The sequence below is a fragment of the Numida meleagris genome, chromosome 2 (genome assembly GCF_002078875.1).
Source record: "Numida meleagris isolate 19003 breed g44 Domestic line chromosome 2, NumMel1.0, whole genome shotgun sequence".
NCBI lineage: Eukaryota > Metazoa > Chordata > Aves > Galliformes > Numididae > Numida > Numida meleagris.
This window is the reverse complement of record NC_034410.1, coordinates 120,080,602-120,152,690: the sequence shown is the minus strand read 5'-3', so window position 1 is coordinate 120,152,690 and position 72,089 is coordinate 120,080,602. Positions and strand designations below refer to the sequence as shown.

The window sequence follows — 72,089 nt, the reverse complement described above, 5'->3', positions numbered from 1 at the left end:
TGAAAATAATTTGAATAATTGCTGCAGAGAGCAGATGGTAGAAATATTCCATTAAAAGAGTTCCAGATAAAGCTTAATTCTGCAAGGGGAGGGAGAAAAGTAGAAAAAAAGTTCAAAAGAAATCTGGCACCACCCTCATCATTAAATACAGCATTATTAATAATTAGTGGTAGCAATAGCAATAAGAATAACAACAGTAATAATAGATTCTGTATGGAAACTGAATTAGAAAAAAGGTTATCATAATTGCTTTTCTGAGCTGTTGTGCTCTGAAGGACTCCTCCAGGTAAAAGTAGTCTGGTTTGGAGCAACACTATTTGTCAGAGTACCACTACAGCTGGACACCATCAGTCTGGTGCCACGTTTTATTCTTTCTGGCTTTGGTCAGAGCACTTAATCAAAGGGATCTCATGGGTTTCCCAACTCTGTTTTGTCTTTGCACACCGCTATTGTCCCTACTGGATGCTTGGGTGCCTCTCAAAGAAGAGAAATACTTCTCTCTTGCAATGTGGTAACCTTCTTATTCAACGCCTTGCCCGAGGGCAAGGACCCATGAAACTCAGGGTTGCTCATCTTTACACTCCTCTTTTTCCAATGGTGAAATGATGTGCCCTGAAATGTTTGAGAATCCTAGACAGATCACAAAGCAGAAATGGGTCACGGAGTCAGTGCTATAAAGTAATAAATCACCAAAGCTGTAATTCTCAGGTGGAACTTTGCTTTTCTAAAATCAGGGAACTGAAATTGAATGAACCTTGCTAAAAGCCTTTCCTCAATGCTGCTGTGGGTGCTCATCAGTTATATTTGTCAGATTAGCAAACTATGGTAAAAGAGCAGAAGAACTCAGGTCTGAGAAGGACAGCAGAAATAGGTGATACAAATATGCTCTATGAAGAACACTGGTTTGGTTAAATTATTTATAGACTACTAACAATTAATTTGAACTTCTTTCTGCTGCTCTAAAAAGTAAATACATATTTAAAAAAAAAAAAAAAGGAGAGAGAGAGAAAATAAGAGCACAAATCAGATCCAAAGGAAATTGACAGGAGCTAAAATAGGTGACATTTTACAAAAGTAAAAGTCAACAAACAAAGCTTTGTACAAAGAACTGAAGATGGAGACCAAAGGTTTTAAAAAGCTTGAAAGAGAGCACACAAAATATGCAATTCACAGGTTACCTCAGCTTCTGGCTTCACTATCCTAAGTATAATATAACATAAAACTCTATTTAAAAACAGTGCAATTTACAGGGCAACATGCTTTGGATGCTTTAAAGGCAATAATATGAATAAATGTACCTACATCTGGAGGAAAAAAATAACCGATAAATCAGAACTGATGCCAACTTTATTAGAAGTCATTTGAACCATCTACTTATATCTGCAAAATGTAAGCCCCATTCACAGCTTTCCACTTAGATATGCAAGTTACAGCATCCACAGAAGAAAACCTGCCTTATCTGCACCAATTTCTCTTTGGAAATAATCATTTTACACATTTACCTTTTTCATTTGTGTACACAACTGGTATTGCACAAGGCATCATTTTAGAAACTTTGCACTACAAAAGCCATGCACGTCCATTTCTGCAGTGCATATTCACTGCCATCTCTTGCCACAAGAAGGCTTCAAAGACCCACTGACTGATCACAGAGGCACACACACACACACACACAAAAGCAGAAAACGAAGAAAATGGGCTAAAAAATCCAAGATTTGTCTGTATTTTTTTAAACACTTAAGGCTTGAAGAAGATCAAACACTTCAACTATTGCAACGTGCTTCACTGGAAATATTTCTAATCAAATCAAACATGAGCAGAATAAAAATTACATGAAGAGTAATGAAGTCTGTGATCAAGACTGCTAGATTTCAGTGAGTGGTCTGCCACAGCTTCTCTGCATTCTCTTTTGTAAATCTCAACATTAAGTGCAGAAGTACCTCAGTTAGAAAAAAATGTGGGAGAAAAAAACGACAGTAACAATTTGAAGTACTCTCATTTCACAAAGACAGAGCACTGCATAATATTCTTACAGCACCAAACATATAAATATAAGACCAGAGGTGAAGGGAACATCTGAATATGAAATACTGGGGTAACAGAACGGGAAGATGTGGCCAGTGTTGGGGTTTGTAGTGGAGCAGCTGGGGTGGTTTGGCAGCAGCGCCCACCAGAACCAGCTGGAAAGGTATGACACACAAAGAAGCCCTCTGGTGCACCTACAGAACCAGAAGGTATAAACTGGCTTGCAGGTAGTTTATAGCCTTCCCTCTATAGCAATGACTTCCATATGTAGCACAAACAAAGGGAAAAAGATGACAAACAGAAAAAGGGAGGGAACAGGACCATAAATCTGTAAATCTGCAAATGCCCCTTACAGAGCGAGCCCGGAGAGCCAATTGCAAAAACACAGCGAGTTCCATAATGACTCCACCATTTGTTTTTACAAGTACTCAGATTTATTACTGGCACCGGAAAAAGCCAGGCGTCCCAGTCAGAGGCACAAAAGGGAGGCATTCTGATACGCATTTGTGAAGCTAATTTTAACATTCCACAGCCTGGGCTGTGCTCTTCTTGCCATGCATTGCCACCTGCAGGAGAACGGATCAGCAAGGCTCAGCAGCTGCCCTCCTCGCTGCTCTCAGCAACCACAAAGCAGGTAAAAATCAAGAGGTCAAAAGCACATATGTTTCTCTGCCTATGTATGTGCGCTGTGCTGCTGGGAGGAGCCTGGGCAGCAACCAGCACTGTTACCTTCCACCCTAAAAATCCACGCAGGGCAAACGGTCTTGGTCAGTACGGCTTCTGTCTGTGAAATTGCTGCAGTTGATGAAGTCCCAGGCAAAGTTAGGTAAATAAACCCTTTTGTCAAAATTGTCGCTTTTGTTTAATTCTGTGAGGGGGGAGAGGAAGACGAGATATTTGTGCTTAGAGGTTGAGGCATATTTAAGGGCAATACTGCATAAGCTGGCTTTCAAAAAGCCTAATTCTCCAGGATGACTTCATTAACTCCACCGATCAGCTTCATGTCACCTGGAAATAGCAGAAACCTTTTCCATGCTTGCTAAAGAAAGGGGAATGCAGAACTGGTGCATACAGAACTGTAGCTGCTGTCATGTCACGTGGAATCCTGGCCCTTTCAATTACCGAAGCAAAGACTGTAGTGATCCATATCCTGATACATCCCCAGTTTGGACACAATGACTATGTAATATTTTTTTCTAAATGAGGCTTTATAGATGTCAAGGGCAAAATCAAACGTTGCACAAAGCACTGACAACAGTTTCACACAGCGCACAGGCTGAAAGCATGACTTTCTGCATGCATGCTGAATGAAAACAGCAGCCGTCTCTTTCTTGTATTCTATGTATTCTATTCTTGTATTCTATGTATTCTCCAGAGAATTGCTGCTTTCCGCTAACTATGGTTAACTACTGGAAACAGAACAAGGTTTGATACAACCCGTTCAAACGAGGAAGTTGAGCTTCAGGTAGGAGACATGAGATGCGCTCATCTGAACCAAACGAGTCATGAATTCTGTTGTGCAAGGAACAGCCTCTGTTTTGGAGGTTGGAGGAGGCAGCAGGGTCTGTCTGGAGGCAGAGCTGCTTGGTGTGCTGTGCTTGTACATCGAGTGTCCCCAGCATCAACTGGCAAAAACAATCAAGCAAAAGAAGACCAGGCAGCCAGAAGTTGCACTGGAGCCACTTGTGCAATGCTGATGCAAATAAGGCAAATGCAAATCTGGAATGCACAGCTGTAAGTGCTGTTCATCAGACACAGGTGGCAATTTAGGAAATTAAGTTCAGGAGAAATCAACAAGACTGATAAACAACAATATATGAGGAGAGATTATCATGCAATGGGATTGGCTTAGGTTCAAACAGAGAAGAAGCATAATGAGGGTACATGAAATATTGTCACAAACACAGCAGTGATTGTTTTCTGTGCACCTACTTTATAGAAGAAATTGGCAACATCAGTAAGAAAGAAGACTTAGGCAAGGTTTAGGGAAAATCTGCCAGTTTATAGAGATAGTTAAGTCCTGAATGTTATAAAATCCTTGTCTTCAGAGGTTCTTAAGAACAAATGAAACATTATTTGGACTCTAGCCATTTGGAATGGCCAGCTAGAGATTCAATGATATAGATTTCTCTTGTTTATATTATCATATTTTATTAATTTATCATTATTTATTATTCATTATCATATTACTGTATTTATTTAGTCACTGGTAAACTAAAAAGCCTTATTGCAGAGTGCATTAAGTCTCTTTCACATTTCACAAAGGTAAAGCTCATTCCACAACTTTCAGTTTGTAGAAAGTTTATATATTTGTTCACAAGATGAAACATTGGGCCAGTGAAGGAACCAAACCAGGAACCACAACTCACCATGATGAATTCTGAATTGTGTCCAGTAGCTCATAGATGTCTTCTTTATTAGTCATCATAAATTCCACCTGACTACAGAAAACATGTGCCACATGTTTAAATCATTAAATCTAGCATGTTGTGCTATTTGGAAGGCTCAGACAGTGGGCTTCAGACTATTGGAAAGGTATGAGGGATTTATCTTAAGATGAACTACTATATTCCGTAAAAACTGTCATAATTAATGTCTAGAAATGGAGAAATAATGGTAAAGATGGTTATCCAAGAAAGATTAGCAAAAGATTAGCAATTGATTTATGTATGAATTCTGCATCAAAAATACAATCTGATTCAAACTAGCAGTTCTTTGAAAGTAGGAATCCATTTTTACTGACTTGAATAATAACAAGTCAGATGTGTAGTCTAAACAAGTTAGCTAAACTACCTGTGACAATGCAAACAGATAGGTATTTTGAGCCACCAGCACATCCTACCTTCAACTGTTACATTCTGAGTAATTTTAGTATTATACCAAGATAAAACATCCTGGAAAGGCCTACCTGCCTCCTCAGGTTATAGCAGTGCCAAAATGACAGGAGTTCCAGCTCATCTCTTTCCATGTCTTTGCTTCCTAGACATTAACAATGGTGTGGAGCGTTTAGACAGGCTGCTGGACAATCACTGTCCTTCAGGAGCACCACAGTCTATTCACTGCTATCCTACAGGACTCGGTATTCAGAAAATGGAAGATGCATTTCTGATTTACAAACTGATTATTTAGGGCCAGATGTAACAGCGCATACTTCAGCATCTTAGTGCCACTTAAGGTATACTGGAGGTGTATGACAAATATATACTAGTATCTGACAAATACCCACAGAACTGGCACATATTTCACAAGACCTCCATGAGACCCATTCCCTTCTGGAAGCTACTAGAGAGATCCCCAGGGAGAGCTCAGATGGCCCTAGATGTTCATTCATATGGAAACGAATCAAGCCCAAGGACACTAAACTTGGTCTTCAGCCCTCTCATCCACCAGTCTAAAACTGTGCAAGCCATAAGAGGAGATGCTGACATAAATAACATTGTATTTCCTTGTTAAATCTGATAAAGTGAGAAGAAGCATGAAGAGAGATGGCAATAGGGAAGGCAAGGTGACATCGCTTGGCTCCACGGTTCAGCAGCACAGATTCTCTTGCTTTGGGTAGAAATACACGGTCTGAATGACAAAATACAATACAACATGGACCTCCTTCTGTGAAGCCTCTTGAGAATAATAATGTGATTGCCTTTCAGTTATTATTATAAATAGGTTATTACAAAGCCCTGAATTCCCTAACCTCTAGCAGTATCACTCCACGAGGAAAATAATAACCCAGTGGCAAATTATATTATTTTTACAAATAGCGTGAGAAATTGCAGATAACCAGAAAGGTTAATCCCTGCTTCAGCTGCTGTGCTATAAATCTATGTGTCTAAATCTAAAGGTAAATGCAGGGCAAAACCAACAGAGTAGAGCCGTTGCCTCATATATGCAATACAAAGTCAACTGAAAGTTTGCCTCTTACTTTGCTATAGCACTAAAATTTCTCATAAAAGGGTTGGGAATTAACAATAATTGGAAAGTAACAACTAAAAAGAATGGCGTTTATCCCCTTTTCTGGCACTTTCACTTTGGGTGCAAAAGCCTAGGGAAAGAAATACTGCAGCTGAAATGGCAACCCTCAAAGGGTTACTAAAATATGCAATCTTATATACATCCAAACAGCCCTCTTGTCTGTGGAACTGCAGCACCAGGTAAGGAAGGAACAGAAAACAAATATTTATTTTCTGCATAGTATTTTTTGTTCCTCCCTGCTGCTAGTGTTATTCTTATGACACCAGACGCTGCATAATATGACATTTAAAATGTATGGCACTGTGACAATGATGTATGAGGAAACATTTACAGAGTCTGGCACAAGAAGTGAAGCTAATACTGAAAAGCAAATGATTCCCTTAGATTGGCTGCTGTTTCTCAGTTTGCAGGGTAAATATTCAGTGCAACAGTCAATCTTGGGAACAAAAATTGATAGCTTTCAAACAATTATTGTAGATATTTACAGCCTCCCTTCTAACTACCTGTTTTCTGCCAGCACCAATCTTGTCTTGCTGCAAGCATGTCTGGCTATATGTTCATATGTGCCTAAAAATATTCATATGATATGAATTCATTAGGTTAATTATGTAAAAAAATTATCTTCTTTAAAATTTCAAAGAGAAAAAGTTACAAAACCACATTGAAAAAAACAGCCCATGGAGTTCACTCGGGAAAAATTCCCAGAAATGGGAATTAATAGTGTAGTGCTCCTAGTACAAAGTATTTGATCTTCTTCTGGACATCTTTAAAAATCATTTGTGAAAGGAAAATTAAGAAACGTACAGACTTTTTTTTTTCTGCTAGACTCCTTTCTCCCTTTAGCCTCTCCTCTTCCTCAGACACCACCTTCTGCTCATTTAGGGGACATCCTCACACTCAGTTTGCCTTAAGCTCAATCATCTTAAGAGTTTTCCTGAAGGTCAACAAAAGACAAAAGGCATTTATCAACATGAAGGGAAGAGGAATAATCCGTGCGGGTGCCAAGAAGGAATCAGGAATAAACCTATCATGCCCTGGGTGGCAGAAACAGGACAGTGAAAAGAAAAGCATCGCTCTCTGAATCCAGCCTCCCCAGCTCATCATTTGGTCATTTTATATTGGCAGAATGGATTACAGAGAAATTATGAAACCACCAGTGGTACAATCAATGACATCATTGCTAATATAAGTACAAGGAATGATTTGCTCTATATTTTCAAGTGAATAGCTAAAATAGATAGCCCTATTGTAAGGTTTAGGTACCAAATGTGCCGTTCCCAGATCTGTTTTCTGGAGTGATGAGACAAAACCAAGACTCCTAGTACTGCTAAATTAACTTTTGGCAGGTGATAAAATACCTCTGATCTCTGCAGAGTGCAGCCGACTCAGCACCACTACAACACATAGCCGCTAGTACACAGCTAGAAGGTCTTTGTAAAGGCTATGTTATCAGCCAAGATATTCCTAAGTCTAAAAGTCCAATTGTTCAAAGGTGTTACGTGGTTTTGAGAAGCTGTTGTTCATGTATAACTCAATGCAGACTTCTCCAAGTAGAGAGGTTCAGAAAGGAAGGACTGTACACTCTATTCGTATTTCAGTTAATCTCAAACTGAAAAAATATTTAAGTCCAGTTTCTGATCTAATGTTAACTCATATTACACTTCACTATATTATTTCCTTAGTTAAAAAAAAAAAAATTAATAAAGCACTGCAGCAAACAACTATTCTGTTCTTTTGACACTCCGATCTACCATCAAATATCAAATCAGGTCTTGAAAATTTGATAATAAATAAAATAATCCTTTCTCCAAGTTATGTTTCTTATGCCTTTTAGTAAGCTTTTTAATATCTTAATTTATATTTTCACTAACTGTTAAAGAGTTAACTGATCCATTCATTCCATAATGACAATAACATAATTTATTTCTAAATTAGAAATCAGAAGGAAATTAAATCTCAACCACAAATTTCTACCACTAAAAGTGAAACTGTGTGGGCAAAACTTGTTTTTGAGATGAGGAGAAGAAAGGAATTGATTTAGATTCCAAAAAGGAATGCAGCCACTTCACTTGGTCCCTTGTTGAAAGGACTTTTGTGAAGTCGTTTTCCTTCTGTAAACTGAATGATCACTAAATATCAATATGCATTAGAAAAAATAGATATATCTGTCTATACGCAATTTCTCAGCCCTTTCTTTAAAATCCTCAATGATCTATTATTGAGCTGTATTTTGTTAAGAGCTGTGCCCTCCTGGAACACTTTCAAAGTCAGGGGCATTGAAGGTACCCAAGATGATTATAAAGACTAGCATCCTCAGTTCAATCCTGTAGCATGGGTGTCTCCAGTTAGTTCCTGCCTCATCCCATTACTAAGACAATGCTTCAAAATATCATCTGTTCTCTTTTTAACACAGAAAACTTCCACACAAGAGTACCAGCAGGTCAAATTCCAGCTCAGCAGCTTGGGACTGACAGGTCTTTTGAGATAATCAAGAGAAGCAGATGAATAAATGTATTTATATATGTTTATTTTTGGCAGGCTGACAGAGAATGTTTGTTATTGAAAAATAGGAGCATAATGAGAGTGAAGATCAAGATTTGCTTTCCTTTGCTTTTAATACTCTCTGCTGTCTTCTGGGATCTCATAACTCATCAGATTAAAAAGACTATTCCAGACAGACAAGAGTAACAATACGGTTAATTATGCAATTATCTGGACAATTTGGACCAAACAGTTAATGACACAATTACATTTTTTTACACTGTTATACAGGAAAATGCTTTATAAATGCTGCCACCTGATGTGTGACAGTCCACATAACAGTCCTTTCTATAGCCAAGCACTACAGTGTTCAATGTGCCAGTTGTGTTGCCCAATAGCTGAGTCAGCAACAGCCGAGGTATGACTGAATGACTTTGCAGTGTTCTGGAAGTACAGAGAGTGAGATGGAAAAAGGAATCTTCTCAAGATATGGAGAGGATAAGTATGGAGTGAGCACAAACATGGACCAAGACCCTCCCATGACATGAGAGGGAGCAGTTCTGCAAGCAGGCATTATTCAAAAACTTCTTCAAGAGAAATTTCTGCAGCATGCACTGTGAAAATTAGGTGAAGAAAAGAAAGGATAACTCAATACTACAGTAAGTGCAAGCCCCCACATCTGCAACAGAAGAAAGAATACTGGGGAAAAATAAATAAAATAAAACAGAAGAGAGAATACATCATATGCAATACGTACCTGAAGGACATCTACAGGAAAGCTGGGGAGGGACTTTTTATAAAGGGATGTAGAGACAGGACAAGTCAGTAACAGAAGTACGAAATTAGTACTGTTTACCCTGAAAGAACACAGAAGTTACCAGGCGAGAAGAAATATTCTCTCATGTGTGACTCTGAAAGGAGATGAAAGCCTAGTTTCCAAGGTAGTATTGAGGGTCTAATATTTTGTATGTCTTTTGCAATCATTCACTTCTTTGAAACAATGAAAGATGATTGTGCAAGTGAATATAGGCAAAACTGTGCATTCGGTAATAATAACAATTAATAATTGTTATGATTAATAATTAATAATTAATAATTTTCATCATATTCTGAAATAATAATAAACTATTTAACAGTGGACCTGAAGTAAAACTGATTTGTTCAGCGTAACTTGCTCAGTGCTGTTAAAGCTAAGCTGAAAGAAAAAAAAGATTTATGTATTCTGCAGTATGAAAAATGTCAAAAACTATTGGAAAAAAAAGCTGTGTTCAGTCTCGCAGGAAGAGGATTCACCATTTACCCTTACTAGCCATTGAAGTCAGTTACATTCATTACCCATTATGCTGAGGACTTTTATTTTTCCTCTTTTGGTGAATAAGCATTGAATTACCCATATCACTGAGCCATCTCACTAAGTGCTGCTGCTGACCAAAAAAATCATTAAAAGTCTATCTGTGAAGAATTCAAGATATTTAAATATATGGAAGCTGTCACTGCTAATAATGGAGATTTATATCCCATTTTTATAGGGATGTGTACAAATTCAACATAAAAAGTTAATACCAAATGCAAATATATATGCTTAATTAATGCTCATGGTTTAAGACTCTCCTGTCTTAACAGACAAGCATTTAGCAATTTCCATGGATGGGCAGAGCCCACGAAAATGTGAAAAGAAATTACCATATCAGGATTTTATTCTCTTCTGGATTTTGAAGGCCCCATGTTCCACATTAATTGGAGTTTGATTGAATAGATAGCAGAATGCTGTTCTAAACATTACGCCAATTACTTCAATTCATTTTTTCTCTAGGTTCACTTTTTCCTGATCATTTTTTGTTCATTTAGTCTATTTATCCAACAGTAGCAAAATGTAACCAAGCTGAAGATAGCTAGCTTGATGCTACCCATGTATTGAGTCGTCCCAATTACAAAATCTACTTGAAATAAATAGTAATGACTCAAGCAAACAGTAGTCCTGCCATGATTAGACTATATACTCTAACAATGTCTAGTGGGAGGTGTTCCTGCGTATAGCAGCGGGGTTGGAACTAGATGATCTGAAAGCTTCCTTCCAACCCAAACAATTCTATGATTCTAGGTTACACTGAGATCTTCTTGTTTACATACCTTGGAATGCAACTTGAGAATAAACCACTTAACGTGGCCCAGCTACTATAGAGCTGTACAGAAGAATTCTCCAAGCTAATCTATAAAAAGTGTTTCCTGTAGTTTATCTGCTGATTGTATATGGAGTTACGTCTTTTCAGAAGCAGGGACAATGAGGCTAGTTCAGTCATTAAGTTACACTGCCACCAAATTTAATCCATCTAGAACTTTCATAGCTACTGGATGTGCAATTGATTATTTCTTCATCTCTTTTTGATCAAAAATTATTTATTGATTATGTGTTTAAGTTTTGAAAAACATAACCAAGAAACACATCAATCAATTCAAACCATTTCAGTTGTCTTTCACATTTTTGCTCTAGCTGGTTTTAAGCAGAGTGGAAGAAAAGCCACAGGTATACACACCAGTCCAAAGGGCTGAGATACCTGCACAAGCAATCGTTAGAGCAGGTTTTCCAGAGTGTGGTAGTAGCTGGCCAACCAAATTTCAAGATCTGATGAAATCAGAGCTAATTCAGTTACCCTGATCTCAGCACCTAGATAATATCACAACAGCTTAGTTCTCAGTAGTTTCCTTTTTCCTCCTTAAGGCAGTTATTTGACAGATATCTCCCTTCAGTATCTAAAGGGGAGCTACAGGAAAGAAGGGGACAGACTCTTTATCAGGATCTGTTGTCATAGAACAAGGGGAAATGGCTTCTAGCTCAAAGAGGGGAGATTTAGGTTGGATATAAGGAAAAAATCTTTTTTTCCTTAAGGGAAAAAAAGGGTGAGGGGGTGAGGCACTGGAACGGGTTGCCCAGTGATGTGGTTGATGCCCTGTCCCTGGAGACTTTCAGGATGAGGCTGGATAAGGCCTTGGGCAACCTGATCTAGCTGTGGTGTCCCTGTTCATTGCAAGGGAGTTGGATTAGATGGCCCTCAGAGGTCCCTTCCAACTGCAAGGATTCTATGATTCTATGAAATTCCATACACCTATTCAAAGTGTATTAGAAATCCAGACCACATCCAGAAATATCAAAACATCTCCATCCATGTAAAACAGCATTAATAATAGATTAGGAAAAGGTAGTTTCTGTTTAGTCAGAAAACTAATATATGCTAATATTTTTTCATATTTTTTCATAATATGCTATTGAAAAACAAGAAGTTCCAGAATAAAACTAGAGCTTGATTATTTGCTTTGCCCAGCACTTGAAGAGAAGCTCTGCTGCCATTCACACCACAGTGCGGCAGCTGCATTCAGGGTTTGGTTACTGCACTAGAAACAGGTAGTTCACATTTAGTTAATATTTAAATTCAGTTTGATTAACGTCAGTAAATTGCAAAGCCATGTATTCAAGGTTGTCAAAAACAGTAGAAAAAGCAAGACCAAATGATCTACCCATTAGCTTGGCTACTGGTACAAGATCAGACCATAAAGGCAGATTGAATCTCCACACACTGAACCTTCAGTCTTGAGACTAGACTCAATCCTAAGCGTGCAACAAATTAAGCTGATTTTTACTTCGTTCTTCAGACAGCTTAAGGTCAGGCAGCAGAAATGTAGATTACAGTCAATTACCAGACTCCTGTACTGAACTTCAGCAATTGTCCATTTAGCACAATTCAAGCATAACTCAATTTCCACTTAGATTTTGTCACTCCTTATTTCAGGGTTTGTCAAGTAAAGGACTCCATCATACAAGGCAGCAGAATCTTTCTCAACACAACCCATGTACTTTGTCTGAAGACAAAAAGAACATAAACTGTCAAGCCATGAATACATCTCAGCTTTCAATTCACTTAACAGAGACTGCAACAATAGCTGAACATATCAAAATAACTGCAACGTTAAGGAATTGACTTTTATTTAATATCTTTTCATCTTGTATTATGTTACTGAATATCTTGAGCACTTTCAGATGAAGATCCACATAATTGTTCTACAGATATGAAAGAAAATCTACACAACTGCCTCTGGTTATTGTTAGCGAGCTGCTTGCACACAGCATGCCATCCCTGCCAAAGTGAGCTGTGGATGATCTTACAGAGAAAATATGCTCTGCAAGAATCACAGACACTTTTAAGTGAGTAGCAATTTTAATTTTGAGCATACTGACAGACTTACAGAAGATAAAATGACTTGTACAAAAGCCAAGGCTAAAGCAATTATTCATGTCAAAATCTGTTAAATATAATTAGAAGTTTAGATGAAATAAAAATACAGTGTGACATAAGGATGATAATACTCACTTTCCTGTTCTACTGTCTGTTTTCCTGCCCCATGGGATCTACCTCTCCTCCAGTAATGCTGTCATTTTTCCTAGGATTTACAGAACATCCACTCTCAATCTGCTCAAAAAATGTTTGAAAATATTCCATGTGGTAGGTGAAGTACACACCACAGCTCCAGCCTGGCCCATACACGCTCAGTTGCTTAAGGAGAAACCAGGCAGACACATGACCATGTGTCCCCTCAGTTCTGCAGTCTGAAAGTCTCACTCTGTCATAGACAGTGCATGTACCAAGCTTGGGAACAATGAAGAACTCCTCTGCTCAACAGCCCAGACACGGTCTGTAGGAGTATTTCAAATCTGTAATATGTCCAATTCCTAAAACAACCTTAAAGTTGACTTTAATCAAGCTTCTAAAGAAAAATGCACTTCTTTGCAATAATGAACTTCAATCTACAAAATAATGACCAAGAAAACTTCTGATTTCCTCTTTTCTTTTTATTCCTTGGTGATGGGAATAAAAATGTTTGTAATTGGCTCAGTCTCAAGATTAATTCAGCCCTTCAATAATATTCTTCACATATTAGCTATGGTGGCAGAATCAGCATGCATTACATGCATTATAATTATTGCAGACTTCCTGAGTGAAAAGTTTTTACGGCTCTGTTTGATTCATAAGCTCATTCACCAAAAATAAGATATGAATATATATATATATATGTATTCTTTGTGAACTGCTGCTATCTACTGTAAATTGAAACAAGAAAGCATTTGTTACATATGTAGATTAGTTTAGAAGTCATACCAAGGAAAGGAAAGCAGTGCAATCCCTAGAACACTCTATAAAACATGTCCTGCAGGCTTGATCAAGTCAAGGTCTAGTTTTAGCTACTCAGCATTTGCACCAGGTAAATTCACACAGTTATTTGGCTGAACTGTGTGGCTTTGTAGGATTTTTGAGACTGTCTTTCTTAAATGGTCAAAGAAGTAGTAACTATAATTCCCACATAAGATCTTCTTACATATAAAGCTTTATACTAGGTAGTTCAAATCCTCTGACTAGGATCATGTCTCTTACTATTCCCTAAACAGCAAATGCTCAAACACATGACTGGGATGCCAAAAGACATACTTCACCAAACTTCAGCTGTCTAAGAGATAAGCAACAAGTTCAAAGTAATCATCAATTCTTCTATGCAGTTAATATGAAAGATAGACACCTCCAGAACATGATTCATCTCACCTATTCCAGTATAAGATAAAGCATCCATAAGCACCTGTCTCTCTGCTTTTTGAGGCAACCTATTTCACCAGTTCAGAACTGACAGCTAACTTTCCAACACTTCCAGTTAAATGAGATGAATCCCACCTAAGGTGGCACCTAATTACCAAGAAAACACACAGCATGCCCCAGTATTTTGACTGCCAGCTGGGATGCTGCTGGAGCTTGCTTAGCTTTCCTTTCTGTGGAAATCAGAGCAACAGGATACAACGGGGAAGCAGCGCTGTGCACTCCAGGGTCACAGCCTGATTAAGAGCCAGGATGCAGCCTAAGACAGCACCTTGATAAGATTAGTAATGGCAGCTTACAGCTGTACAAATTTGAACTGCTGGAGATGTGCACACTCATCAAGGTGTGGTGCTGCAGGGAAATCCCAGGGGCTCCTTGGAACAAGCTTGTCTAGAAGCAAGGTAGCTTCCTTGACCTAGCCCTGTGTATCAGCCCCTCATCACAGCTAATTACCTACTTTAATTCAGCACATGGTCCTGGTTATATGCAAGCTACATGGTTCACAGTCAGCTTGGTTATATCCTCATTTTCAACATTGCCAGAATGCCTGGAAATTCACGCAGACTTTACTAGTTTGCAATTTGTAAGTTGCCTCTGCAACAGAAATATTGTAATGCTCAGAGGAGACAAAGGAGAAGACTTCTATAAGGACAAGCCTTGAGCTACAAGAAACAGACTATCAAATCACAGCAAACAAAAATACGTAGGTAGCCAGGAATACATACAGCTCCTGCACAACGCCAGCCTGAAATGAAATGTATGAAGGTGAAATGGGAAGCAAGTATTCCTTTCTACTACTGCAAAATTGTGAATACTAAAATGGCTGAAGAATAGGCCCAGAGTTACCAAAATTTGTCTGTCCCATAGTGCACTTATTGATTTCTTCCAAAAAGCAGTGTAAATAAAAAAATCAGCTAATGGTTCATCTGAAAATCAGTGGTGAGCAAAGCCTGATCCATCACACGTGAGAGCTTGACTGCTCATGGCTGGAGGATTATACTTTAACTTTGTAAAAACACCCTCTGCCTGCAGCTACCTCAGCACCTTTATTTTATCCTTTGCTCCTGAGATTAAAGAATCAGGTAAGCTGCTGAAAATAATGTTTCTTCTTTGCTGCATTTTGTGTGTTTTCCCTGAATCTGTGGCCTACTCATTCATGCACAGGAGAGTTCTGGCCTTGGCCTCCACCCAGGATCAAGGCCTGAGGGAGCTACAAATTCACACCAGGCCTTTCAGGTGTTTTTTCACATTACATAACTTGAAATATCAGTTTTAAAACAAGACACGAACACCAGGCTCACACCTCTGCCACAGCAGCACTTTGAAATGACAGCCGCTGGATCCAGAACTAGCTGCAAATAGCTGAAAGCCTCAGCAGGAGGTCTGGCAAAAAAGAATTTCCAGGCACAAAGCAGCAACGGAGAAATGCATTACAATGACACTGAAAAACTGATTGAAATTAGCTGCCATTTTGTTTCCCGAGCTCTGAAGACTGGGAAGTTTGAAGTAATTTATATTCAAGCAATAACAACAAAGAGTGCACGTCTATCATCAACACGTCTGCTGTATGCCTTTCCCACAAATCTTCATCTTTTTCTTTTGTACATTGTTTGGGAGTGAGACTCAGTCTTTCTGTAAATCTACTGTCTCCAAGTGACATTATTACCATAAAATCATTAGCAGCAAAGGCAGAGTCACTCAGGAGACTCATGACTCATGTTTTGTACTGAAAGTCAATCGTACAGTGACTTTTTGGGGGGTAATAATGGGCAGACATTAGCATGGTGTGAAACTTAGCTTTGATATATACGCGTTGGCAGTATCTGAGGGCAAGGAGCAGCTTAATACAGCTAGAGCACATAAGGCCAAATGCTCTACTTCCTAAGGGTTGTTCATGGTCTGCAGAAATGAGCTCTCCATTCTCCTGGTAACTCGCAAGGGACACTCTCATCAGAAACAGGCCCTCAGCACCACGTTTCCAAAAATCTCTGAAGCAGTGATGAGAACCAGCAGGAGCACAGCACTCTCTGGCAGTCTTTAGCTGGTACAGAAGTGACTGCAAAACGGTAAAACGCTCATCCAGCTTTCTAACCTCTATATTGTGCCAACACTAATAGGGGTATATGAGAAGTCCAGGTCTTTTCCCTTTCATCGTAGCAGAAGAGAATCTGTACCAGAAATATTTGGTCCTTCTACAGGGTACAATAACAAAACTTAATACAGGTAGATGTGGGCTTCTAATGGTTCACTGAAGTTATATCAATAAAATTAAGTTTGAATTTTGTATTCTTAAGATGATTTGGTATGATAGATAGAAAAAAGAACCAGAATGTGTCTGTGGGCTTCTGAACAAAGCAACTCTACAAACAAATACTAAAATTTTCCTTATCCACTGTCACAATAAATACATTAGTCCACACACTGACATTCATTACTGAATATGCATGACTTTAGCTAACTGTACCTTGCTGAAGCCTGACAGAGCCCAGTGAAATCCCAAGCATTTATTTAGGAGATATAAGAAAGGATTCTGCTGTAGATTAGCATCTTGTTTCTCAGCATGGACACAAAATTCCATCTCTGAACAGAATCACCCTGTTTCCCAAAACAGCCCTGGAAATAAGTGTCACGCATGCTTTCATCTGCACTCAAATCTGAATTGAGTAAAGGGACAACGTATCCTTTCACTCACCCTTCCACCTAGAACAAAACACTTTCTAAATGGTGAAAAAGTACATGAATCTGGGCAAAAAAAAAAAAAAAAAAAAAGCATGAAGAGATGAATTCAGGCTCTGAGAAGAACACTTGTTTTTAATTTATGATTATGCACACAGTAATTTCTCTGCCTTGTTTTAAATGTCTGGTGGAAGCAGGCATCACAGTCGGTGCCACATCTTGGTCTCATGGGGCATAAGGAGAGAACAGCTTGATGTTCAAATAGAAGTGCAGTTAGAGTTAGTTACATCGAGCTCTAATTTTTAGAAGCATGGAAGAATCAGTCAAACACAAATTAACTAGAAAAGAAACCAGCTAGCACAGGTGAAACGTGAGGCAACTAGAAAGAAACTACTGGAAGCTTCAGCACCTTTCTAACCAATTTGGGGTGGGACTGGGAGAAGATGGCTCTCAGTAAGATGGGTATAAAGCAGGATTGTGCATTGTCTTGCAGGAGGATGCCAGAGTAGATCCAATTCCTATTCAACACACACAGCCCTTGAAGCAGCCACTCAGCTGCACCAGCTATAACTCAGATTGTTTTAAATGCAAATACTAATAAAATTTTTCAGAAAAGACACATCATTTTACAGTCTCTTTCTTGTATAACTAATACATTTGCAGATTTTTTTTTAATTCTGTTCTATTTAGATAATTCTAATCCTTGCTATTCTCATATGGCTCCTACCAATCATATATTAAGGAAAAATATATCACCATCAATTTATTTAAAGCTTATCAATTTATTTATAATAAAATTATATGTATGCTAGCTCCTCAACATTCAGGAGGAATGCCTGGGAGCAAGCATTTTGTTTATACACAATTTGATTAAAACCAGATATACTGCAACTGCTCATAGGTGATGAGACAACTAAAACAATTCCAACTCCCTTCTGTGTACTAGAGGGAGAAAGGGGATTGAAAATGCCAAATGAGTTCCAGGCTTAAAAATGAAATGATGTGAGCCATTCAGAGCTAGCGTAAATGTCACTGAATGTTAAGCTAAGCAAATAGATAATCTTCCTCCCAGGAAATAGAAAAGTTTAAAATTAATGCCCAAGCACGGGATTAATTCAATAAAATTACAGTCTAGCATCTCTTCCACTGACATCCATCATAAACAGCCCAATTCTGCAGAAGACCAAGTGTCCTCCTTTCATATTGATTACCAATAATTCCAATAATGCATGCCAGGACTGCATCTAGAGATGATACTTATATCACATGTTGCAACAAGGAAGTGATCATACTCAATACAGATTCAAAATATTTTCCATTTCATTGGTGAATACAGCAAAAATCTCTTTTCAGCACTGCTTTTTCTAACACAGTGAGAATTTTAGCTAAATAGTAGTACTCACAATATCAGCACCAGCTGGCAAAGAGACCAGTCCAGACCTGACTTTTAACCAGGCTGTTCTGCTTTGCATTAGCTTAGCAAGGCTGAAACAGCAAAGGACTTGCTGTTCCTAATTCTCAGACTGCCTGGCAGTAGCTGTCAGTTCCTCTGTTGCTGGACAAGGAGACAAAGTAGTTCCAATTTAATAGTCATTGCAGAGTGGTTTCACAATGCAGCCCTGATGCAATAGTGCCGAAATCAAACAAATAGGGCGTAAGTGAATGCTCTGGTGTGAGAACTGCCAACCTCAGTCCACCCCCCACTGGGAGCAGAGCTGATGCAAGTCCAGGGTGCAAGGGAAGAGTATGCATATCGACACCCATGTGTGAAGGTGTCTGTAGACATGACAAGATGTCCTTTCTATGAATACAGTTCAGGCCGAAATAAAATACTCTCACTGATGGTGATTATGCAAGTGGTCTTGTCTATACATAATGTACAAACACAGGCACACTCTCAAGGGTGTGTCTTACCTTGAACAGCCTTCAGTCCATAATCCTGATGCAAGAAAGGATTTAAGACATTACTCTACACTTAGCTAAGCAAAGATTTAAGAGTGTACATAAGCTCCAGTGATACAGAGGCATTTAAGTAAATGTTTAAACACTTTCCACTTTCTTCTAGAAGAATGAGAGGATGAACCATCTCTGTCCTTTGCCAGACAGAAAAGGTCAGCTCAGAAAGAGAAAACAACCTGTCAAGGAAGGTCTAGGTGCTAACACTAAACCAGCTGTTAAACAGTTCAGAACTTTAAACCCAAACCATTTTTTGAGTAGAAGACTAATAAAAAAATAACATAGATTACTTAGTATGTAACTGGATAGAAAGGATGTCAGCCAAATTACAGCTATGTATTATTCTAAAAACAGGAAATTATGGCCCATCACTAAAAAAATATGAAAGCAGTGTAAATATTTTACTGTTGCTTCACATCGTCACGTGGAAAAAACTCACTATAGAGTAAGACATCATCATTAGGCTCTGTAAAATATTACTAAAAATACTGTTAAAATATTCTTAAGTATGATATTAACAATCTCTACCAATGTTATTTCAAGACTCTGAAACACATTTCTATGCAGTATCACAAATAAACAGAAATCCACATCATGGGAAATAATCGACAAAACCTTTCAAGTCAAAAATTAGTCCACAGGCATGCTTTTTTATTGACAGTAAATTTCTGATTTTAAAATAAATTTCTTCAGAACATGTCTCATTTCAAGAAAAATAGACAAGAATGTCTTCAGCAAAAAGTCCTATCCAGCTGTAGTATATAACTTCCTCTTCATCTAGAACCAGTAAAAGGACATTCTCTTATTTGATATTTTTCCCTCAAAACATGTAGTTCTGGCTCTCTTATTTGTCTTTCACTTCCCACCTGCTGGACAAGTTCAAACTAAAACAACTTACAAAACTGAGAGTCCTGATATGTGAGGTGCAGCTCAATTCGTTCAAAGGCAGCTGGGAGCATTAGGAATCTCCTAGGACATGTCCAGAGAAGCAAAGAAACCTTCACAACTTGTTGTGGAAAGTCAGTCTACAAAAGTTTCAGAAAGAATTAAAATGGACAGGAATGATGTTTCATTTCATCAGATGCATTCAACAGCTTTAAACTGAACAGCAAACTCAGGAGTTTTCTTGCTGCATGCCAAGCAAGTTGGACCTTCAACCCATTCTTTTACTTCAGTCTACTTAGTGAATGGCAACAGCATACAAAATCTATGATTCAGCTCTGAGCCTATTTACAAATCATCAGCCCAAGAAAAGGAGTTGTTCCTGTTATTCTGTTTATAATAAGCTAAGTTCAAAATAAACCCATCCTTGCTGTTGAACTGTAGACCTAAGCGGAGAGGCTAACGTTTCTCAGTGTAAATGCAATGAAAAGTTTTTTCAAAGCTGAGAAAGCTACAATGTGCTCCTACTTACCTCATCAATAAGTCTAGAAATCTATATTGTCATCCACACTAAAACTTCCAACTTTTAAAATCAAACAAGTAACAACTGTATTTCACGTCCTAAGCGTAAGCAGATGCCTAACACAAATTTAGTTTATTTGAAGACACAGATCAGAGATAGCTGGTTGAAAATCAGGCCAGGCCTTAGCTAAAAGGATCTATTAAGGGGCTACATTAAAAAAACGTCAGGTTACACTTCATTTCGGACAAAAGTTCATTTTGTGTAATTGAGGCATTTACAAAATTTTTGTTGGAAACATGCCTCAGATCTGTTTGTCATTTCAGAGGAAGGGTGAAGAGAGGCTTAACAAGAGATTGATCAAAGCCAAATGGAAAATCATATTGTCCTTGTTTCTAGCCAGAGAAAGCAGAGCTTCAGACCTTTATCTACCATGAAGTGCTTTTATTCTCCTACATAACTGAATAAGTTTGTGTTCCAAGATAACAGGTCTCCATTTTGCTCTCATTATTTTCTAGCAAAATTGAAAGTATTGGAAATTTTCCCTACATCAGACCAAGACCAACAAGAAAAGTTCATTTCAGGTGTCTTTTTTGTACCAAATAGCTTAAAAAATCCACCCAGTGGCTGAGTATGCCACACTCAGTGCTTGCATGAGTTTATGACTCCACTGACTTGCAGTTTTGTGCACAATTTCACAAGGACCAATTTAATCCTCATCTCTAAACTATTTTGTACCACAAACAATTGCTCCACTATTCAGAATCAATTTAAAGCCAACTACACAGCACCACAGTCAGCCAGTTATCTATGCCTCTCAATTACACCAGAGGAGTAAAGAATATAGAGAAGAGATTCATCACCTAACCAGACAGATAACAATAAAAAAATGTAATAAGTAGGGGACTGAATGAAATTTAAGAAAGTAGACACATTTGGAGAGTTAAGTCTCTTGTATTTGATTAAAAGTAACTTTAAATCATTTCTTCTTTTCAATTTTTTTCTATATTAATGAATTGAATAGGGTGAAGAAAGATACAGCTTTTTCAGTAGGATTACTCTGTACACAGAACCCATGATCTAAGCCCATAACAGTGAGTAAATTTTTTTTGCCTTGTTCTTGGCAGAGCTATTCAAAGGACAGACACCAGACAACACCCAAACTATTGGAAATTTTGTTTTGGATGTTTTGCATGGAGCAGACCTACGCAAAACCACTGAGCAGGTTGCTGAGAGCATACTGAAGAGCACCAGAGTGAAGAGATATCAGTATGGCTGAACAAATAGGGTGGAAACTGATTGTGTTCCCAACCTATGTGCTCTGAGAGCACTCTTAAAGATTCCACGTAAGAGGCAAAGAAACTTGACTGCATCTTGACAGCTAATTATATGTAGTGTATTACATTATATAATAAGTATAATAATAGTATTAAAACATTAACAGCAGCTCAAGAGCAATGGGAGAAACAAGTGTTGAAGGAATATTCCTGGTAAAGAATAAGCCAATGGAAACTAAAAAGTCAGTGGGATGGCCAGGAAAAGGAATCGCTATGTCCTGTTTAGCACCTTTCTCCTTATTATAACTTCCTCCCAGGAGAATTTCTTTGAGTTTTAATCTTTCTACATATTAATTCTCCCTATTTGACAGGGGGAAAGACAGCTGAAAACTTCACTAGAGTTACAGATTCTACTTACAGTGGAATTTCCGTTTTGTGCAACACACAAATGTTAAAAACCAAGGTTTTTTATTAAAAGAAAAACAGTTGAAGATTATCTGTTGTCAGTCAAACCATCAAATCCAGTGTATTTTGTACATATTATTTCTTTTTTTTATATGTAAAAGCAGTAAAAAGCTTTTCTTCCAGACTCAATAATATGGGAACCTTTGGAACTCTGCTTCAAACATGTTTTTTTTTAGCAGTGTAAGCATACACTCATCTTTTATTATTTTTATTACTATAACTATTTCTATTACGTGTATTTTTTCCAAAAGCTCTGTTACCTGTGTAAGTCCTATCTTTATCTACCATGGAATAATTTATTGGACCCCTACCTGTGGGAAAATGTGAGGTTTCCTTTTGTTCTTTCTTGAATGTTATCTACTCTGAGAAAAAAAAAACCATAACACCTGCTGTTTTCTATCAATTACTTATGAATAGAAAAAAATAACACTATCTTTGATACTGTCTTTCTTTTTGAATAACACAGCTAGTTTCCGTGGAATATACAATTAGTGTATCCACATTAGAATCGAAACAAAATAAGGACAAAGATAAGTCTGCTTTTGTGAGCAGAAGGAATAGCAAATATGAAAATAGGTCACTTAACAGAGTAAACAGAGATGTAGACCAGCCCCAGATATCTGCAGACAGGTTCTGATAAGTGCTTGAAGCTCTGCTGGAGGCAAGAGGCAGAGACAGGGGCACACATGCCTTCACATGCAGAAATATGCACAAACAAACTCCAGTGGCCTACAAACTTATCCTGGCACAGCTGCGTGATGACAGTCTGACTGCCATATCAGTGATAGTGAAGTCCTTGCATACATGTATTTATTCCAGAAAAGCTCCACTTCTGGAGAAAGCTGAAAGCATCCCATAATTTTCCTGTTCCAAACAGCACCTTCAGCAAGAACACTTTGATCACCGTAGTCATGCCAGCATATCCATACCAGCTCTCCATCTGGCCTAAGGTCCTGTTGCTCTATTCCTGTCTTCTTCAACTTTTCCTTGTCTTCAGGTGCTTTCTCTCATAGCTTTATACTTCAGATGGATCATCAACAAGGTAACAGGCACAAACACTTATTAACAGGGTTCACTGCTAATGACATGTATTGACTGTAACAGATAAAGTAACCTGGGGGTAAAAAACAAGAAAAAGAAGACAGAGGAGGAGGACAGGCAGAGGGAGAGAGGATGACAGAGAGAGGGAAAACTCTCCAGCAGCCAGCCAGGACAGGCAGCCGCTATGCAGCTGGGCAGTGTCTCCAGTGAGATAGGCTGAAGAGAAGGAGGAGGATTTTCTATCTTTCCCCTTCTTCCAGATATTTCACTGAGACCTACTCAAATTCCTTATGGGTTGCTCCAGCTTGTGATGCTACTAGACTGACCAGGGTATGCTCATCAGAGGCAAGTGCTGTACACTGACTAACTTAAGTTTGTGCACATATATTATTGGATTAAGTTCACGGAGCATTTGAATGTTTATTACTTATTTCGCTATGCAGATCATTTAGTTTCTTTAATATAAATTTAAACCTACAAACCAGGATGAAAAACAGGGGAAAGAGGGGTGATTCTCATGTCAGTGCTAGCTGCTTCTACGAAAGGCAGCTGAAAAAAACCACTGTCAGCTGCAAGTCCATGAGGACAGTACAAGAATAACAGCATGAAAACAATAATGGAAAAACACTGCCACAGAGGCTCCAGCAAACACCCCACCCCCTCAATGGTTTCAGGGAGAGGCTACAGAGATGCATCACTAAGGCCAAGGCAGTTGAGTACTTACAGCACCATGCAACGCCCCTGCAGCACAGCACGTTTTGAAAGCAGCAGTTATGCCCCTCCGAACCGAATTTTCTTTCCCTGTGGAGACAAACCAGACCTACTTCCCCTGTAATGAATACAAATAATTTATTCATATTTTACTAATTGTAATTATCTCATAAACTTTCCTAACATAGCTCTTAATTCATACAGAGATATCAATGCCAGAGCTAGAAATTGTTCTGTAGATTAAAACAGAATTGAGCTTTCTGAATTCCCAGGACTGCAAAGAGAAATTGTACCTTTCCATCCTTGGATTAAACTGGTAGGCTTACTGCATTTCTGGTTATTAAAGGTAGGGCAGGTTTATGGCAGGAAACAGAATCCAAAACAGCAGGGGAATTTCAGCAAGGAGGCTGAAGACTGAATGCCCATGGTGAGTAAATTATCCTCTCATCTTCTGAACTGTTCCCTCTGGACTGCATTAATGACATGCATTAGCTGTGTGCATCAGCACAGAAAAAAACTGAGCCATGATTCTAAACGATAAATGATCTCCTTATCAAGAAGAGTGAGGTGGACTTTATTGACAACAGCAGCCCAGCTAGATAAATAAACTAAGTTGTCAAATAAACAATTTGTGAGCTTCATCTTATTTCCAAGGATTAACTCTAATCTCTCCATTTGAATTCTGTCCTCAACTCATGTTACAGGTGAGTTAAATTTACAAGTGTCTGTGATAAGCATATGATATGCTGGGCCACTGCCCACATTTCTCTTAATAAGGAGAAGATTTCATTTATTAGCATTCCTAGGTTAACAGAGCAAGAAAGAGGACAAGAAAATGTTTGGAAAGCGCTAGAAAATGTTCTGAATGTCCGTGACTGCAATCCAAGCTGCTACTTTCTAACACTATAATTAAGTGATCTACCAACATTGTAGGCTGCTAAATTCATAGGAAAAGTACCACCAAGCCTGAAGGTGCTTGAAGATCCAGAGCGAGGCAAAACAAGGCAGGCAAGTGTAAGGACTCCAGTCTCTGAAAAATTCCCCTTACTGCCACTGGCATGGATAGGAAGAGAGCCCTGCTGCCCAGTGTCTGAGCTGTGGATCAGCCCATGGGGCTGTCCCAGGCAGGCTGAGCCCTGATTCCAAATAGCGGGATTTCCTCAGTGCCTGGTCTTCCAACACAAGGAAGGGCCAGGGGTCCTGCTGGTTTCCTACATTCCCAGCTGAACCATAGTCCCATGGTCTCAACTGAACTGAACTCCAGCATGCTCTGAAAGTGCTACATGTCTTATGCTGCCAGTGGAGTGAGGAAGGCATCTGAACTGGGAAGATTAGATCCCCACCAAATGTTAGCCTACACATCTTCTTTTGTCTGCAGAGATTCCCTTTAAGACCATTCTGGAGGAATAATATGAAATTCAGTTTTTTTCGCTTCCTCTCTTAATAGAAGGAAAACTTACAGTTTAAAGAAAATGTATGTACTTCGTGATGCAAAATTTCTATTCTGGAGCATGGGTACAAATATCAAATCTGCTACCAGAAGAGCATAGAGGGATCCCATCTAATAGGTCTGCTAAAAATTCTCTTTATTCCTCCATTGGATCAGTCTGAATGAACTCATCCATATTAAAATGAGTCCCTCCACCTGGAAAAAAAAAAAAAAGGTTTTCTTTCTGGAGAACAGATTCTTTCTCTCCTGCAAGTTGCTTATCTTCCCCTTTCTCAGATGCCCCAGATGCACATGCAGGGCCTGGATCTTTCTTACCATGACTGGACAACCCATTGGATGTCACTGTTGGTATTTTAAAACAAAAGATAAGGATGAAAAACAGTCACTGTTATTGGTACCAGGGGCAAGGAGCAGCAAGGGTTCTGCAGGACCTTGCTACCCGTGCCTCCCCCAGTTCTCAGACATGGACAGGGCAGCCAGGGGCAGCCCCAGGCCTGGCATCAGGCACCCCCTGAGCATGTGCACAGGATGAGGACAGGACCACCAGGCTCCCTGGGAGCCACTGTCCAATGCTGTCAAAGGAAGGGACAGCTCTCTGCTGTGCCATCCCTGAGCTGGCCCAGAGACCAGAAATCAGCACCCTCACAATTTGTTATAGAGAGGGTGCAGCATGTTATTAAGGTGCTAAATAGCCACAGGTTATGATATCTTGTAATAGCGATGATCAACTTACTGATCATTTATAAAATGTACTGATATAAATAAAGACTGATCACAGCCAGTTTGGGTGATTTCTGTCAAATCTTTGCCAAAAATAAATAAAAATAAAATAAATGTAGAGAACAGGACAACAGATTTGTATTCTGTGAGGCTGCAGTTGCAGTAACAGGAAAGACAATCATCTTGTCCTCCCCACTATAAAAGGTTGCTATAAACTAGAAAGTGTCACCGAGCTAGAAACTTCATAAAGGAACTCTTAAAAAGCATAAACATAAAACCATTTGCAGCAAGCCTCCAGCTCTTACTTAGATGTGCACTCAACTTTGAAGAAGCTACACAGTCCTTGGCCAAACCGCACTAGTAGTTGAAACTAACAGACCCTTGCTAAAACTGTGATTTAAATTGTCCTGGGTTATCTTAAACTTTTCAGATGACCTCCCACTGCACAACACCACAGGAGTGAATTGGTTTAAAGCACATGACATCCTCCAAGAAGTACAAAGTTACTGCCAGAGCCTTGTTTCTGACCCAGAAACTAAGAGATTGACTTTGTGTTAGAGAACAGATGATAGTAGGAATTCATCATGAAAGAGTGCATCTCACAAATGGATTTAGCATTGTTTACAGTTTTTAAATGTGGTTCTCCCCTAAACAGATTGCATTCACAGCATTGTGAAAATTGTGTTTTTGTCTTCTCATAGATTTGGAGATTAAATATATCCATATACCAGAGAAAGGCCTTTTTCTTCTAAATCTGCGGGCTACACATTCACTCTGGGGAACTGGAAAGTCAATCTGGGTTGTTTCCATCTTAAACTTTAGTATCAGAATTAAAGACTTCACAAGCCAAATTTAATTTGCAGTTGTACTTCTGCAAATTCCCCACTTTTAAATCAAGCTTTTAGTTTTAAATGCTACATCAAGGGTAATTGTTTTAAATGATTCTCAGTGCAAATACTTAAAGTTGTTGGAGCTACGACTGGAGACATAGAAGTATATCTGAGCACCACCAATGCAGGGACCCAGGATGATGAATATATTCCTAACCACTGGCCTCTGACAGTGGCCAGCCCCACTGTGCACACTTTTGCATGAGTATCTAACCAGAACTTGCTGGGATGTTTCTTAATAGTCTCTAAAATGGTCTGACCCTCAAGCTGCTGACTCATACACCTCTTCCTCTTCTTCCTTATATTATTCCCCAATGAATAGTTTGGATTTTATTTATTTATTTAATAAATAAGATTTTCTCTAAAGAGTGGAATTGAGCCATTGGGGACCTTAATTATCTTTTCAATTGAAAGAGATGAGTACACCACTTCTGTTCCCAGTCTTGCAATGCACACTGGTGGTGAGGCAGCACCATGAAGTCCTGTAGCCATGCTTACATGGCCGAGCACATGCTGAATCAAGGAGCAGGTCAGAGAATAGCACATTCCCAAAGCCACAGCCTGTATGGTGATACTGCCTAGGTCACTCATACCACAGTGATTTTCCATAATGACATGCTAACAATAATATCAGTCTTTTGGATTTGTATACAACCATATTACATAACTGCAGAGGGACTGAACCTAGGCAAGACATGCCCTCGCTTCACTCTCCTGTCTGATACTGCCTGTGCTAAAGGTGTGTCAAGTTATTATTCTCCTCCATTCTTCAGGGTGTGCAGAAAGCTGCTTCAGCATTGGCTTGGGTTCAGAGAATTTGAACAAGTCAGTTTGGGATCAAATCCAAGCTCAGACCTGAACTGGAAACACAGCCTAACCACTGCATACAGCTACATAACAAAGTCATGTACATAACTACATTAGATTTGAGGCTTAAAAAGGAAATTATTGCCACAATTGCCCATTATGGTCATTTCATCAAAACTAATTTCACTTTTAAGCCCACTGAGCCCTTTGTAAACTTACTAGTTTCAGACCAGCTCTAAAATACAGCAGCAGAAATTCAAGAAATCCTGGAAATGCCTGCAATCTAACTTTTTTTACTTGTTTATGAAAATACTCCCTAGTTAAACAGACAATGTCTTGACTGGAGGAAGCCCTAGAGAAATCTAGGAGATCTCTCTGCTTATTTGGATGCACAAAGCTCCACAGCTATACTGGTACATTTCTGAAATAGCTGATGGCAAGCCATGCTTATTTATTTGTTCAGGTCTACAGGTTCGAATTGCCTCAGCTAACTTACTTGGAACTAATGCCATTATAAATGTTTGTAAATGTCAGAGATTATCCTCTTGGTTGATTTTATATTACTTACTCTTCAGTGCTTTAAAATGATACAGCGCTGTCCTATTTAAAATTAGACTTTTTCCAAGTACATTCAACTGCACCAAATTCAAGAGTTTCCTATTGTTTTCAAGCTTTTGGAATGGTAGAAAAAAAATCACAACCCTATTCTGAGAAAGGAAACTTCACTGCAATTTCATTATATTCAATTAGGAAGGAAAAAAAATCTGCAAAAAATAATTATTTTAGATTCCAGCCCTTAGGAATGTTAAAGTTCTTATCTCTCTGTCAGAGAACAGGCATAACTAAAAGTATAATTTACAGTATGCTCGAGCTTTACAGCAGTTCCACCTTTCTTCAGAATTTATCAAAAAAGAGATACTAGCAGCAATTCCCAGGAGTGAAGTTGGAGTGTTTGTTTTAAAAAGAAAACATTCCTCCTATCATTTCCACTCTTAAATCTTTTCTACAAAACTACTTAGAAAGCTTATGAGACTTGATACAGGAATTATACAAAAAGCAGTCCAGGAATAACACAATAGGTTTTTTTTGCAAGCAACATCTACTGTCTCATAATGGAGTTAGACTGCATATTGCAATTCATTTCTATTTCTGAATGTTAGGTACACATATTATGCTGTGCTTGAAATGTAAGGCAACAGTTAAGAAGAAACAGCTGCCAGAACTGCCAAGAGACACAAAACCAAATCTGACTTTAAGCTCATTAATTTTAGACCAGCTCTAAAATACAGCTATTCTCTACTTACAATTAGCACGAGCCTTACTATTTAATGAATGTGGTTGTATTCAAGACATAATAATAGGAACCCATATGTTCAAATTTAGGGCGATTTTCTGTTTCTCCTTCCTTTTATATCCTGCCAAAAAAAAATTTGCTTCTCACCCTAATAATGAGGGATGCATATCACTGTAAATACTCAGTAACACACCACAGCACCACAATTCTATTTTAATCCCAAAATAACGCAAGCAATAAACTAAACAGCAGCACATTTATTTTTCTGTCAGATACCTTAAAGAAAATCAGTTTGTAGCAAACAGAAAGGAGTGCTGGAACAAAGGAGCAAAGAAATGGCTTTGAAAGAGCACATACAGGAAAACACATTTTCAATGACCAAAAATTTGCCTTTATGTTTGGATTTATAAGCTAAGGATTAACATTGGTGGTATTAGATACTAGATAATATTCTAGAAATAGGAGAACGACTGTTTGGGGAGGGAGAATGAAGAAACTCAAGTAAATCGTGGGAACTAGCTTTGAAATTATTTATTCACTAAGAGTACTGAATGTTCCTATATTTGATTAAAACATTCCACTAAACCAATTTCATTTCAACATATACTTCTTGTTAACTAGGCATGATTTATGAAAATCTTGAGACTAATGTACTCTGTTACATTTAGTAAACCACTATATCATCCAAAGAAATCCCACATTTATAATATTTTCCCATATTTACAAAATTGTGCTTATAATGGCAGCACTCATAATCTATATACTCAGATGTTAGAAACAGTTTCTTTGTGAATAACATTTAAAAGAACGATTTTCCTGGTATAATACACATCTTCCTTGGAGGTAGTGAAGATTTCACAAGAAAATCTTTTTAAGTGGTAACAGAAAGCAGCACTTCTGACATCCAAAAATTATTAATATGCAAGACACAAAATAAATTCTTTATTGTCACCTCATGAATGAATGAGAACATGAGTTTTTTCACATGCCGAATGAGTTCATATCTCCCCTGTGGTTTATTTGAACTTTTCCAAAGAAGAAGAATGATTTGCCTGGCCACATTTTATTACTTACAGTACAGATTCAAAGGAATCTTGCTTCCTGCCTGAGACATATTGCAGGTCTCTGCCAGTGTCCCCTGAACACCCTTATCAGGATTCTTTTGCAAGAGTCTTTCTTCAAAAATGGCAAAGGTGACCCCATGTAGATGAAGGATGAGATGCAGCAAAAAACCTTAAGCATCATTAGCTATGGAGATCACACTGTTTTAGGCAAACTACCAAAGATGGGTGAGCAGTCTCCTGGAATGTTCAATGTACTCATACCAAATGTAAGTGTTATTTAGGAATATGTCTATGAGAAAGGCACATTGAAGGATCAGCACGAATGCATACCATGCATACTAATTCAAAATGCCTTCCAAAATTCATGAAAAAAGCACCTTTCTCATTTGTTTCTCTGAACAAAAATTGTTCTGTACAGACAGTAAGTGATATTAAGAACTTTCCTGGGACTGCTACCTTCAACATATTATGTAAATGATAAAATTCATAACTTTTCTCCATCTGAAATGTAATTATAACTCTTCTCTGTTATATAGCAACAGACAATTCTCTGCAAGGAAGGAAGCAATCCTCATCAGGTTAACCTGAATTTTGACATAGATTTACATAGGAAAAATATGGGATCCCTGACTACTTTTGCATGAAACAGTAGTTATATCCCTCTAAGACATTTCACAGAATCACAGAATCGCATGGGTTGGAAGGGACTTCAAGACATCATCAAGTCCAACACTCCTGCTAAAACAGGTTCCCTTCAACAGGTCGCACAGGTAGGCATCCAGATGGATCTTGGACATCTCCATAGAAGGAGACTCCACAACCTCTCTTGGCAACCTGTTCCAGTGCTCTGTCACCCTTATTGTAAAGAAGTACTTCTGCATATTAGTGTGGAACTTCCTATGTTTAAGTTTTAGGCCATTACTCCTTGTCCTACCACTACACACCACCGAGAAGAGCCTGGCCTCATCCATTTGCCTCCCACCTCCCTATAGATATTTATAAACATTAGTCAGATCCCCTCTCAGTCTTCTCCTCCCCAGGCTGAACAGACCCAGGTTACTCAGCCTTTCCTCATACGAGAGATGCTCCAGCCCTTAAACATCTTTGTGGCCCCCTGCTGGACTCCTTCTAGGAGATTCCTGTCTCTTTTGAAATGAGGAGCCTAGTGCTGGACACAGTATGCTAAATGGGGCCTTACCAGGGCAGAGTAGAGGGGGAAGAACACCTCCCTCATCCTGCTGGCCACGCTATTCTTAATGCACCCCAGGATACCACTGGCCATCTTGGACACAAAGCCGCACTACTGGCTCATGGCCAACCTGCTTTCCACCAGGACTCCCAGGTCCTACAATTTCCTACATTGGCACTGATCTGTCACTCTGCATGACTCTCCCAGCTTCCAAACTGTACAGCAGAAGAGACAGTCTGATTTTCACGTCCCTGTTCTAAATTCAGCAGCTGTTACTCATAACTAACAGAACAGTGAAGCACTTCTCAATGTCCCACTCTTCAAATGCCTTCAGTAATTGCCAGCATTTAATATTTAGATTTATGCAGTCCAGGAAAATGTAGCTAATAAGTGTAGAGTCTGTTAAGCATGGAGGTCCCATCACTTCTCAAAACTATTTTCTTGAGCTCTTAGAGGTATTATGAGCAAAGTGGATGTAAGTGTTTCAAAACAAATATATTTCAAAACAATATTTTCTTTTACAGAGAGCTTCCTTGAAAACAAAATAGAAGGAATTTTGAACAACTTTCTGTTTGCTTGTTGCTGGTAAAGGTATATCACAATCAGCTCACATTACTTAAGCCATTCAGGTATGCCAACATCCCATTAGAGTTACTCCTGAGCTTAGCAGCTAACTTTGCCAACACAGCTCTATATTATAGAAGAGGAACACTGACAACTGACATATAATCACTGTTTGTGTTCTTCAGTGCAGGTTATCCTGCTGACTTGTTCTTTCTTTCTCAGTGTCAAACACTTCTTTTCTAGCAGCTCTTCTCCAGTAACAGCAGTTAATATCCCATTGGGCTTAAGTGCCAGCAGCCCAATTTTGCTGCCCTTTCTCACATAAATGGTATTTTGCAGCAAACACAGATCCAGTGAATCTGGTAATACTACTTGTACAGTAAGGTATCATGTGAAATTGAGTCAGGATGACCGTACTGTGCCCTTTCTGTTGAAATATGCCTTAATTCTCAGGTACACACCACTACTGCCTGTTTATGCTGCTCTGATGGCACAAAAGGACCCTGAGCTGGGTACATATATGAATGTTAGATAAAAATCAGGCCCATCCCACACACATTTCTATGTATGCATGCTGCAAAGAGATGAGTGGTTTGAAAGGCCAGGAGGTATGCAACACTCACAGTGTAAATGAAGGAGAGGAGGGCAACATGCCAGCATACAGAAGACAGACATGAGGGACTGACTTGATGTGAGTGAACAAATAAAGCGAAACATGACCGCCAGTGCTCTGTTTATTTATCAGAGGTCCAACCACAGCTCCTTACATAGAAAAGGAAGAAAGACAAATACCATACCACAGCAACAGTTGTAACTGCAGCCCTCAGACTACCAGTGCCCCTGAGGCCACAGATGCTTTCATAACGTTTTCTACTATAAATCTCCTAAGAAGTGGTATTGGTCTATCATAACTGTTGAAACATGACTGAGGTCCAAAGAACTATGGCTCAAAACTCAGTAAGAGGGGGGTGTCATTTAAAAGAAAACAAAAAGAAGCATCACCTGCTAAGATCAGCTCTGAAGTAAATTGAAGTCATTTTCTACCAATTATATGCAATGTTTTTTCAATTAGATGAAGGCAAAAGAGTTAAATCATGTATACGAACCAAATATAAGGTAGAAATGTAAAAGTAGCTTCAGGTAAGCTTTTCTCCTAAAAAGACCTACTTTACCTCACTTGACTTCTCAGCACCTTGGCAGGTGAGAGAAACCATGGATGAATGCAACATTTTTGCTTCTACCCTGATATTGAGAACATGGCTTGTCATCCGAGTGATCAATTCCCCATCCCCAAGTATATGACAGGGCATTGCTTTATCAGTGCTAAGAAGCACTGATGTCTTAATTCATTACAGAAAGTTTCTGAGGGTAGACGCTACCTTTGGACTACAGGAGGAGAAATATCTAAAAAATCATTCAAAACAATTAGAGAAGAAACTGCTCAAAATCCATGTTTTCACTCTCACTGTCCTTGAAATCATCTTCGTTTTGCATAGAGGAAAAAATAAAGTATTCAATTGTATTAAATGCAGAATTATAGGTATCAGTATCTTTATTCTCCATTAAACTAAGTGTTTTTCTTATTCTTCAATAGAAATCATTGAATAGACAAACATAATGAAGTAAGTTAAATAGGTAAAAAAGAGATTTCTTTTAGAGCAAATGTGGCTCCATTTATTTAACAAGTCTCCTTCCCTTTTTGGGAAGTTAACATATCGAAAGAGAAGGTTAATTTTGCTTTGGTTTAGTTTTTATGTGTTTTTAAAGAAATTGAAAAGAAAGTAGGCAAGAACAAAATATGAGTTGTTTAAATATCTTGGGAAATGACCAAATCTTCAGATGACACTTATTTGGAAGCATAGCAAATGATGATGAAGAACGCAATCAAGTACAGAGGAGATTTACACTAAATCCCCAAACATGCAGACAGTGTGTGCAGTTAAATGGCGATAAATTTAGAATGAGACTGACAGGGAAAGAAAAAAAAACCTCAAAACATTTTCTGTTGGGCAGACAAAGTAACAGTTAAGCTAAGAAAATATGGAGGAAGAGATTAAGGACTACCTGAGAGTAAATGTACATTGCTAACAGCTAATGTGATCGCATGTTTTTTGTTGTGAAAAGGAAAAATTAGCTCTGTAAATGTGACTAGTTAAGATTCAAATTCTACTTGCCTGTGTAGTTCATAATGGGAGATGCAGTCACTGGTCTCTAGGGAAAAAATCATTTTTAAGAACATTGGACATATGGCAGATGAGACAGAAATCTAGAAAGTGTTACAGTGGAATAGCTAAAAATAGAATCTCAATGTCTTGGAAATAAGCCCATTATTCCCCAAGTGATTAGATCCAATTAGTGCTAAGTTTTCATTAGAAACACTTTAAAAAAAAATAAATGAAGGGTAATTTATTACACAACGTCCCCTTTTTATGATGCCTTTATAGAGCAGATGGGTGCTTTAAATTTATTGACTTTTATTTTAGAAGTTCTATTGAAAATATATGAGCTAGCTTGTTACACCTTTCAGCACTAACTCAGCTAATGGAAAGACAGCAATTTTGTCATGAAGGAGAAGTGCTTGAATTATTATCGTTCTGCTCTCAACGTAGTTGATCCTGCATCTAAGTAAATCCCACAGGATTCATCAGCAAATCATGCAGCATGCTCTATTCAGTGCCTGCCACTAAATTATCTGTCAGGGACCCAAACTGACATTTCAGTAGTCCTATCTCCAACTCTTAAAAGTTACACTTGTAAATTACTTAAACTTTTCTTTCCTTTATGGTGATTCTCAAATTCAGACATGAGACGTAAAAGAAAGCAAAACCACATTTGTGAAAAACTGAGTGGAGATGACAGGACATTTAGACTACCCAAAAAGCTGGAAATCTTCACCATTTTCTTCAACTATGCTGACTAAAATCATACCATAGCAACAGAGAGTTAGCACAAAAAAAGCTAGCCTTCCAATTTAGCACAGTTTTGTGAGAGTATTATTCTTTCACTGTTGGAAGCAAAGGAAAATCATACACTGTATTAGTCCTGAAAAGGTTGCAGAGATATCTGTAGAGATTCACACAATGGGACTAATGTTGCAAATTACAAAACAGTACCACATGAAGAGGTACTTCTGGAGGCCAAGAGTTAGTTTTTCAGTGCATTTATCCAACCAATCACAATTCAAGGCAACAGATGCAGTACAATATGTATAATCAAAGAAAACTCGCTTGCCACTTGTCTAGATATTTTTGATAAATATTATGTTGGATTGATTTGTTGTTTGGTTTGTGTTTTTTTTTTTTTCAAAAGGAAAACTGCTGATCTGTTGGTCTTTGCTAACTTTTGCTCCTTTGTAGATGATTGATAGTAAATGAGCTATTTAATTTTCTCTGCAATAAAGAAATCATTTAGTTTTATACACACACCTGCAAGGGTTATAGGCAAAGATGGACCTTTACCCAGAAATCAATCATGTTATGGTTAGTTACCCTTTCCCTCATTAGCAGAACTGGCTGTAGAGCAAACATCTGGTCCAGACACATGGATCTTTAATAATACATGGCAATAATATGTTTTCCAATTTTCCATAACATCAAAATATATCACCAAGAACACAGCTTATAGTAACCTTTCTGCTCTGTGTTTTCCCACTGAGAAAAAAAGAAAAAAAAAAAGAAAAAAATATTTAACAACACAATAAGAGAGCGCAAGGCAAGGCTCCAAAGCTACAGCTGAAAAGCTTATGGCCAACTTATAACTATTTGCTGATAGAAATCTGATAGTCACAAATAAAAGTTAAGTCTGTATCATCACTGATGGTTGGACAGACGATCTTAGTGGTCTTTCCCAATCTTAATAATTCTGTGATTCTACGATTCACTGCAAGAGGTCCTGGTGCAAGTCCAGGCCTTTGTGTACATACAGCACATAATTCCTAATGTTCTCCTACTATTCAATACTGAATTCTTCTGTAACATTTTTTTAAGGAAGTAGAAAGTACTGTTATCCCCATATTATAGACTGAGAAACTGAAATAGAGAGCTAAGTAATTAATTTGGGGATCCAGGAAGAAGAGCTATCAAAGACAAGATGAACTTGTGGAAAATTTGTGCTCCAAATAACAGAAAACACTGCTTCCTATCATCCGTCAGTTTCATCATTAATATTTTCAGTGTGAATATTTAACATGCACTAAAATGTTACATTCTCCTACTTTTTTTTTTTCCCCCATAGGAATAGTTTCTAATAACACTTAATTTTTTTCTTCTGTTCTACTCTGCTCTTAATCTTGTAGCCATCAAATAAAAGTTTAACCCAGTAATCTTACTTCGATTTTTACATGAACTTCCTCTTTGAACATAGGAATAAAACAGAGACCCAGCAGGGGACAAACAAGAATTCAACATTTCTGAAAGGTACTTCAGGGACAATCTGTGCCACCTGATCCAAAAACTCTCCCAGATGGATATCCCGGAGAAACTGACATCATCTGAAAATGCTTTCTTGTCTATGTATGTATGGGGTGTGAGAGATCATAGACAACCACCTTAAACATAAATTTGGATGGCTATACATAAGTTAAGAAGAAGTCTTGTCCACGAGTGGGTATTGAAAAACACTGCACTGAAGTGAAACTAGACCAGACTGCACAATAATTTAGTCAGCAAAATGACAAGTTTCCCTACTACAGCACATCACTCCCTTTAACCCTTTCCAAAAAGGATCATCTATCATGTTACTACAATTTTATCTCTGCAAAGAATCCTCACAGTCTGCTTAATCCCTGGTATCAGTTGGGTATCAGTCCTAGGAAAAGTTTTTTTCTGGTGTAAACATCTAAAAGGAATGAAAATGAAACAATCAATTCATTTCACATAGACAACTAGATAGTCTATTGGCAAAAACAAGGACTAATGACTGGTAAGAAAGATTCTTATGACATTGGTAATCCTTTTGCCCTCTATTTTTCCAGCTACAAACTTTCTAACACTGTAATCAGGAAAAGAGGTTAAGAAAAGATGGCTTGTAATACAGTAATTTTATTTTGCATTGGACACTGTTCTTCAAATACTTCATCTTGTAACCACAATTCATTTTTAATAGTCATATCCCAAATTATTTATATTCTAGATGGCAGCTTAAGACCCTTGTACAATTTTGTGAGCAATTTCTTTTGCCCTGTTTCTTCAGACGTACTAATTTCTTGGGTACCAGCTATTTACATTACTTTTTAGCTCATCGTTTTTACTATCATTTTGATTCAGAGTTCATTTCTTTGATGTATAATAATTTGTTGTGAGAACACAGGATATCAAAGGACAAAAATATCTTCATCATCTAAGGCACAGCACAATCTCACACATCAGAAAGAAATGGTAAAGTATTATTTATGCTTCCTCTGAACCGTATTTCTTACACAAAAGTCAGACTGCTGCCACTCAAAGCATACAGTGTACAATTCATTTCACAGCAACAAAACTCCATTTAATATCAGGCAGGGAGAATTCATACACTGAGCTTTGTAGTGCAAAGGTCTGTATTCTGTTCTACATTGTATTCAGTAAGAGAAGTCCAGGTTCCTGTTCTTTAGATTAGTCTGTAATATCATCCAGAAGACATGTTATTTAGATTCTACATGTAACAGTTCTTCTATGTCTCTTTTTCTTGCTCTGGTTTATTTTTGCTCTTTCCTACATCTCTTTTCCTGTTTTGTATGAAAGGAATCTGATTTACTCAACCGAGACAGTATATCTTTTCATTGTCAACGCATGACCTGAAAGGTGGCTAATGCAGGTCTGCTGGGTCTTGGGTTAGCTACTAAAATGGCACAGTATGCCTGTCATTTCAACTAGCACAGTTGTAAGCTAAAAATCACCATCAACAAAAAAAACTTTTGTAGTTCTCTCCCCTTTTGTGTCTATTTGTCTTGCTTTGTTTCCAGCAAAACTATATCAGAGCATAACAGTTTGGAAGTACAATTGCTTGAACTCACCTCAGATAAAAGGTGGATGTGTTTGGAAATATGTTTTTTTGTTGTTGTTTCTTTGTTTTTCCAAGAAGACATTCAATAAAATGTTTAAGAATATAATATAGTATATTATCAAGAATATTTTTAAGAATATGATATAGTTTGTAGGGAGAAGAAGTTTCTTTTAAAGTCTTTTTATGGAGAGAGAAAAGCAATTAGAGGGTGCGAGTAAAATAAAAACTTTTTACTTTTCATTCTATTATGTAATTTTATAGTCCCAGGTTTTATTTTTAAAATTCTATTTCAAAACTTCATTTAATAATCTATGCTTCAAATGTTTTAACTACTTTTTTTAAAAAGAAACACCTCTGATATGAAGCTAGAGAGTTTCATACCACACCACTCAGTGAAATTTGCCACAGCTGAGATCTTTTCAGACATTCCCACTAGAGAGCCTCTATTTTAAAAGTCTTTGTTCCATGTAATCATCCATCATGATAGATTCTGTTTGATAATAAAAAAAATATACAGAAAAGTCTAAAACAAGTGATTGATCTTCATATGATACACTTTGCTCTTTCTTATCAATATCTGCCTGAATTATTTGTTACCATAACTTCTCTCATCCTGTTCAATATAAAATCACAAATTCATCCTGAAAATAATGATGCTCTTCTATCAGTGTCTGCAAATATTTAGCACACTTCTGGACTCTGCAAGATAGTAATAACAATAATCACTAAGCAGCAGCCTCCAGCCCTGAAATAGCCTGCAAATGTTAATGCAAAATTAACATGCCTGGGTGCAACATACTCTTGAATTGCAATTCACAAGGTAGAGCTGAAATAGGAAAATACTAAAAGGTTAAATAAACCAAAATCATTAGATTCAAGGTCCTTCTGAAGGACAGACATTTTGTTTTCTTCTTCAAAGCCAAATGTAAGAATTATCTAGTGTTTGTTTGTCTTTTCTTTTGTTATTGTTGGTTGCTGTTTTGTGGGGTTTTTATCATAAATGAAATGAAATTACGGCATAATATTCACCTAAAAGCAACCAGCTACGTCTTGGTACTTCATAAGAAAAGATAGGATTATGAGTCAGTAAAGATGCCAAATTCTACCTCTAATATGGGAAGGAAACACTGCTAAAATTTTGGCTAGCTGAACACAAGGCTTAGCCCAACGCAGAAGTTCACTTCAGTGTGGCAGCACAGCACATAGCCATCCTGGCACTCACTGAAGGACGGGTGTGCTCATTTCCATATCAACATGCCACATGTTTCTCCAAGACAAAGCTGTTTCACACCACTGCTGCTATTTGAACTTTGTAAACAAATGGAAAGGTTTCTGTATTATTGTTTAAACAAAGAAACTCACTTCTTTTCAGCATGGGATACAGTTAATGAACAGCGGCCTTCATAGGGCTGTGTCAGTGATTGTATGCAGCAGCAGACTGTAACAGAGCTGTGCTGTGCACCACTTTAAACTCAGAACACAAGGTCATGCAAGTAATAGTGATGCATACCACCAGATTTAGAAGAAAATTATATTCACTGTATCTTTTTGAGCTTGTTTAGTTAACCTACAGAAAAATTGGGAATTTACAGTAAAGTGAAGTTAAAGATCACACAAAAAAAAACCAGTGAAACAGTAGTTAGGAATTAAGTCAAGCCCCACTCACATTTTGACAAGACTTAAGTTTCTTCTTTACCCCAAAGAAAAAAAAAACTTTTAAGACCTGTCACAAATCAATGCTAAAATATATGGTACTCTACAAAAAAGTAAGTTGCAGAGCTGTATGAGGGAAAACCAGGACCTCCTACAAAGGCAGTGCCAAAGGATCAAAGTTTTGCCGGCCCAGTTTACAATTCAGGATATCTGAATTGTATCTGTCCAAAAGGTTATTGATGTAAAAGAACAGCCTCTTTCATACACATTTCACAGTGAACTGAAAAGAAAAGTGAGGGAATGCTTCAATGATGTAAAACAAAGGATATTTAACATCACTTCTAGCTAAAAGCAAAATAATCATTTTTAAACTTGAAGCTTCAAGTGCATATAATGAAGCCATTATTGCACACAAATATGACTCCTCAATCAAAATGCCTGAAATCTCTGCCACAATAGTTTTACTGAGATTGAAAAGAAACCATGTAGTCTACTATTCAATTAACAACAATTCTTTATTCTATGCTCTGTGAGTTTTCCTCATAATCTTCTTTTCTTTTCACGTTGATTATGGGGAGGAAAAAAAAATTTCAGAAAAAAGAGTCAGGAAGTATATTCAAAGATTACCTGTCTACTTGCAACAAGTTGCATTTTATTTTATCACACAACAGCAAATAAGAAGAAAAAATTGTGTTCCCTTACTCTTTGAAGAGTAATGCTTTTAGATGCCCAGAGCAGAGGAGCTGAGGGGAGGCCTCATGGCGGCTGCAGCTCCTCACAGGGAGCAGAAGGGCAGCACTGAACTCTGCTCTCTGTGACAGCGACAGGGCTCGAGGGAACGGCATGGAGCTGTGTCAGGGGAGGGGCGGGTGGGGATTAGGGACAGGTTCTGCATCAGAGAGTGCTGGGCATGAAACAGGCTGCCCAGGGCAGTGGGCACAGCCCCAAGCTTCTGGAGGTCATGGAGTGTTTGGACGCTGCCCTCAGACATAGGGTTTGAATTCTGGGTGGTGCTGTGTGGAGTCAGGAGTTGGACTTGATGCTCTTTGCAGGTCCCTTCCAATTCAGGATATTCTATGATTCTTGATTCTATGATTATAAGGGACCTCTCAAGACTGCCTAGACCAGCCTCTGCTCAAACCAGAGTCAACTAGACCAGGGTGCTCAGGCTGTGTCCAGATGGATTCTCATTATCTCCAAGTAACAACTCCTCTGGGATGCCTGTTCCAGTGTTTGATCATCTGAACAGCAAAATGCAGTGACTTTTGCTCAGATGGAATTTTCTTCGTTTCAGTTTATGACCGCTAACTCTTGTCATTCCACTGGACACCACTGAGAAAAGCATGGCTCCACCTTTTTTACACCTTCCCATCAGGTATTTATGCACATGGATAAGATAGAATCAGAGAATTATAGAATGGTTTGGATTGGAAGGGATCTTAAAGATCATCTAGTTCTAACTCTCTGCCATAACTTCTGAGCCTTCTCTAGGCTGAACATTCCCACATCTCTCACCAGTGCTGAGCAGAAGGAAAGGATCTCTTCCCCCAGCCTGCTGACAACACTCTTTCAAATACAGGCCAAGATACTTTTGGGCTTCTTTGCAGCAGGAGCACATTGCTGGCTCCTTTTCAACGTGGTGTCCACTGGGAAACAAAACTGCTTTCCAGCTGTTTTTTTCCCAGTCTGTATTTTTTTCCGTGAGGTTACTATTCTCCAGAATCACGACTTAGCATTTTCCTTCATGAGATTCCTGCCAGCTCATTTCTTCATTCTGTTGAGGTCCCTCTGAATGGCATAACTACCTGGTATCTCAACCATTTCTCATAGTTTCCTATTATCTACAAACTTCAAGGTGTACACCATCACAAGGCCATAAATAAAGATGTTAAACAGGATTGGACCCAGTATCAGCCCTGGAATTCACCAGTAGTAACTGGCTTCCAACTTGACATTGTGTCACTGATCACAAGCCTCCAGGCCCAGCTTTTCAGCCAGTTTTCAGTTCACCTTTTTGTTCACTTGCCTAGCCCATGCTTTATGAGTTTATCTATGACAGTGTGACACAATGTCAAAAGCCTTATTTAAGTCACGACAACTTCCACTGCTCTTTCCTCACCCACCAACCTAGTCATTGCATTATAGCATGCTATCAGGTTGATAAGACAATTTTCCCTTCACAAATCCATGCTGATTAATCTTGATCACCTTCCTGTCCCTCATGCTTAGAAATGCTTTTCTGCATTATGGTTTTCATCACCTTTCTTAAGTATTAACATTAGGTCTGTAGCTCCCCAGATCTGCTCTCTTGGCCTTATTGACAATAGGTATGATGTTTTCTTTCTACCGTTACTCAGGAAACACCCACTAACTCTATGACCTTTCAAAGACAATTGGGAGTTGCTTTCTGTGACATTGGGTTGCTCACTCAGCATGTGTGTGTGCATCCTGACAGGCTGCTGGATTTCTGGATGTCATGTTTGTTTAAATGTTCCCTAAATTGATCGCCTTCCACCAAGTGCAACTTGACATTGTTCCAGACTTTTCCACTGATCTCAAGGGACTGACAGTCCATGAAAGTCAATTTTACCAGTAAAGATAAAAGATGGTAGAGAAAGCAGGACTCTGTTGGAATATCACATCTATCTATTGTTAAAAACATATATTTTGCTTTTTTTCTAGAAGAGTAGACAGATGTCAATTTTTAGTTGTCAATTTATAGGATAATTAATCCAAGCATTAATATAATCATTTCTTCAGACTATTTCTTACTAATGATACATCATAATTAGCAATCAGTGATGATTGTTATTTGTGTATATTAGAGTCAAGGCAAGACACATTAAGTTAAGATAGGGGCTGATCAAGCTGTCTGTGAGGATAAAAAGGAAGGAAAAGAAGGTAGGACAGACATCATTTGTTTGAGGTCTCAATACCTGCTGCAGAACAGAAGCAAATATTATAACTCTTATTATTTAAAAATCCATTCATAGTTAATTCAACTGAAAATACTAACCATAAAGTCTGCAAGCTTGTCTGTCCAAAATCAATCCCTAAGAGAGAAAAATTTCCTGCAAGTCAAAGTAGACCTACCCTACAGTCAGGTCTGCCCTTAACTCTAAAGGCTGCTGCTTCTCCTTCCTTACCTGAGGATTTCAGTCTAAGAGAGAAACACAATGGGCAGAACTGAATAGAAAGCAATGTATAAATCCTATTTGTAGCTCGGTGAATTGCCAGAATAATACATGCCAGCTGAACTGTACCTGTAAATCTGGCACACCACAAAGAAAAAATCTATTAAGTCACTGTTTTTATTATGTAAACAGTCTGTTATTGGGATACCACCCTGAAAACAATTTTGATGTTAAACTATATCACAAGTAAGGTCTATAGCAGGTATTTGAAGAGAATATATTGATCTTACCAGGTGGATAGCAACCAGTTATAAGACAAATGGGCCATAAGCTTCCCATACCTGAAATAAGTCTGAAAATCAAAGGTGAGCTTCAAAAAAAAGTCCTAGAAAACATAAAAGATCTAGAGATAACAAAGAACAAAGCGTAACCCTGATCTCATTCAAGCTCTGATTGAGGAGTGCAGGCTTCCAGAACTCTATATTGCATGAGGTGCCTCAAGTTAATTTCAAAGTGTGCTTGAATACAGCCAGCCACAGAGCACCATATCAAAGAAAGTCAGAACAAACACACAAACAGCCAAACAGCAATTTAATTTAAATCCCATCTCTCACCTCTCCCTCAGTCCTTCTTGACCACTGGACATCTGAAACTGTGTGCAGTCTCCAAAGAGCACTTAAAGTGTGCATAAATTGTCAGCTATTTCAGCATTTTAAAAGCCAAGGTCCATCTGAACAAGTGCTGAAGTAGCATTTCAGAAACACAGGAAGTATTAAACTACAACACACACACAGATGCATTATATGCAAGACAAAGATGCACTAAAATGACTTGGCAATTCTGGTATTTTATCTTGGCAATTGGTATTTCAGCATCACAACTCAGTATTTGGATGCCCATATTTTATAAGATTCTTAGTCTCCTTCCAGAACATACATTTTTACTTCATTAGGATTTTGTAGCTTTTTAAACTGGAAAGAATTACAGAAACAATTGCCTTTAAGGAAATTCCCTCAATTCTAACACTGAAGGTTCTACAGCTGAGAAAAAAAAAAAAAAAAAGGCTTCTTTATCATAAAATAGATATACTTTAATTATAGATTTTATCTTTGGAGAGAAAGGCCTAAATCCCAATGAAATATAATGGGACCAAATGCATGAATCCTTCTAAAATACAATGGAATTTGAGTGCTTACATACAATTAAAATACAATGAGATATGCCAAATCTCATAACACCATTGATAGTCAACCCTCAGTGTTTCAAGGGATCATGAGGGCAGGTGGGACTTTGAAAACACACCAGAGTTCTCACCATTATTCGTGTGTTTTGAGAACAGAAAGTAGAACCACTGGTGCTACACAATTTAGCAGTTCCTGCATTCTACAACAGAGAAAATGCTGGGAAGTTCACAGAGGTTGCATAAAGCCCCATCCCCTAAACAAGGTTAAATTAAGCTATGTAAACAGCTAGCATTAGCACATTCATGTATTCGGCACAATGGATTAAAATGGCCTAAAAGATTTTGATTGGGCCGATAAAAAATTACCAGTCCTCTGGAGAACCATCTAACCTAGAGTATGAAGGCAGAGCATGGGTGGAATCTGCTACCAATATGTGAAGGAAAAATTCAACTCCAGAGTAGTCCAGCAAATACTTTCCAATCTCTTAGGCTTTTAGTAACTCATTTTGCAGTTCTCTCGACTCAATAAAATGAAATGCGCAGTATTGCCACATGGTGGCTGTCTAGCTGTAATGAAAGCCACAGCTTTTCTGCTTCCTTAAGCGGCTGAAGCAATGCTTTACACATTGCCCTGCCCCAGCCACAACACTCGGGGAGGAACTACTGCTGAGAAAAGCAGCAAAGAAACAGATCTCATTTTAATTCACCTTGATCCTGCATAGTTTCTCTCACCCCGGTGAATCAACAGTCATGGCTGATGACTCTGCAGTCTTGTGATGCAAAGGCTCTGAGCCCACATTCCTCAGCAGCCAGAAATCCTACTGACTTCCGTGGAATTTCCGAATGGCCAAAGAAATGCAGCCTCAGTCCTTCCTACACCTACACCCCATGATGAAAAATACCCTATCCTCTTCAAAGGATTTGGGATAGGACTCCTGCATGATCAACACGGCCATAAGGAAAACTGACCTCAATATTGTTCTGAGGGCTGTTAACCTGTCCGTCACAAGCTGACTAAAACAAATAAAAAATAAAATATAAATTAAATGATTACAGAGAAAAAAAATCCATTTGTTTTTAAGAAGTACCTTGCTAAAGGTAGCACACTTTAAAAATAAATATTTATGATAAAAATAATTAAATAATAGAACATAAACAATTATTCTAATGCTCAATAAGATTGACTGCTATAGAAAAGAAAGTGTTCTGAGCAAGTGGAAGTTAGAACTTTCTTGTTTTCTAGCAGCTTCTTCTCTTCCACTGCTGTAAGTTAGAGGATGTCTTCATCTCGGGTGGACAAAGTTTAAAGTACATAATAGTGAAATACTGCACATATCAGGTTCAGCAATGCAATTTTCAAAATGCAGCTGATTAAATCTCCTCAGATGTTATATGCATTTCAAAAATTCGAGTGTATTATCTCTGTTGAGTGCTACATACTTAAGATAGAATTGGGAATATAAGTGGAAAATTAGTTCAAAAAATGTTCCTTGTGGCATGGCTTCTGCACCAGTCATTCTCAAATGCTTTCCAAGTCTGTTAATTCTACTAATGATGAATGCTAGCTAGCCTGCCAAATCTGAGTAAATTACTTGTAAGAACAACCTCCATTAAAAGACTAAGTGCAAAATAAATTCCAAACAGTCCAATGTGCTGTTTAAACAATGATGAAAAAAGAAAACAAACAAACAAAAGTTAAAAAAGAAAAAAAAATCCTATGGAATATAAATGCAGCAGAAGGATTACATGCCAATGGTAACAGTAGCTCCCAGACCAGCATAAGTTGAGGAAGCAATACAGCAGGACTATGCAATATTTTGCAGTCATAGATCATCCCATCTCACCAGCCAAGCTTTGCTACACTATTTGTGTGCCCAGGCACACTACAAACAAGCTGACCAGCTGTGTAGCATCTGACCAGAGGTGCACTGCTTCCTAGAAGCCTTGAATCAGTCCTAAGGCTGGTCGTGTTTAATATCTTTATTGATGATCTGGATGAGGGGACTGAGTGCACGCTTAGTAAATTTGCAAGTGACACCCAAGTTTGGGAGGAAGTGTTGATCTGCCTGAGAGTAGGAAGTCCCTACAAGAGGGATCTGGATATGTTTGATTAATGGGCTGAGGCTAGTTGAATGAGGTTCAACAAAACCAAGTGCCAGGTCCTGCTCTTTGGTCACAACAAACTCATGCAAAACTACAGGCTCGGGGCAGAGTGGCTGGAAAGCTGAACAGAGGAAAAGGATCTGGGGTGTTAGCTGACAGCCAGCTGAACATGAGCTGGCAGTGTGTACTCAGGTGGCCAAGCTGGATAATGGCGTCCTGGCTTGTATCAGAAATAGCGTAAGAAGAAGGAACAAGGATCATTCCTCTGTACTTACACTAGTGAGGCTGACCTCAAATACCGTGTTCCATTTTAGGCCCCTCACTGCAAGAAAGACATTGAGGCCCTGGAGCATGTTCAGAGAAGGGCAGTGAAGCTGTGAAGGATCTGGAGCACAAGACTTATGGGGAGTGGCTGACGGAACTGGGATTGTTCAGTCTGGAGAAGAGGAGGCTCAGGGGTGAACTTACCACTCTCTACAATGGCCTGAAAGGAGGTTGTGGTGACATGGGGGTTGGCCTCTTCTCCCAGCTGACAGCGACAGGACGAGAGGGAATGGCCTCAAGTTGCGCCAGTGTAGGTTCAGGTTGGATATCAGGAGAAATTTCTTCTTCTCAGAAGGAGTGGTAATGCACTGGAACAGGCTGCCCAGGGAGGTGGTGGAGTCACTGTCCCTGGAGGTGTTCAAGAAGCGTGGAGATGTGGCACTGAGGGACATGGTTAGTGAGCATGGTGGGGATGGGTTGATGGTTGGACTAGACGATCGCAGAGGTCTTTTCCAACCTTACTGATTCTATGACAGCTTCCTGAGAGGTGAGTGTGAGGCAGACGCTTGACAGCATCCACAGCCATGGTACCAGCAGGCTGCCCACACTCACAATCCCCAAGTGTCCCGTGTCCTCAGATACCTTCCAAGTGAAGGACTTGAAGCAGGAAAAAGGCAGTTCCAGAGAACCAGGCATATGGCAACCTTGTGATGAAAACTCAGGCTCAGAAATTCTACACATCACAGATTTATAACACGTAAAAATTATCACGTATATATAGAAAATGCACTTTTTTGACACAAACTGCGCTGTTTTCATTTTCTCCAAAATATTCGTACGTCTCCTTTTAAGAACAGTGACCCCGCGGAACTACAGCCCCCAACAGGCAGCGCGCCGACCGGGAACTACGGCTCCCGAGACGCCCCGCGGCAGGCGGTGCCGGGAGCAGCCCCGCGGTGCCTGCCGGAAGCGCAGGCCGCGCCCGCTTGCGGAGCATGCCGGTCCGCGTAGTCCCTCCCGCCGCGGAGCCGCAGGTAATGGCCCGAGGCTCCGCCCCCAGCCCTAGGGGCCGCGCGCGAAGGGGGCGGGGCGGGGCGGGGCCGGCCAAGGGGGGTGGGGCAGTCCCGGCTGCGGGGCCGCGGAGGGAAGCGAGCGCGGCGGAGAGCAGGTGAGCGGAGTTGGGAGTGGGGGTCAAGGCGGCCGTGGGCAGCCGAGCCCCTCGGCCATCCCGCAGAGCCGCGCCGGGCACGGCCGATCCCGCGCACCTGTGCTGAGGCGGCTGCACGCCCCCGGCCGGCGGGGGGCGCCGCGGGCGGTTGCTGCGCCGCGCGGGTGGAGGCGGTGGCCGCCGCAGCGCTGTGGGTTTGGCGGACCGCGCCGCCGGCCGGGCCACGCTTTCTGAGGGGTTAACGCGTGGCCTGGGGCCGCTTCCCCGAGTTACGTAAAGCCGCCCGGCAGAGCTCCGGGGCGGGCCGCCCGCGAGCTGCGGCCGTTGTGCCGAGCGCTGCCCTCGGCGCGGGGCGCGAGCGGAGTCACCGCCTGAGGAACGCGTGAGCGGGGCTGGGTTCTTACTGTGCTGTTGCTCTTGTGGGTGCTCTGTTCCGTTTCGGAGCCCTTACGTCTCGAAGGTAAGCAGCGCGAGCACTTCGTGTTGTGAGCTTTCGGGAGGCGGGGGCTGCCCGCAGTTGGCTCGCGGGGCTCCTCAGCTGCGTGGGGGAACGCTGGGGCAGTGATGTCCGCGCGTGGATGGCAGGTGCTGTGCCTGGAGCCCCGGCTGTCAGCTTCTCAACAAGTGACATGCATGCAACTGAACGAAAGTCGGCACAAAATCACTGTTAAAAAACTGAAACTGTCAAAAAAAAAACTGTAAAAAAAAAAAACTGTTAAAAACAGTTATGAGAACCGAATCCAGCCTTGTTTCTTCAGAGTTTCCACTAGTTGTTAAGTAAGTGTTCCTTTATAATGTTTACATCCGAAGCAGTGGAGGTCAGGCTGACTCCGTTGCCCAAGCGGAGATGTTCTGAATGCAGCCAGCACACAGGTAGTATTGCATAGCTGAAAGTCTTGTAAATCCAATTACAAGTGTTAAATAAGGATCATTCTGTTTATAATCTGTTATCCTTGAATCGAATGGCTTACGTGTTTCTCCCTGAGCCTAAAAACCATTAGCTTAAAAGGGTTTGGAATTGCAGTCGCTTCAAATTGGATGGAAACCCTTTGCAAAGTGGTCCTATTACAGCCTGTTTCCTTTGCTTGCAAAAAAGGGAGGTGCCTGTTGTAAATAGCCGGTAAGTTGGTGTCATGCTGTCTTGCAGCATGTGACACTGTGATTCCTGGGACACTGTCTTATCCTGTTTCAGCTTTAGCAATTAAGTCCTGCGAAAGTTGTCTTTTCTGTTATTATTATTATTATTATTTATTTCCTTCTTAAACTTGCAGTTGGGAATCAAGCTGAACCAAGTGTAGATTCTGAGCAGGGAACAAATTTCTTATTCAAAAGTGAAGCAAGTACTTACACAAGAAGGAATTGCCATGGTTGGTTTCAGGTGTCACCGCTGATCCGTTTGTTCTGGAAGTTGGTGTGGTACAGTGTTTCTACTTGTTCAGTGCAGTGACATGAGACCTGGCTGCCTTGACGCTTGAAAGTAGCAGTCTGCACCTAAGTCTTCCCTCCTTTCCTCACCAGTGTGAGGAAGGAGCACTATGATGTGTGCAGAAGTATTTTATCAGGTTACTTCCTGTTCCTTTTATTACATGAATTGCCAGTGAACTTCTGGATACATGGAAAGACTGAAGTCCTAAGGTTGTGACCCTCATTCCAGCACTTTACTTTTTCTCTCAAAGATTTAGACTTTTTGAAGTGCAAATTAATGTGATTTTAAATCGTGGTGAAACTCGTAGCAAATAAATACTTTAAACATTTGGAGACTGATACCTCTACGGTTTAAGATGAATTTACATACGCATAGGTGTTTATCAGTGTGGTGAGTTCTGATGTAATATCCTGGTATGTTTCTTTTTCTTATTTCTTGATAAAATACATCAGTTTGAATGGCATGGCATGCCCTTAGCTCACTTGATATTTCCATTGCTCGAAGAATACTGTTCTGTTACTCTTCAGAGATCTAGTAATATGAGTGAGACACCAGTAGTATTACCCCTTTTATTTATCTGTGGGTATGTTTATTGTGTTACCTTTACTGTGCTAGCTTGAATGTCTTTTAGAAGTAAATACTGTGATCGACACTGTTTAATGTGCATTGACTTACAGTTTGGAATGGTCTTTAAGTGTACATGAGAAACCTAAACAAAAAATGCATCCTGGGAGCAGTCTCTAGCTGCTAATAAGTGTTCAGTCAATGGTACCAAATTATAGCTAGTCTGAAATAAGTTGCTGAAGCATATGTAGTATGGATGTTGGATTCTTAACACCAGGTGCTTTGCGCTACGGATCCATTCGTGTTACACCTCTCAGTAATGTGTGTGCATTTAAGGGTAGTAGTAAGTTCCGGATAACAAGCTCTTGACTAGCAATCCACTTCAAAGAAGGGAGTCATTCTGGAAAAGACACTGTTCACAAGCGTTGGAACTTGTGAAAATGTCTTTTTTAAAATACAGAATGCTGAAAAATGCAGGCTTTGCCCTTCGCAAACTTCCAAAAACTCCTGGGTAAATGTTACAAGTTCCCTGAAGTGTGGACTTGTCCTTCTAGTTTAGATACACAAAGTTATGCAGCAGGAGACCATATTATTTTTGTATCATTATTTACAGATCCTTTGATTTGTTGCAAATCTTCAGCTCACCTGGGTTCTTCTGCTTGTAGGGATTTCATCCCACACAGCTGCTGGGAACTTAACTGGATACGGGATGCTTTCAATTCCTCATGCTGGTAACATTTACTGCAGCCAGATATTACTTCGTTCAATATTTTATACGGACTAATAGCTCCAGAGAATGTCATCTGTCTGAGAAAACTTTGTATTTTGATATTTATACCTCTCTTAAAAATCATTGCGGAGTTATATTGAGGCAGAAGTCAGATTTGCTTACTGAGATACATGTGGCCAGAACAGATTTGCATCTTAGTTTAGCTACAGGAGAACGTCTTGTCTCCAAGACAAGTGTGACTTGCTTCATCAGCTATCTGATACGAGCAGTGAAGTCACATGGCAAAGCACAAGGCTGTGCTGCAATGGAAGCTGCTGGATTGTCCAAATGCAGTACCTAGCCAGCAAAGTAAATCAGCAGGGTTTTATAACACTGACCTTTCTGCTCCATCAGTTGCTGCTCGGTGTCCAGCCGCATCCCATGGCGGGGAAGGGAGACTTCTGCGTGTTGCTCCCAGTTTGAAACTGCTCTTTTTGGTCACGGGCCCTCAGCTTTCAGACATATGGAGCATGTGAAGTTTTCACCGAGCGTTTTTTTTCAGTCTGTCTTGATGATACTGATTCAGGTTGTATTCATTTACTTCGTATGTTCTCTCATATTTATGTGAAACAAGAATGAAAACACCACTTCACACTAGCAATTAAAAAAAACTCATTTGGTTTTTGGATCAGTAGATGAGTGATTGTCTCTGTGACATGAATCAGGCTGACAGTTTCCCATTTCACAGCAGCCTGCAGCTTCGTGATTGGTGTACTCCTGGGTGAAATGGGTGGTGACTCAACTGCTGTTAATCCAAAGAGATAGCATCTCATTTGCATCTTGCAAGGACACTTCTTTTGGTACGAGATGATGATGCTTCTTTGGCAGTTTGAGACTGCCAAAAAAAGTTTATATAAAAATGTACATAAATGTATGCAAAATGTTAATTTTACTTCAAAATGGTTTTCTTGTGGACCGGTATAAAATCTTTGATTCATCTCCTTTGCTTTAACTTGTTTTTTCCATTTTAGCCTCCTGCAATAGAAAACTAATATTACAACACTATTTTTGAGGTACATGCTTGTAAAACTTAACTGCTGTAATTAAAGCTACAGAAAATGTACCTCGTTAATTGTTACAAATGTCTGCAAGGTTATATTCAACAGTTGCTTTAAAAACAAATACATCATGTGTCAATGAATGTATGTATGATGTGCAAATATGTTTTTTTCACTGAAGTTGTTTACTGTGTTTTCTTCTGATTCGTGTCATGCATATTACATGCATGTGTGGTTCATGGACGTCATACAGAAACAATTCTACTGTTTGTAATGAACGATCACTAAACCTCCACCAGTGCTTTAGGTTATGCTGAAAAGGTGCTGACCTTTTCAAAAAACAAAATCCTACTGACATCATAAAGACTTCTCTTTCATAGTCGTACTTTCACTTTCCATTATTTTATTTTAATAGCTGTGAAAGGCAGATAACTCCTGAATATCAGTCCATCAAACAGTAGAGATAAAGCAGTATTTTGTATAAAGCTAAATTCCTTGTGAAAACATTTAACTATCAGTACTGCTCCATCCCAATACCAATACAGATTTTTCCAAAGCAGTGTCTTACTGTTGCTTTCACTTTAAAAAAAAAAAAAAAAAAACAGCTAAAATGATATTTTCTGTCCTTCACTGCAGATACTGTTCTTGAAAGGAAGAGAAATCATGGACTATGCACTGAATGAACCTTAAACGCTTGGACTGGAAACAGGTTTTTTTTCCATGAAGGATGGCAACACCATACGTTCCTGTTCCTATTCCTGTTGGAAGTTCATCATCCAGCTTTACAAACAGAAACCAAAGACGTTCTTCTTTTGGAAGCATCTCAACAAGTTCCAGTTCCTCAAAAGGACAGCCAGAGGACTCTACAGTTGGTAGTTTTAAAAAGATGAGCATGCCTGACCAGACTGGTTCTACGTCATCTGCTTGTAGCAGTCCACTTGTTAGGACTAAGTTTACAGGTCTGGATACATCAATAGAGTACTGTACTCAGCCCGTAGAAGAAATAGAGCAGAATACAGATTCCAGGAGCTGGGAAGATCGGCCATCCACACCTACTATACTGGGTTATGAGGTGATGGAGGAAAGGGCAAAATTCACTGTAAGTTTTTGGAATCATATAGTTTGTTCTGTAATCATAAGATATTGATTGTACTTTGCATTCTCTTTTACTAATTAATCTTGCGGGGATGTTGGAGCACTGTACCAAATACGAGTCATGCTTCAAAGTCCCACAGCCTGACAGGAAAATATTGTTCCCAGTGTACAGGTGGGAAAACTGAGAGTCAGAAACAGTTTTCAGTAACCACACACATTAGTACAGGTTAGGGGCTGACCTGCTGGAGATGAGCTCTGCGGAGAAGGACCTGGGTGTCCTGGTGGACAACAGGTTGGTCATGAGCCAGCAGCATGCCCTGGTGGGCAAGAGGGTCAGTGGTATCCTGGGGTGCATTAAAAAGGCCAGCAGGTCGAGGGAGGTGATCCTCCCCCTCTACTCTGCCCTGGTGAAGCCCCATTTAGACTACTGTTTCCAGTACTAGGCTCCCCAGTTCAAAAAAGATGATCTCCTAGAAGGAGTCTTGTGGAGGGCAACAAAGATGATCAAGGGCCTGGAGCATCTCTTGTATGAGAGAAGACTGAGCAACCTGGGTCTGTTCAGCCTGGGGAGGAGAAGACTGAGAGGGAATCTGATTAATGTTTATAAATATCGATAGGGAGGTGGAGGGCAAATTAATGAGGCCAGGCTCTTCTTGGTGGTGCGTAGCGATGGCCTAAAACTTGAACATAGGAAGTTCCATGCTAACATGTGGAAGAACTTGTTTACAATAAGGGTGACGGAGCACTGAACAGGTTGCCAAGAGAGGTTGTGGGGTCTCCTTCTGTGGAAATATTCAAGACCTATCTGTGCAACCTACTGTAGGGTACCTGCTTTAGCAAGGGGTTGGACTTGATCTCTTGAGGTCTTTTCTCTTCCAATTTCTGCAATTCTGTGGTTTTCTTTAACTCTGTACATGGAATAGAAGCAATTCATTCTAGTTTAGGTATCAAATATATCTGCTGGAAAAGTCAGAAATCCTTGCAAAGTTGTGATTTCTTGTGATCTTGTCAAAGTTCTGGCTAGTTAAACATCTCCAAATTTATTCTTGCATTTGAAATGATTTCATTTCATGGTCTTATTTGCATTAAAGCACAAATGCATAGTTTATGGCTTCTTGTGTTGCTTGGTTGTGTTGGTTCTTAGTTTCTTATTAGTGGAAAACTCTTCTGTCCTGAAAACATCAGAGTGAGATCTCCCATGGGGTATCTCATGACAGAACACCAGATTAACTGGTATGGATTGATTTTTCTCAAAATGTATGGTAGCTGGCAATTCAGTTTTCAATTTTCAATTCAGTCACAAGTTTAAAAAAAAAAAAAAAAAATCAGCAGATCCATTAGGAATGCGTGGAAGCTAATAACTTTGATAACCTCAAGTACTAGTAAAATCATCAAGTTATTTTGTCAAATAACTAAGTAGCATGGCTTTTTAATTATTTGAGAATGATAGCTTGACTTGCCGTAAATTTTTCAGCTTCCAACGTCTACATGCATGGAAGCATAGAAGAGCCAAATTTTTGCTACGTATAGGTTAAAAGATTCCTTTGAACAGTACCTTCAAAACTAAAACAGTGAGTAGTGTTGTTAAACTGACAGCTAGATGTAAAAATATGCTGAGGCAGAGTCCAGTGTTCACACAGGATCGGGTGCACTTAAAATTAAGTAGTCAAAGTTGTCACTGTTTTTTGAAGCCCACACTACAGAACAAATGAAACGTTCTTCATGGTTCAATTCCTTGCTCTTCCATAATTCAATTCTGTTGCTGTGGTGTTACTTCTGAAAGCATGTAATTTGTTTTCAGTTACATGTTGAAAATAAGCTTGCTATTGTGTATTGAAACTAGTAAGTAATTAGTGCTAGAAATTTTGGTTACTTCTGTAATGCAAAAATCGATGAGATGAAAGACAGTGGAAATTAAATTAAAACCACAAGTTAGAGGACACTCGTTTGCTAAAGGTTTTTTTTTGTTGTCATGGCTTTTTTGGTTGGGTTTTTCTTGTTGTTTGTCGGGGGGTTAAAGACATCAATGTGTGTGAGCGGTTGGTCTCAGATGTGTTGGCAGTCCTGAAATGTTCAGTTACCCCCTTCTTTTTTTTTTTTTTAAGTCAACTAGAAATGATTTGAGGTGCTGCATCAGTGAAAGAGTTGTTGCTAAATACTGGCATATTTACATTGAATAAATTGTATTTGTGCGGCATGGCAATTAAGGATTGAAGTAACTTGACTTTGTTGAATTCATTTGTAGTGTTTTCCCAAAAACTTCAGGTGAAAGGACAGTTGGTTTTATGGTACTGTTCTGTTTGTCTATTAATCATGAGTCTTCAAAGAAGTGAGGTTTTCTTCCTTTTTAACTTTGGCAAAATGTTTCCTTTGAGTATTTTTTAACCAGTAATCACGAGCTGACTTTTCAGTTGTCTAATATTTCCTTGAAAGCCATGCAAAGTCAGGGCCAGATCATCTGTCTGGTGTATTTTTTGTCTGCTTCTTTTATGTACATGTTTATAAGCAATATACTTGCAGACCTTTGAGGTGAACATCCTATAAATCAAAAAGAATCAGGAAAGCTATAGCAAAGCTGCTTGTTCTGTGTTTTGCTGTGTACTAGCAGTAAGTCCAGTTAGTCTTCACAATTCTATTTAGTGGTTATGATGCTTTATCAAACTGTATTAGTAGAAGCTTGTTTATATTCTCACTACAAAAGGAAAGCTGAAACATTCGGGTAAGCACAGAAAAAGCAAGATAGAATTATATGTTAAGGCTTGCTTTGCAGAATGGATTTACAAGCTAACAGCACTTTGGTACTGCTTCTCCTGTATGCAGAGATGTCCACAGGTGCTGCTGCTTAAAATTAGAGTTCTACATTTAAAAGTAGATAAGAGAAGGACTTGCTCAGAAACTGCTTTAATTTTTTACTGCGGTTGTCTGTGGCTTGTATAACTCCATGCAATTTAATACATTAAAATATTTTTCTAAAAATGCTAAAGCACTGGAGTCTTTCTGCTGCACAGAAGTTGGGAAGCTTTGTGGTTATCACGTGTTGGGACTGCAACAAGAAAAATACATTTATTAGACACCCTACTTTGGACGAAAATAAAATATTTCACTACATAACAGATTAGAAAGTGTTGAAGAAGTGAAATACCTGTGATTACAATTCCAAAATTATCTCTTTCTTACTTGTAGTTTATCGTTTTTAGAGAACACTTAACTGGAAACCCTAGCACGTTCCAGCTGAAGTCTTTATGTTGGAAAAAGTAAGGTTGTGACACGAAAACTTTTTTTCCTAGACATTACTTAAGATTTTTCTAGTTAAAGCTCTGTTTTATTAGGTTCATGGTGACTGACTTTTTGATTTGAGTATCTACCTCTCTTCTAAAAGCTGATTAAAAGTTGATTAACTTTTTTAGTCCATTTGCTTTTAAATTGAATGGTACTAGTGTGCTGCCGTTTTGCTAAATCTGATCCTAAGGATTCATTTCTTTAGTTCTGCAGTGCTGGTATAATTACTTTGGTGCTGTTACCTGGGGAAGTGGTCATATTCTGCCTGGAAAAACAAAAGCTGATGTTCATGAAAAGAGGACCAAAGCAGCGTCCTAATTTCATCCTACCTTAATTTCCTTGTGAACCAACTCACATGAGACGTTTTAAAATAATGTAACATCCACTGACTGATTATTACTGTCATTTTGAAGGCAGATCGGCCTCCAAGATTACTAAGTAAAACTATAATTCAGCGATAGTTAAAGCAGATGACTAAAATGTACATCACTTAACTTTTGATAGGTGAGACTTGTTTTTTCCTGGGGTAGAAATTTGTAAGCAGTTTCAGAAACCCTTTCTTACAGGTGGTTAAAAATATTTGACAGTTATGGAAATTTGTTCCTTAGACAGCATTAATAAATTTCATAAGTTATACTGAACTGTTTTTGTTTTTTTTAAATCCAAGAGTTCTGTCTTTTTCATTAAGAAAGGATAATCTCAGCCTTCCAGCCACCAAGTCAGGAAGTTCTGCATGTTTGTCTAATACTCCCATTTTTCCATACAGGTATACAAAATACTAGTAAAAAGAAGCCCAGAGGAAAGCTGGGTGGTTTTCAGACGGTACACTGACTTCTCCAGGCTCAATGACAAGGTGAGAGGTACACACTGCTACATTCTCAGTTAACTTACCTCAGTCTTACTCCTCATTTCATTTTCTTTGTGTGTCACATTTTTTTCTTCTTCAGTGCACATAATACATATTGTCTTAATGGAAAACAGTAGCATTCAAATATTATGTATACGAATTAGCTACATCTAATGTAAAGAAGATATTTTTTCACCTCAGGCTGTTAGAGTACTTCGTATTTTACTCCTAATCAATCTGGTGAAGGAACTTAACTGTCATTAGTTGCATCCTCTGCATGGAAATGGAGCTAGAAGCTCACATACTTTTGCAGGAACAATCCAGTAAATTATTTATTCTTCTTTGGTGCAACAAACTCTACACAGACTGATAAAACTGAAGCTGTGTAAATATTGGGAGTTCTTATTGTGTTGATCAGTATTCTGTTGTTTCTAGCATCGCAGAGGTTAATTATAAAATAATTATATTGCATTGGTAAATAATGTTCAGCAATTCCAGTTAGCATTATGTCTATAGAGCATAAAAAAAAAAAAAGACTAACTGTGCTCATCTTCATTTTACTGTCAACTCCCAGGACCAAAATTTCATTGCAGGTTTATCATGTTTCCTCCTATTACATTCTTTCATGTTACAACTTGTAACTTTTATTTTATTTGGCCCATACTAATGAATTTTGGTTTACCATTTTTCTTGCCTGGCCAACATGCCTAATCACATAAGAGCTTTATTTTGAAATTCTCAATGTGGATTTGAACTTAAACACTCTGGGCTCTTGATTTTACCTATTTGGACATCTGTTAAGCTACATTTAGAACGTGAGTGGAGTCTAAAACTACCACATACTGTTGAATACAGGTTAGTTTAGAGACTTCTTTCTGAAGAAATTTATGTGTTATAATTGTCATAAATTATTTAGCGCCTATTGGCAAAAGCCTGATTCCCTTTAAGATGGTGGTGTTCTGCAGATTTCAATTTGAAGTCAAGTCACATCACAGTGTGTATTGTAGTGAGCTATATCATATATAGGCCAAGAACAGCCTTGTTTTTTAGCATGCCTACCAGCAGATGAAAAAAATTAAAACGCCACAGATACTCATTTTAGAAGGATATTTAGATTTTACAAGTGAAGTCTTTAGTCTTTGCAGTCAAATCTTTAAAGAGGGACTTGAAGCATAATTTCTGGGTAGGAGGACTTCTGTTTAAAAGGAACTTCCTGATTTTTCCTCTGTGTCATTGACTGAAATTTCTTCACTTTTAAGTATATGTCTAGACAATTTTTGTTACTGCTCTAATTCTTTACAAGTTTCAGGACTATTGTATGTTTTAGATCTTGTGTATAAAAAGCACAGTGTCTTAGGAACTGAAGAATAAACTCTATGTATGTCATTGGTTCAGAAGACATGATAGAATACTTGCAATTGCTTGTTGATTGTGCTCTAAAGGCAAATAGAAATGAAATGTCATGCATGTATACTTTCAGGTTTTTCTGTACCCTGCCTCCTACAAATCCATAATAGAGATTAGTAATACATTATCTTATAAATCCTTTTCCCTAGCATCTTTTTTGAGATTGATAGCAAATTATTAATTCCCTGAGATTGTATTAGAAGCATGGCATTAAATGTCAGCTGAATTGAGTGATTAATCACTGTGAATCATGGTTTGAACTATTAACTGAGGGAAATGACTGTTCAGAAAGGCAAGGTAAAGGGAAGAGAGCAGTTTATCTTGTATGTGTCAGGTGTATGCTTATTCAGAACTCCAAACTAAACTGAGAGATGAATTTCAGCAGTGGCTAGAAATGGGGAAAAGGTGAGAACAGGGACAGGTGTAGATAAAGTTAAAAACTGAATGAATGCAACTCAGCTGACTAGAAGAAGCAGCTAGTGAACTTAGTAAAGGCATTCTTTTCCTTGATCTCTCAGAGAAATAGGAAAGTAAAATAATATCCTAGAAAGTGTTTTGGCCGTATCTTCCACTAGTTTCTGAAATACTTTTAGTACACAGCAGGTAGTAAAATAGAGTGAAAGGTCAAAACCATAAAGTTCCCTTTTTTGAATGAGGCAGGTAAGTTTTAAAACTTCCAAAGAACTGCTGAGGTGCAGGATAGGCTGCTGCAGGATCCTCTGAATGAGAGGTAAACTTCTGTAAATCATTAGAGACAGCTGGAAGTAAGGGAAGGAGGCAGAAGGATGCAAATCCATCACTTGAGAACAAACTATGGAAAGCAAATCCTAAGTGATATGGCAAAGACAGAAATACTCTCTTGCTTTAGTATTTAAAAAAAAAAAAAAATCTGTCAGAATGTTGAATATAACAGAATTGGAGAGAGAGGGAGCAAATGGTAAAATTTGGCTAGATGGGTACGTTTTGTCTCTTAAGAACACCTAGTGAGTTAGAAAAGTATGTGGAAAGTACTCTTCTGTACCAAAAGTTAGTGGGGAAAAAATGGCATCATACTTATTACTCTGCCTGCAGAGCTGCTGAGCTAAGAATAAACCAAGAAGTTAACTAGTTTTCCCTGAGATCCTGCCTCATGTGACACACATGAGCTATCACGTGATGATGCAGGGGAAAGACATCTAGAAAAATGCTGAATACAAGCCATCACAGTCAGCAGAACTTGTCTGACGCCTGGATTTTCCTGATGCATCCAAGTAGTTTTCAAGAAAGAGTGCCTCAGGACAATGCCATTGAACATTGGTCTGCTGACAGCTGCTAGCTTTCTCATACTGTATTCATTCACGGAAGGAGCAATCTGTGGATAGACATAACTTTGTGCTTGGAAATAAGTGATGTGATCTACGTAACCGGACAAATGAAGTCATTAAGCACAAAGCCATCTGCTTGAAAAATTTTCCCGGAAGTGAAAGTTGTCTACAACTAGAATAAGACAGGAAATCCTTTTGTTAGCATTTTTGAGTTATGTTCAGTATTTTGTTAGTTAAGAGATGTTATAGGGCTTAAAAGGTACTTACATGTACAGTATTAATGGTTACTTGGTAAGAGATAAAGGAACTTCAGATGACCAAAGATAATCTTAAAACTATAAAGTCTGATAGATAAAATTCAGTAAGTGAAGAGGAAAGCTTCAAGATTTAAATGCACAAATAAGGAGCAAGGCTTTGACAAACTATTCTCTAAATAAGAAACTAGAAGAAACTAGTAGTTATCATGGGCTTCAAATTGAATATTCAGTATTTGTGATGTCTTAAAAAAAAAATCCTTCACATGCTATGAATGGTACTTACATGTGCAAGTGTAACAAACTAAAGTGATTATTCCTTTAAAATGTAGAGAGAAGTTGTAGCTGGAATACAGTATCTCTTTTGAACCTGGCTACTCTGTAGCTTTTTCCAAGAGTTCATGAACATTAACTAAAAAATATGAAGCTTATTGTCAGAAAGTTAAAAATTGTTTCCATGCAGGGATCAAGACGCTCACTGAAGAATTATCTTGCAGCTACTGAAACATGAAGTGCTAAACTGTTTTCAAGGCAGATTCTGGAATTCCTATCACCAGAACATCTGTATGCGTGTATTTGATGTATATACCAGTATATCTCTGGCAGAAATGTGCTTGATCCTGTCTTCACAAAAAGATTAAATCCTTTCCTTCAATTGAAGGAAAGTTATTTTTGTAAAAACCCATTTGCTTTTTCTCTTGATGATAAATCCTCTTAGAGTTTTTGTGTCACAAGCATCTCTCCTAAGAAAAGGCATCTTGAAATTGCTTTTGATTAAGGTTTTAATGTTTTTGATCTTAATGCATATTACAAAAATAGATAAACTAGTGTCCTTGGGCAGGTCAGTCATTATATATTTTCAGCTTCCATTCCTTTGTGTGTTTCATTTTTCAATTCACATAAATATTCTTTTTCTTTCTGGCATTGTGTATACGTCATCAATATTTAAGCAAGCCAAAAATTTTGCATGACAGTAAGATTTGAACCACATCCATGTATATTAAACTTTAATATTTTTTACTAGAAGTATCCCTTGTGTGCATCATCATTCATTCTTTTGGCCCTCAAAAAGGATGAGTTGCAGAGTCATAGGTCTGTAGTGAGCTTTATATATATTCTCTATGTAGTACTTACTATCCTTGTGTAGTTTAAAGCACCACTTAAATGCTTACTCATGTATTACTTCTTTCTTGCACAGTTTTCTTACATTCACCATTTCAAATACATTAAATAACAAAGCGAAGTTTTTTTTAATCCTATTCTTATGTGGTAAATTTGAGAGGTCGTTTGATTGCCAATGCAGCATGTAATAGAAATGTATCCCCAACTTAAACCATGTATAATTTGAATTTACTTATCGTTATGAGGTGTACCTAGTGCTTGATGTTACCAGAAGACAGAAAGAACCTGTAATTCTGAGCAAAATCAATGCCTTCTTCAGATTGGATATTTCATCAGGATTTTTTTTTTCTTGATTTTCTTCGTTTGTCTTTGACTTCTATTTCAGCTAAAAGATATGTTTCCAGGCTTTCGGTTGGCCCTTCCACCAAAGCGGTGGTTCAAGGATAATTATAATCCTGATTTCTTGGAAGATAGACAGCTGGGACTACAAGCATTCCTCCAGAACCTCGTAGCTCACAAAGATATTGCAAACTGGTATGTGATTAGAATTTGCCTGTGGGTTTGAGGATTTTTGCTTTGGAATTTCTCATGGACTCTAGCAGTACATCTTTGAGCAGTGAAGTAAAGAATTTTGTTTCGTTTTTGTTGTGTATTTGGTCATTATGTGAATTATTTGGTGCCCTATTGATCACATTTCAACCATAAGCAGAAGAGGAGAATTGCACATGATTAACTTAGAACTAGATGCAGTAATATTTAAAATGGAAGATTCATTAAAGACCAAATTTAAATCCACCTACAGATTTTGCTGTGTTGAAGAAAATACCATGTAAACCACAAAGTGGGAGAAAGAAGCTTAACCTGCTTAACAGAAGTATCATCAGGCTTTATAAATGATACAGCTCTTCTGTATGTGTAAAGAAGCTTGAAAGGGAGAAGCTCAACTGCTGAGTCTTGTCATAGATCTCTTGTGCAGCACTGTCTTTCCTGCCCTTTTTCATTCTGGTGTATGCTGGTGCATTGCTGCCTCTGTTGAGAAGGACATCAGCTGGCTAAGTGCCTTAGGAGGAAAAAAAAAATAATAATAATAAGTATCTCTATTACACGATGTGGAAGATTTCTTTGAACTGTCACTCTCAGGGCAGCATTTTCTTTTTGGTAAATGGAAGGAAGAAACACAGAGGGGAAAGCTAGGTTGAAGCACGATCTCGGAGTATAGCTAAGCTGTAAATGAATATTTATTCCATCAGATGGATATTTTATTAAAAGAAGTAAAACATTTTCAGTGAACTTAAGTTGTGTTCACCTCTGGCTTTAAGTTTCTTGATTTCCTTATATTAAATGGTGAATCTACAGCTTTCCAGATGTTTCCTAAGCAATATAGAAAGACAGAATGTTCTGCCAGTAGCAGATTTCGTCTTCTGGATATTTCCTTTTTCATGTACAAGCATTACTGCATGTTCTTTTAATATTACACTTCAAAATAAGATTACTAGTGAAATGTAGAAGTGAAATATTTTAAAGTGTCTGAACTGAATTATGTGATCAAGGATGAAGATACTTGAGAGAAATAATGAGCAGAAGTGTTTCCATTTAATGAATTCCTCTGCATTAGCCATATGTGAGTTCATTCAGCACAACTTTCATCTTTATGAAAAGAACAGTTCAACCATTAAAAAATGGATTTGAGTATCATGTTGGAAAAGAGTCTCTTCAACCAGACAGGTTAAACTATTTGGACAGGAAAAAAAAAAAGCCTCTTCCTTGTAAAAGTACTTTATATGGCTGGATAACTTGATTTGGTTTGCAGTTATTTTTCTAACCATTTAACAAATGTAATGACTTGTTACCATCTATCACTTCTTGAGCTAGTTGAAGTGATAATATTAGTTTAAGTAATCAAATACTTGTGTTATTTATGTGGAAGAGACAGTTGTAATAGTACAAATTTAGGCCATACACGTCATGAATTTATATAATATAGTGGAGAGGGCTCAAAAAAGGAAAGCTTTATGGCATTTATCACGTAGATTAAGTGGAGAAAGGAATGGATCGTTATTGTAGGGGAAATTTTTCAGGTCGGTATAAAGGCTGATGAGGTGAAAGTGAGTATGGAGACAGGAATTCTTAGATGGGAGGAAGAGACAGGAAATTAGTTTGGATCTTCTGATTTTTTATTTTTTTTTTTTGCATTCATTGCAATAGGAGATGATTTAAGGATTTGTAAGTACTGAGTGCAGGCACAGAATTGCTAATAAATTGCTTGGTTATTAAATGGAATATAATATCATAAGGATATATTCTGTGAAGATTTGAAAAAAACAGGTGTTCTAAATGGAATACTGCCTTTTGTTTGAAAAGCTGTGTACTTGTGCAACTTGTTCAGTTTCATTTTTAGATAATGTCCCTCAGTAACACATACAAGTGAGACATTCAAAATAATGTTAATGAACAGTTACTTGAGAGTAACGTAAGGATACGTGTTTGCATCCTTTAAGAAATACTACCCTTATATCTTCAAGTATTTTTTTTGTACTTTAACTAATGCACTCTATTTTATTTGGTTAAGTATTGCAGTGAGAGAATTTCTTTGTCTGGATGACCCTCCAGGTCCTTTTGACAGTTTAGAAGAGAGCAGGGTAAGTACTATATTATATTTGGAAAAAAACAGCAGGCAGTAATTCATAAAACATTGTAAAATCTGCTGGGGTGTTCCAAACGAAACATTTTCACTTCTTCCTCAAAAATTTGCCAGTGCATGTATTTATAAAACTGATCAGAGTTTGTTGATAATTAGTGCACGCTGACAATCTTTGACTACTACACTTAATCCCTGCCCAAAGATACAGTCTCCTCCTTTTTGCTTTTATAAGCAGCGGATGATTTTTTTTTAAAGGCCACTACTGATTGTAGTCTAGTTCTGAATATAAGGAGAGATTTTTTTGAAGGTTTACTCAACACATTGTCACAAGGTGTACAGCATAAACTTCAAGCTTTGCTGTAAAGTATTCTTACTATGTAATGTAACAAGGAGTGTAATTGTGACAGCTAAAAATAGTGTTCTTGCATATAGGTGAGTAGTGTCAAGGTTGTAAGATCATAGCATTTCAGTATGCTTGTGAGCACAGTGTACAGCTAATGCTGTATGCTGCAGTCTGTTTTGGTTCAGTGTATATTTCACTGGCATGCTTAGCTATATCAAGTGTGTCTAGAACTTATGTTTTTGGTTTCCTTACCTTTATGAAGTAAAAAATGTAGAATCATAGAATCATTAGGGTTGGAAAAGACCTCCAAGATTATCTAATCCAACTGTCTACCTACCACCACTGTTGCCCACTAAACCATGTTCTTTAGTACAACATCTAAACATTCCTTGAACACCTCCAGGGACAGTGACTCAATCACCTCCCAGGGCAGCCCGTTCCAGTGCCTTGCCACTCTTTTGGAGGAGAAGTTTTTCCTAATATCCAACCTGTTTTGGAATTACATGTATGTTATTATTACTGCAGAAATTGTGAATGTTAATGTAAGAGGACTGAAAGGGGATCTGGTAAATGTTTATAAGTATCTGTCGGGAGGTGAGAGGCCAGGCTCTTCTCAGAGGTGTGTAGCGATAGGACAAGGAGCAGTGGCATAAAACTTGAATATGGGAAGTTTCATACAAACATGCAGAAGAACTTCTTTACGGTGAGGATGACTGAGCACTGGAACAGGTTGCCCAGAGAGGTTGTGGAATTTTCTCCTTCTACAGAGATATTCAAGACCCACCTGGACACCTATCTGTGTGACCTATTGTAGGGTATCTGCTGTAGCAGGGGGGTTGGACTCAGCCTCTTGAGGTCCCTTCCAACCCCTGCAATTCTGTGATACAGTGGTGAAATTTCAGGGATATTCTTCTACCACTGAAATTTTGGCAAACTACTAAAATAGCTGTGCTGCTATAGGTTTGTTTATTAACCACTTCAGTAACTTTTATCAGATATATCTGTCATAAAATCCTGGTCTCTCTTGGGTTAGCACATGTTATTACAGAACAGTTGGAGTTGGAAGGAACCTCTTGAGATCATGTAGTCCAAGCAGGGTACCTCTCCTATTAGAACCTGATTAGGCCTTTTCAGAGGTATAGTACCACAATTCTAATAGCTGTTCAGTAATTAACTGTACTGTTGTATAGCAACTTACTTTCTTCAGGCAGTTGATACATAGGTTGCAGCTAGAAGTGGGTTTTTAAAAGTTGAGTTTTCTTTTTTCATTCTTGTGGAACAATGAAAGTGTTCACCTGTCGAATATTTTGGGTTTTTCTGTGAATAGGGAAATCGGCGTGCACATAAATATAAAGGTAGAAACAATATAACAAAATTCTTAAGGGAATAATGGCCAACATTCAGTTAGGCCACAGCAGCCCTCAACGGTTTTACAAAATACGCTAGGATTTATTCAGTTGGCTTGATGAAACAGGAGTACTGCTCAACTGAAATGACTGCTAGGGTTTACGTGAAATGCTACATAAAGAATGAATGGTGAGTAATGTGTTCTCAGCTCTAACAGATGTGAACAAACCTGTGACTCAACTGATGATTGGTCTTAAACATGTCAACCAAGAAAATTTGCTATCTGTTAATAAAACAAATTAAAACTCATTGTAAAAAAAAAAAAATCATTAGAAATGGCTATTGGATTGAATAACACTGCACTTGTTTGAATTGTATAATTATGTTATTGTATAATTAGGAAGATTCTATGCCTGAATGTTTGTAGCCTGTTTTAAAATTTTAGCAATGCAGTGTCTTAGAAGCTTTCTTAACCGGGCTCATATAAAATGTTTATATTCAATGAATTCCGTGAATTAGTGGTTAGTTGCATATAATGTAATCCAAGATAGCCTCCTAAATGGGTTTTCTTATTTAGCAAGAACGTGTAAATTATTAAATCAGAATTGCACATTACTGTTGGTAGGCTTGCTTTTACCAGTAATTGATCAGTAGGCTCTGTGCCAACACTTGGGTCACTTCCTGCATTCAGTGATGATTGCACTAGACGTTAGCTCTTCTTGTTAACTCTTGAGATTGCTCACTGTCAATTCATCAGGGTGTACCATGTACTCGTATTCTCCTCAGCACTGAGGAGTAACACAAAATATATATCATAAATGAGTAGTTACTGCTTTTAGAGTTTCCTTAGACTTCTTCAGAAATGTTTTTATTGGTCTTAGAACTTGCAACAGCTATTTGGCACCTAACTATAACGTTCTGTCTTTATCTTGGATATGGAAGAACATCCACTTATTGTGAATGTTCCTGGTATCTTTGGTACTTAGATCTAGGCAACTGACTTCAAAATCCTGTGAGAGCAAAGCTGATATGAAAGGCAAAGGGAATCGGGGATTTCAGCTCATGTAGGCACACAGGTTCAGTCCTAGGAGCTGCGTGTCAGAAGAGAGTAACCTTTTTCTAAAAGCTTTTATTTTGTTGTGTCACAGTGGATACAGTGAGGCATGTGCGTTGCAGTTTGCTACGATAAATTCATTGTTCAAAGCCAAGTGGCATGTTTAATATTTAACCCAAAACTAATTATTTTTTATATGTAGCTCTTCATGGTAATCAGTACAAAGAAAGGCAGATTCAAGTCTGTTACAGTTTGAGATTTCTAGAAGAATCAATAAAGGCATTCCACTGAAGTTAAATTGATGTTCTTAAATCTCTCTTAGGCTTTCTGCGAAACTCTGGAGGAAACAAATTACCGTCTCCAAAAAGAACTGCTTGAAAAACAAAGGGAGGTGGAATCACTGAAGAAATTACTAAGTGAAAAACAACTTCATATAGATGCTATTGAAAGAAGAATTAGGTACGTAGAAATTATAGGATTTGTAGGTGTTTCTTCACAGGAAAGCATTCTTGCTAGATAGTTTAGAAGAACTGGCTTTAAATGTGTTCCTGAAAACAATTTTCGCACAACTGCACACAAGGCAGTGTTTTCAGTAATCTTTCTCTGGCTAAAAGCTGTTATTTCATACAAATAACTGAGAAAGCATTGACCCATATTGTCCTTTTAAAGTCTCTGGGTTCATGTTTCTTAATCCTTGAAATCTTGTAAAGGTAAGGTAAAGGTTCTCTTCTGCCTTTGAAATGCCAGATACGTGAAATGCCGTAATGGAGATGAGAGCAGTGGAAGAATTGCTTTGAGTTATAAAATTCCTCCTGTACGCAAAGCTTCAACAGAGCATCAAGATCAAATGGTCATGTCTATTAATTTCTAACTTTGTTCTGAACTGCCTGGAATGTTGCTGCAGATAGCTTTTAAATGCCACTGAAGATTGTCCGTTTAAATCTGAAGTAGAGTTTCATGGTAAATCTTTATGGTACCTGTCCTGCTAAATTTTGCAACAGGCAGAGGGGAGTTAATATTCAACATCCTGCTGTGCTTACTCAATCAGTCTGTGTGGGGCTTCCTTAGGAAAGGAATACGTCCCCATGGACCCTTTAGAAGTTACTTTAGTACTGCTTGGTTGGCTGATTCTAGTATATCCAAGCTGACTAACAAACTACCTTTTTGAATATATATTTTGTGGACAAGATTTGGAAAACTATTGATGTGGAATTGCTGTGGTTTGTTGAGAATTCTGGCCGAAATACTATATTCAGTTTGTAATACTACTCCTGAAGGCAATTAACTGTGTTTGAAGGATGCCTTTCCTGTTTTTCAAGAAAACTATGACTCACTACTGGCTCAAATACTGAAGTAACTAATGAAAATTAAGTAACTTGTATTTGGCTGAAACAGTGTGGGGAGAAATTCGGTACGATTGAAAATAAAATCGGAAGGCATGAGTAACAATTCTTCAGTGCTTTCCTTAAAGATAGGTTATTTTATTTTTAGCACGGATATACCCTGTCTGTTTTCAAGATGCTGTAAGGCTTTTGAAAGTCAGCTAAGTAGTAGCTGAAATCTTGATTGAAAGTAATTCCTGTGGTTTTTAGTTGTAAAGTTACCAAGTAACGTTGTGACTTAATTTAAGAAATACTGCTTGCCTGATGGGAATGATGTATAATGTTACTTTTGCCTTGTTGAAGTGGAAATTTGATCTAATAGACCAAGAACAATTAGGCATTTTCTTTCTTTACTCTCTCAAAGCCAGGTACCTAAAATGTTTGTGAGGAGAAGGTGAGCAACTGGATGGCATGTTAGACTTGTAGACCTTTACATACTGTGCTGGATTTGGCTGAAGATAGAACAATAACAGTAGAATAGATGAGTAATACTGAAGTACTACGTAAAATTAATGTTAAAACTATACAAACAATAGTAATTAAAGGAACTTTAAAAAGAGGTGACTACTGTAGAATTCTCTTCAACACAAGGTCGTTCAGAAGCCTTTCCAATTCAAGTGACAGATTTCAACCCTAAATTTATGTATGTTTTCCGCACACAGAAGTACTTTGGAAACAAGTGTTTCTTTAGGTAGTTTTTCACGACCATATCTTGATTTTTAGCCAGGCTATTTGGACCACCATCTTGCCTTGCTGTAAGGAAAAAATTACTACCTGTCTCTTTAATGGGGAATGTATTGCTCTCATTAACTTGCATCTAGCAATTTACAGTGATCCTTCTGCCAGTGAAGCAAGATGCATGTGGCCTAGATCATCTGCCTCTAATTTAATATCTAAAGTCATAATCACTTCTTCAGGTCTTGGATTATTTTATACAGCCACTAAATTGTGATACAACAAGAGGAGTGAACTTGCTTTAAATTGTTTAAATAGCTATCCAGTGCAAGCCCTACACCTTTGTAGTAATAAAATAATGTGGAGCATGTTATGAATAAGATTGAGATGTTCCCGGGAACTGGTAAGTTTAAAATGAAACAAACAGCTTTTCACTGATTAATATTTGTTATAAACAGGTTGATGATACTTCATTCTTATTTGTTGTAGGGATTTATCTTCAGGAAAAATGATTCGCCAGATGTCAGGAGAAGAAAGTGAGTGCAGTGGTGAGGTGGAGTCTTCTGCAGTAGAAGCAGACCAGGGTACCCTGGGTGAGGACAGCTGGTAAATATTATTATTTTACTTAAAATATATTTTTAATGTTCTTTAAGTACATTTTCAAATGTTCGGTCTCACATGAACTCTGCGCAGCTGAGGAATCCAACGTTTTATTGTACCTCTCTGTAGCTATCCCATGTTTCATAAAGGCCCTCGGGATAGCTCATTTTAGATCCTGAGTAAGTGATAAGTTAGACAAGCTTTGTAAATGTTTGGTGCTTTGTGGGCATAACGTGACGGCAGAGACTCATATTAGTTTACATTTGACAAAGTTCATTGATCTGTTGTTGCAGCTCCGATAAAGAGAACCATCATGCGGCGTGCTGGAGTGGCTCCTTGCCTGAAAATTCTGTACCAGAAATTGAAGTTGCTGAAGTAGCATATACTGCTGATGAAGAAGAATAGATCAGTAGCAGCTGCTGTTATCTAGGAAAATTTCCTGTGTGGGACGTACTCTGTGGGTAGGGGCGTACAGTAGCTGTAAGGACTTTACAGCCAAGAGCAAGAACGCACATACTGAATGTTTACAGAAATCCTTACAAGTTGTTAACATAAGAAATATACCCAGTGCTGCTTTCATTTCAGTTTTTATTTAGCCTTTATATATTTAATATATTTAAAGTCTAATAAGGGCTAAGATCAGCTAAAATTTAGATAGTACGCGTACACAATTTGGCTGACTTTCCTAGCAGAGTGAAAACAACTTTAAGTCACAAAACACATTTAACTTGTTACATGTGACACGGTTTACTGTGTCACATTGGTGTGTTGCCACTGATGTGACACTTGATGTGTTCATCAGTTCGGTATTTGTGTTTTCATATTCTTATAGCCATAAATCGATGAATGATGAAGTAAAAACGGACTCATCTTACATTTAACAAGAATGTGGCATACGTTGTTTTTAAATTCTGAAGTTGAAGAATATTGGTCTGGAAATTTTAATGCAATGCAATAAGAAAATGTACAGTACCAAGAGAAAAAATACTTATGAAACAACATTGTGATGTAACTTTTTTTTAAGTATATTTAAAAAAAAAAAAATGGTCATTTTTGCTGAAGGAACTAAGATGAGACCCCCAAAACACTGTGTATTTTCATCCCAAGATGGCATGCTATAATACTTTTAGTTGGATAATGCTGCTTTTAAAACCTGGGATACCTTTGCTACATTACCCATGTAACAATAAAATCAGCGAGTTTGCCTTTTACTTGGAACACTACCTCTTATCATCTTGCTAACGCGTTCATGTTTGCTTAAGCAAATTTCAGATTATATGGAGATAACCGAAAGACTGTAAAGAAGCCATATTTTTTTCTGCACAATTCATAACTAGATTGAATCTAGTTGCAATGTATTTTTGTTTCAATGTATTGTACATGTGGGAATATTGCTACGTATGTTCTATAGCCTATTTTTCAAAACATTGAGACAGGAGATGCACTTTATAACTAAGACTCCACTGTGCCAAGTTCAGTTGGCTAATTGGTTGAGAAAGGAGTCACAGGGAGAGGATTATGTAGTGCCTTTTTGTATTTTACTTGTTCATTACTGCAGAATTTTGTTACAGTGCTCTGGGTCAGCTTTGTGGAATATTTGATACAGCTTGTTTCTGTTCTTCACTTATTTACTGAAAGTGCCTTGTTTTATTCTGCTTTTCCAATAGGAAGAATGCTGTTTTGTTTTAATATTTTTTTCCCCTATACCACCCACATCGTTGTTTAATGTCGTTAATATGCAGTGTCTTTGTGTTGGAGTTTTCAAAGGGAGCTTTGTACTTCAGGCCGTGCATACAATGACCTTTATGCAGAACTGTATAAGCCTTCCTGGTGGAATAAAACTATGCTCAAAACACCTGTCTTCTCTTTTCCATTGTAGAAAAGATGTTCAATGCCTTGCCTGGCAAAAAGATAGAAATGCTGCTAGAAAGAAACAAATGATTTGCTACAGGTTTTCAGCTTTTGCTCTGTTTGCATAAAAATGAATGAGGATGTTGTAACAATGCACCAGAAAACTTGCAGAATCATAGAATCACAGACTCCTTAGAGTTGGAAGGGACATCTGAGGGCCAGCTAGACCAACTTCACTGCAATTAACAGGGACATGCACAGCTAGATCAGGTTGCCCAGGGCCTGATTCAGCTTCATCTTGAAAGTCTCCAGGGACAGGGCATCCACCACATCACAGGGCAACCTGTTCCAGTGCCTCACCACCCTCACTGTAAAAGATTTTTTCCTTATATCCAACCTAAATCTCCCCTCTTTGAGCTAGAAGCCATTTCCCCTTGTTCTATGACAACACATCCTGATAAAGAGTGTTCCCTTCTTTTCTGTAGCTCCCCTGTAGATACTGAAAGGCCGCTACCAGGTGACCTCGCAGCCTTCTCTTCTCCAGGCTGAACAGCCCCAGCTCTCTCAGCCTGTCCTCGTAGGAGAGGTGTTCCATTCCATGGATCGTTTTTGTGTTCCTCCTCTGGATGCACTCCATCAGGTCCACATCTCTTCTGCACTGAAGACTCCACACGTGGACGCGGTACTCCAGGTGAGGCCTCAGCAGCACAACTTACGGCACTTTTGAAGATTAAAAAAGAAAAGGAGCTAATCTTTTTACTAGTCCACCTGAATCCTGGGAGATGTTCGTTGAACAATAAAGTTATGTCACCTTCTTGAAATTGAAAATACACGTTATCTTTCGTCAGATGTCAGTTGCGTATTTGAGAAGGTGATTGAACTGTGTATATGAAGTGTTAGCTTCTAACTATACATATTTCAAAAGTCCTGGAAAGACTCTTGAATCACATACACTAGGAAATTTGAAAGTACTGCAAGTAAATTGCACAGCTTGTCACTCAGAATAAAACAGTATCAGCATCTTAGGGTTTAGTCATGAGGGGGCAAAGCACGGAATTTGTTGGTCTCTCTTTGAAGTTTACAAGGTATTTTGCTGCCCCAAAACGTCTACTGTCACGTGAGCGGTTGGTTTTGTCCAGTTAAAAAATCAAGCTGCTTCCAGTCTCAAGTGAAGAATGATTTTGTTAAGCTTTGTCTTTTCTGCCATAGTTAAATTATTTTGAAAGTAATTGTCCTAGAAGTTCAGCCAGTAATGTACAGTTGTCTTTTTAGTTTGTTTTAGACTTAATACAGTGTACTCAGATGAACCTTACCTGGCTTTTTTTTTAATACCTAAATGTCATAATCCTGCAGGATTTTTGTTCCTCCTGGGCACTTGCACGCTACTCACACTACTCCTGCTTTCATCACAGAATCATAGAATGGCTTGGGTTGAAATGGACCTCAAAGATCATCGAGTTTCAACCCCCTGCTGAGTGCAGGGTTGCCAACAACTAGACCAGGCTGCCCAGAGCCACGTCCAGCCTGGCCTTGGATGCCTCCAGGGACGGGGCATCCGCAACCTCCTTGGGTACTGCTTTTGATTTGTACACTCCTAAATTAATTCACATGCTGACTCTTGTTGAATCAAGAATTCAAGTCCCTGTAAAACTCCCACTTCCTACCTTTCCCACAGTTTCCATTAGCTACTGGTAATAATAGTCTCATTGAAGCAGCTGAAGGAAGGAAGCACATCACTGAGTCGTAAAGCTGCACTGGACAGTTGTGGGAGGGAGCAGCCTACACAGCCTGTTTTCCAGTGTGCTGTTGTCCTCGTCTTCCTGGGTTAAGCATCTCTTTGCTCTGGGGTTTCATAGTTGCAGAGGAAAGGGATGTGGACTGCTACTGTTTGGTGGGCATGCCTATCCCAAATGCACGTCTTCATTAAACCACAGTTTGATCTTTGTATCTTCTATTCCTTTGTAGAAAGGAATACAGCCGTGAAGCAAAAGCGATTACCAGATAGCTGCATTCCTAGTGGCAGAACT

General features: G+C 38.5%; 1 protein-coding gene across 3 annotated transcripts; it reads left to right on the top strand.

Moving 5' to 3' along the window:
- On the top strand, positions 46,872 to 70,883 carry SNX16 (sorting nexin 16). Of its 3 annotated transcripts, none has more exons than XM_021387788.1 (8): positions 46,872 to 46,970; positions 51,498 to 51,960; positions 56,002 to 56,088; positions 60,555 to 60,703; positions 62,739 to 62,808; positions 65,877 to 66,013; positions 68,101 to 68,217; positions 68,505 to 70,883. In XM_021387788.1, exons 2-8 carry the CDS (start codon positions 51,589 to 51,591, stop codon positions 68,614 to 68,616), a joined length of 1,044 nt encoding a protein of 347 aa, XP_021243463.1. In that variant the 5' UTR covers positions 46,872 to 46,970; positions 51,498 to 51,588; the 3' UTR covers positions 68,617 to 70,883. The 3 variants fall into 3 exon arrangements, with proteins under 3 accessions (XP_021243463.1, XP_021243461.1, XP_021243462.1); XM_021387786.1 differs by having other exon boundaries at positions 46,968 to 47,104; XM_021387787.1 differs by lacking the exon at positions 46,872 to 46,970 and adding an exon at positions 47,269 to 47,564.

What these genes read in the sequence shown, in the direction of transcription:
- SNX16 (XM_021387788.1), top strand. Translation starts at nt 51,589, where the DNA reads ATGGCAACACCATACGTTCCTGTTCCTATTCCTGTTGGAAGTTCATCA. An exon ending in CACAAAGATATTGCAAACTG is followed by an intron (nt 60,704 to 62,738) that starts GTATGTGATTAG and finishes TATTTGGTTAAG; the next exon opens with TATTGCAGTGAGAGAATTTC. An exon ending in ACCCTGGGTGAGGACAGCTG is followed by an intron (nt 68,218 to 68,504) that starts GTAAATATTATT and finishes CTGTTGTTGCAG; the next exon opens with CTCCGATAAAGAGAACCATC.